The sequence below is a fragment of the Hordeum vulgare genome, chromosome 5H, assembly GCF_904849725.1.
Source record: "Hordeum vulgare subsp. vulgare chromosome 5H, MorexV3_pseudomolecules_assembly, whole genome shotgun sequence".
NCBI lineage: Eukaryota > Viridiplantae > Streptophyta > Magnoliopsida > Poales > Poaceae > Hordeum > Hordeum vulgare.
In genome coordinates, this window is record NC_058522.1 from 553,723,273 (window position 1) to 553,793,959 (window position 70,687).

General features: G+C 43.4%; 5 protein-coding genes across 8 annotated transcripts; 3 read left to right on the forward strand and 2 right to left on the reverse strand.

Annotated features, from left to right (window-relative positions):
• Nucleotides 1-5,563: 5,563 nt before the first annotated feature.
• LOC123452853 (probable CoA ligase CCL12) lies at nt 5,564-10,025 on the reverse strand. Its single transcript, XM_045129574.1, has 14 exons — nt 9,753-10,025; nt 9,328-9,457; nt 8,962-9,221; nt 8,649-8,850; nt 8,531-8,571; nt 8,169-8,291; nt 7,948-8,021; nt 7,614-7,834; nt 7,244-7,338; nt 6,943-7,159; nt 6,745-6,870; nt 6,293-6,391; nt 6,003-6,212; nt 5,564-5,912 (listed from the first exon to the last, which is right to left on the reverse strand). The coding sequence occupies exons 1-14, from the start codon at nt 10,019-10,021 to the stop codon at nt 5,799-5,801; spliced, it is 2,181 nt and encodes a 726-aa protein (XP_044985509.1). The 5' UTR covers nt 10,022-10,025; the 3' UTR covers nt 5,564-5,798.
• Nucleotides 10,026-16,905: 6,880 nt separating this feature from the next.
• Nucleotides 16,906-22,068, forward strand: LOC123399038 (probable CoA ligase CCL12). Of its 2 annotated transcripts, XM_045093469.1 has the most exons (14): nt 16,911-17,533; nt 17,964-18,093; nt 18,212-18,471; nt 18,586-18,787; nt 18,865-18,905; nt 19,236-19,358; nt 19,516-19,589; nt 19,688-19,908; nt 20,159-20,253; nt 20,336-20,552; nt 20,629-20,754; nt 21,306-21,404; nt 21,486-21,695; nt 21,787-22,068. In XM_045093469.1, the coding sequence occupies exons 1-14, from the start codon at nt 17,262-17,264 to the stop codon at nt 21,898-21,900; spliced, it is 2,184 nt and encodes a 727-aa protein (XP_044949404.1). In that variant the 5' UTR covers nt 16,911-17,261; the 3' UTR covers nt 21,901-22,068. The 2 variants fall into 2 exon arrangements, with proteins under 2 accessions (XP_044949403.1, XP_044949404.1); XM_045093468.1 differs by having other exon boundaries at nt 16,906-17,533; nt 21,306-21,695.
• A 2,047-nt stretch (nt 22,069-24,115) lies between these two features.
• LOC123452855 (signal peptidase complex catalytic subunit SEC11A-like) lies at nt 24,116-26,744 on the forward strand. The gene is made up of 8 exons (XM_045129578.1): nt 24,116-24,380; nt 24,930-25,042; nt 25,478-25,549; nt 25,690-25,725; nt 25,828-25,873; nt 26,040-26,127; nt 26,220-26,277; nt 26,454-26,744. Exons 1-8 carry the CDS (start codon nt 24,302-24,304, stop codon nt 26,502-26,504), a joined length of 543 nt encoding a protein of 180 aa, XP_044985513.1. The 5' UTR covers nt 24,116-24,301; the 3' UTR covers nt 26,505-26,744.
• Nucleotides 26,745-27,323: 579 nt separating this feature from the next.
• Nucleotides 27,324-31,545, forward strand: LOC123452854. 3 transcript variants are annotated; one of them, XM_045129575.1, is made up of 6 exons: nt 27,324-27,421; nt 27,516-27,582; nt 28,806-29,389; nt 30,180-30,438; nt 30,781-30,896; nt 31,061-31,545. In XM_045129575.1, the coding sequence occupies exons 3-6, from the start codon at nt 29,117-29,119 to the stop codon at nt 31,082-31,084; spliced, it is 672 nt and encodes a 223-aa protein (XP_044985510.1). In that variant the 5' UTR covers nt 27,324-27,421; nt 27,516-27,582; nt 28,806-29,116; the 3' UTR covers nt 31,085-31,545. The 3 variants fall into 3 exon arrangements, with proteins under 3 accessions (XP_044985510.1, XP_044985512.1, XP_044985511.1); XM_045129577.1 differs by having other exon boundaries at nt 27,326-27,421; nt 28,806-29,411; XM_045129576.1 differs by lacking the exon at nt 27,324-27,421 and having other exon boundaries at nt 27,501-27,582.
• A 14,937-nt stretch (nt 31,546-46,482) lies between these two features.
• On the reverse strand, nt 46,483-47,508 carry LOC123452857. The gene is made up of 2 exons (XM_045129579.1): nt 47,211-47,508; nt 46,483-46,932 (listed from the first exon to the last, which is right to left on the reverse strand). The coding sequence occupies exons 1-2, from the start codon at nt 47,415-47,417 to the stop codon at nt 46,762-46,764; spliced, it is 378 nt and encodes a 125-aa protein (XP_044985514.1). The 5' UTR covers nt 47,418-47,508; the 3' UTR covers nt 46,483-46,761.
• Between the last annotated feature and the right edge of the window lie 23,179 nt (nt 47,509-70,687).

Sequence of the window (70,687 nt, forward strand, 5' to 3'; positions counted from 1 at the left end):
CTTGCGTAACTAGCGACACGAATAAAACTGATCGATGGATTTGATGGCTAAAGGCCCGTGTCGAGCCTTTGCTTTGTATTGCTTTTCGTTTTTCTGGTGTTACAATCAACACCCCTAGGATGTCTTTTATACACGTCCACAAGGGACTATAGAAATAGACTAGGACTAGGAATCCTAATACTACTAGGACTCGGTTTGGCTTTCTTTCCTAATCCTAAAGAAACAACATAATTAACTTCTACATTCACCTCCTTAATCTTGTTGCTTGACTTCACTTCTTGCACTCCGACTTTCCTCCTCATCTCGATGAACTTCTGTCGACCGAGGGACTTGGTGAAAATATCGGCAAGTTGGTCTTTCGTGTTCACATGTTGAACCCCGATCAACCCTTCTTCAATGCACTCCCGGATATGGTGGAACTGGGTATCTATGTGCTTGCTCCTTTCGTGATGAACCGGATTTTTGCACAACGAGATTGCAGCTTGGTTATCGATCTTCAGTGACACCTTCTGCACCTCCCGCTTTGCAAGAATAGCTAGGTGTCTTCTCAGCCACACTGCTTGACAAGCCGCCGTGCTTGCCGCTATGTATTCTGCCTCGCATGAAGACAGTGCCACCATTTTTTGCTTTTGAGAATTCCAGCTAATCGGATTCGGGCCAAGGTAGAAAACCATGCCCGTTGTGCTCTTTCGGTCATCAACATCACCTGTCATGTCACTATCTGAATATCCACGAAGGATCAATCCTTCCTTTCCATTTCTGTACGTGCAACCAGGATTAATGGTGCCTTTCACATAGCGCAAGATTTGATTGACCGCGCTCATGTGCTCGGTTGTCGGATTCTCTATGAAACGACTCACGATCCCGACTGAATAAGCCAAGTCAGGTCGGGTATGCACCAAATATCTTAGGCTACCCACAACGCTTCGATACATTGTGGTGTCCACCGGCGGATTTGAGCTACGCTTGCTCAACTTGTGGCGTTGGTCCATTGGAACTTGTGTCTCGTAGCAATATAACATGCCACACTTTTCCAATAACTTGACCGCATAAGCCGATTGACATAGGAAAATCTCTCCGAAGCTTTGCTTCACTTCAATGCCCAAGTAATAGCTGAGTAATCCCAGATCGCTCATGCTAAACTTGTTCTTCATTTGCGCCTTGAAACGTTCAATTTCTTGTACGCTATCTCCAGTGATAATCAGATCGTCGACATAAATTCCAACTAGCAGGTTTGAGCCTTTGGAGTTCTTCGTATAGACTGCGTGCTCGAGGGGACATCTCTTGAACCCGAGCGAGACCAAACTCCGGTCTAACTTTGAGTTCCAAGCTCTTGGCGCTTGCTTCAACCCGTAAAGTGCCTTCTTGAGCTTGTAAACTTTCCCTTCTTCACCTTTCTTCTCGTAGCCGAGGGGTTGTTCCACGTACACTTCTTCTGTGAGATCGTCGTTGAGGAAAGCGGATTTAACATCCATATGATGAACCTTTCAATCCTCTTGTGCTGCCAAAGCTAGGAGCACTCTCACCGTCTCGATTCGAGCAACCGGTGCAAACACCTCATCATAGTCAACTCCTTGACGTTGTACGTAGCCCTTTGCAACGAGTCTTGCCTTGTACTTCACAATGGCACCTTGTGTGTCCTTCTTTAACTTGTAAACCCACTTCAAACCTATCGCCTTTTGGTTTGGAGGACGGGTTACCAAGGTCCACGTGCCATTGCTCTCAATTGCCTTCATCTCCTCATCCATGGCGTGCGTCCAGCTAGGACTTTTGCTCGCCTCTACGAAGTCCGCCGGCTCCTCAACTCCGAAAAGACATAGTCCGGAGTACTCGAGCGTAACTGGCTTTGTGTACTTGTAGACTTTCTTGAGCATCTTGTAGCGACGAGGCCCTGAGGAGTCCATTGTGGCTTGCGAAGGAGGTGACAGAAATTGTGTCGATGTTGATGCACTTGAGGAAGATGGCTGAGTCTCGGGCATGTCATCGACATCCACGTCGTCGGCGTAGTCGTCGTGATCATGACCATCATCTTGATTGTCATCGTCACTATGCGCCTCGTTGTCGATGTTGTCGTCGAGATCTCCACCCGTGTCGTGTGCGGCGTTGTCGCTATCTCCTTGCGACCTATGCGCGTCGTCGTCGGTGTCGGCACCATGATGATCACTACCATTGTGGTCACCTTGGTTGGGCGTCTTGCCAACCACCTGGACATCCTCCCCTGCATCATCATCAGTTGGAAATTCAACTGCAAATATGTTACTGTTTGGAGCATCGTCGGCTGCGGCGCTCCAATTCCATGCTTGGTTTTCTTCAAACACGACGTCGCGTGAAATCCGTAGACGCTTGGTTTGTGGATCGTAGAAACGGTATGCCTTGGTGCCAGAACTGCTCTCGTATCCGATGAACACCATCTTGGTGCTACGATCGGCAAGCTTTGAGAGGTGCGGCTCCGCCGTCTTCACATGTGCCACGCACCCGAATGTCCGTAGATAAGACACATTTGGCTTACATCCGTAAATTGCTTCATACGGAGTCTTGCCGATCACCGCCTTCGTTGGAGCCCAGTTGAGAAGATAGACCGCCGTCGAGACAGCTTCTCCCCAAAAAATCCCCGGCAGGTTCTTGCTCTTGAGTAAACTCCTTGCCATGTCAACGACAGTTCGATTGCGCCTTTCAACGACCCCATTCTGCTGCGGCGTGTAAGGTGCCGTGAGGAACCTCTTTATGCCAATCTTCTCGCAGTAGTCGTTGAACTCATTCGACGTAAACTCTCCGCCGCGATATGTCCGTAGAGCGCGAACCTTCAGCTTGTGTTCCATCTCTGTTGCAGCCTTCAGCTTCTTGAATGCTTCAAACACCTCATCTTTAGATCGTAGGAGAACGACCCACATATATCTCGAGTAGTCATCTACCACAAGGAAGAAGTACTTCTTTCCTCCGTGAGTTGCCGGGGTGATAGGGCCACATAGATCACCATGGAGCAGCTCGAGTGCATCACTTGCACGATAGGAAGACTCAGCAGGGAACGGCCTGCGGTGCTGTTTTCCAACCAAGCACCCGTCACATACTCGATCAACACGGTCAATAACTGGCATCCCGGATACCATCTCCATCTTTGACATCTTCTTCAAGGCGTAGAAGTTAACGTGTCCAAATCTAGTATGCCATAACCACGAATCATCATCACTCTTGGCGAGCCAACACTCCGGTTGAGATCGATCAAGGTTGAGGATATAGAGCCTATTCCGTGTGCGATTAACACGAGCTAGCACGTTTCGGAGGTTGTCGAAGATCGTCATCACTCCATTCTCGATATTCACCTTGCATCCATTCTCGTCAAGCTTCCCAATAGAGATAATGTTGTTGCGAAGTCATGGGATGTAGTACACTCCGGTGAGTATGCGATGTTCGCCTGTGAGACCCTCGAAGAGGACAGATCCTTGCCCGCAAATCTCCACAGCTTAACCATCACCGAACTTGACCAAGCCTTCAACATCGTATTCCAGCTCGAGGAATTTCTCCTTGCACCCCATCATGTGGTTACTGGCACCCGTGTCGAGATACCACGACACGTTCTGATCACCGGATAACTTTGGTGTCACTTTTTCCTCATGAAGTAGCACCTTCCGGCTTGGTTTCACAACCACCGTTTCAGCGAGATCACAAACTTCGGCCATCAGAAGACCTGGACCTTCGTCTTCCTGCTTTGCCAAATTTGCCTTGATCTCCCGCTTGTTAGGCTTTGGACAATCCTTTGCAAAGTGACCCATCTCATTGCAGTTATAGCACTTAACCTCGAATAAATCCAAGTTTCGTGGCTTCCGCCCTTTAGATTGGTCCGCCTTACCACGACCTTGTGGCTTGCCTTTTCCTTTGCCTTTTCCGGTTTGTCCGTCACGCTTCACGTTGCTTGAGCCTTCGCCACCATCACGCCTTCCTTTGCTACTTGGGGCCTCCCAATCTGCGCGCGAGTACATGAGTTGGTCGCTACCTCCTCCTTTGCCTTTCCGACAGCCCCGAGCATTCTCTTCCCATGTCCTCAAGCCTCCGATTGCCTCCGTTATGGTCATGTCGTCGATGTCGTAAAGCTGCTCGAGCGTGCCGATGATGTACGTGAATTTATCAGTCACTGAACTGAAAAACTTCTCCACGATCTCGGTCTCATCGAGCTTTGCACCAAGCGCGCGGATCTCTCCCACCAAAGTAGTAAGACGCATGGCATAGTCGTTCACCGATTTAGTTTCCTCCATCTGCAACTTGTGAAATTGGCGCTTCAGCACTTGTGCCCGAGCCTTGGTGACGCGATCTTCTCCGATCCTCATCTCCTTGAGTGTGTTCCACGCCTCTCTTGCCGTCTCGAACTCCGCCAATGTCATTAGCACGGAATCCGGCACGGACTGGGCTATGGCGGCCATGGCACCTTCATCGGACTCGTCATCGACGTCGTCGTCCGTGATTGCCTGCCACACTCGAAGGGATCGAAGAATAATCTTCATCTTCACCGCCCACACGCCGTAGTTGGCGTCGGTGAGCATCGGGTACTGGATGGGGATGTTGCGATGTGCCTGGACGTTGGCGCCGCCCGTTCCTCCACCACTGGTTGCTGACTTGCCGCCCTTCTTCACCTTGTCGCTGTTCTTGTTCGCCTTGGCACCGCCGCTGCGGACTCGACCGACTCAGCGTCGCTGTCCGTCATCGTAGATCGTAGATCGTCGAGGCTCTAGATACCAATTGTTGGCTTTTGAACGTGCGTATGCAGCTGTACAGGCGTGCCTACGCGATTCTTACTTCGGCCGGCTACTTGACGGAACTTGCGTAACTAGCGACACGAATAAAACTGATCGATGGATTTGATGGCTAAAGGCCCGTGTCGAGCCTTTGCTTTGTATTGCTTTTCGTTTTTGTGGTGTTACAATCAACACCCCTAGGGTGTCTTTTATACACGTCCACAAGGGACTATAGAAATAGACTAGGACTAGGAATCCTAATACTACTAGGACTCGGTTTGGCTTTCTTTCCTAATCCTAAAGAAACAACATGATTAACTTCTACAGTCGCCTATGCTTGTTGCACGTGCAACCTCTCCGTCAAATTAGCCGCCTACGCAGGGCGTGCATAGAGTTTCCGATAATATGGATTTTGTTTTCTAGTATGACCAAAACATGTCTGAGTTTTCATCTTTCAGACATGAGCACGGTTGTCTTTCAGAAATCAGACATGGGATAATGCATGACTGGTATGTATGGAACATGCCTATTCAGATATATTTTTGGGTATGCAGAGATCATATTAGTCACTTGTATAAAATCCAAGGGCTACAATATTCTTTGCGGTTTTCCCGACACAAATTGGATTTGAATTTTCCCGCAAAAAATAAATAAACTGGATTTGAATTTGATACTTTGAATGTATACTTGATGCTTTAGAAACTGTATGAAGAAGTTCAGATTTTTTAAATCGTTAGTTTGCTACCTAAATAAACTAACAAAAAGAACATATCTGAGTTTTGATCTGACACTACATGATGCAGCTCATCCTGTCTTGAAGATGTAGAGAGAAAACATAAGAAAATATGATGGCTTATAAACCTTCAAACATACAGAGTGATCTAATTTTAGCAAGCCATCGCCTTATTACTTCCAATGAGCTCAACACACACAATAAATAACTACACACCCCCAATGAAGTGAATGAAAGGGAATCGAACCGTTCCTTATGTAACACGCCGTGAGTTCAATAAACTTGGATTATGAAGATCCATTTTCCTGTTGAAAAGCGATAGATATCCCTTAGGCCCCTTATAGCTTGCTGTGATTCGCGAGCTCTTGCTTCAGCTGATCCCTCAGGACCCTTCTCAGCAGCTTGTTTGAAGCAGTTCTCGGGAATTCGGGGACGACTTTGACATAGCTCACCTGTCAGTACAAACAAACGACCCTGATTCCCTCATTATACATGTATCCATCTCATCATCTTAACTGAATGTCGAAAAGAGAAGCTCTTACCCTGAAAAGGGGGTTGAGGTTCCTCTGGATGGCTCTCTGGAACTTGCTCTTCAGAAGATTTGTATCGCATGTTGCGGATCTATCTTTTAGCACTGCCAAGATAGCCAGTTGCTCTGGTCCCCCGCCGGAAGGTTTGATGCTAACAGCTGCTGTTTCTAGCAGACCCTCATCGGCTCCATTACAAACCCGTTCAATCTCCACTGAGCTTGTCTGTTCAGGAGAGAGAACATTGACTTTGTTTCATGAAATGCAAACAAGGAATTGAAAACATTGAAAGAAAGAGCTTCAACCTTAATCCCTCCAAGATTCATAGTGTCATCTGCTCTGCCCTGTACAATATAGTAACCACCTACTGTCCTCTGGATTATATCTCCATGTCGTCGGAGTTGCTGCGGTAGAGGTACCGTTACAACATGTGAGCATTCACCATTCGGGTTATTGAGGGTAACTTCTAATAGTATGTAGTTGAATTTATTCGGTTGGTTCAGAAAAGGGGAACATTGACTCAATCGTTGCTACTTTTTCATAGCACACTTATCGTTGCAACTTATGTCAGAGCACAATAACATGTCAAAATCACATATTTGCTTCTCATCTTATCGGTAGGGCTCCACTGGAAAACTTGGACAGCATACTGATTTTATAAAGCTGAACAAGTTGACTACTGCAAATGTCAAATATCTTCATAACAAATTTTGTCAAGCAGTTTAGATATGGAGAACTGAGGTAAGTGACTCCATACCCGTCCTCTGTAAATGGGCATTCCATCAAAGTAAACCTTATCGTGGTCAGCATTGAGAAGCCGATTGGTAGCACCAAAATATAAAGGGAAGAGACCCACTTCTCCAGAGCAAGGTAGATCATCAGGCTGTCAGAGCAAACATCAAATGGTATGCCGCAAAGATAATCACCAAACTTAGATTCAACTGGCAATACTTACATATGCATTTCCCTGTTCATCGAGTATGACAAACCCAGTGGACATTGATGCACCACTGAAAGCTCCAAAAGCTTGTGGCTGCAGAAGACTCCCTTGAATGTATGAGGATGCCAGCTCTGTGCCCCCACAGCACTCAACAATGGGTTTGTAACAGGTACGTGAAGATAGCCACAGATTATCATCAATATCAGAAGCCTCCCCTGTTGTGGCAAGTACCCTGCAGCAATTACAAAATTGTAGCTCCTGTCGGCGAGGTTGTGATGAAATTGAGTGCTTTCTAACAGTGTAAGTAGCAACTTGCCTGATTTTAGTCCAGTCTAGCCCTTCAGTAAGATTACCAGCCTTCCATGATTTCACCAAGCTAGGCACAGATCCTAATACACTCACACGGGCATCCTGCAATTTAATGGACATTACCATGAAGCACATGAGTAAGAGCAATTTATATTTAGCTTCTAATTTAAATATGCAGGGACTTTTGACAAAATCCTAGCATCAACAGACTGAGCTTAATTAGGTAGCCAATAAGCTTTATCTATGCTGAATTCAAGACAAGCACCAGATACATAAATAAGCTCAAGGCTAAGGCTTGCTTAACTAAAAAAATCAGAACAAGGATAAATTGAATTATAACCGGTTTAAACCAAGAGATGATGAAAAATAGGCCACACCTGCACAAATTTGCAGAAGCCACGTCCAAGTGGAGAACCATGATATAAAGCCAATGTCGCACCATTTAGGAAGCATGAGAATAATTGTATGGGTCCCATAACCCAACCCAGATTTGTAGGCCACAGGCCAATGTCCTTTGGGCGAACATCCAAATGTGCCCAGGTATCAGCCCCACATCTTATGGGACAAAGCTGTGTCCACGGTATAGCTTTTGGCTCTCCTGCACCAGAAGCAAATAAAACAGATCAAATCACAAGTGAAGTTGTAAACGTAGAGAACTGGTGCGACCAGAGATAAAAAGAAACTGCGTTAGAAATTCAGGGTAGTCTATACCTGTTGTTCCTGATGAAAACAGTATATTAATTAGGGCGTCTGCAGATTGATAAACTGGAGAGTACATGGATGACCTGCAAATCCAAGACATTTAGCTGCCATGTAGGTCGCATCACAAGTCACCTCTGTTTTGCAATTTGGGTGTTTCATGAAAAGAAAGCATCTGAACCACAATCAGTTACTTTCTGTGTGACATAAGAAGGTTCAAATTTGTTGCATACCTTCCGGCAGCACGAGAAAGAAAATCCTTCCAGGACATATCACCATTTCTTAGTGTAACTCCCAGACGGTCTCCAGTTGCAGGAATTACAATAGCTTTAGATGAAGTCCCCTCCATGACACGGCTGAAGAACATAATTTGATTGATCTAAATAAGTGCTGAGAATTGTTCTGTCATAGTTCAGTTAGTTCATGCAAAAAAGTATAAATGAAATATATATTGTTAAAACAATGCAAAATGATTGTTTTCGCAAGATGTAATCCTACCAAACTTATATATTATTTGCTTGTAAGAGTTGAGCAAATTAAGTTACGGAAACACATATATTAAGCTACTAACTAAATAATTTGATCAATCATATACCTGTAAAGTGGAAATTTCTTCCATCCCCTAATTATGAAATCCTGAAATCTCAAGAAATTAATATAAGCACTACTACAGTACTGATGGTCATAAGACTTGCTCGTTTAGACGGTCGAACCTGAGTAAAAATTGCCTTTGCTTTTGCGACCCTCATGCGAGTTGCAATCTCCTGAGGTGCGAAACTGTCTGCTATTCCCACAACAACAAAACCTCCAAGGATGATTGCCAAATAAACAATGACCGCATTGCACGTCATTGGCATGTCTATTGCAATCCGGTCGCCCTTTTGGAACATGGTATCAAGGGCATTTGCAACAGTCCTGAAAATACCAAAGCAACAATACCATGATGATGAGCATTGTAGAATAGAACAGAAGAGAATTAAATATTTCCGCATGCCCCCTACTCTTAATTTGTTAAGAGATGCATACATCACTTGGGTGCGAAGCTCCTTCAAGGACATGCGGTTCACTGGGCAGTCATCAAAGCCCTCATCCCTCCAGACAATAGCTGTGCTATCATCTGTCTTGTTCTGGGAAGGCCAAGGTAGCAGACAACATTCAGCAATGTTGAGCACTGCACCTGGGAACCACGCCCCTCCCTTGTTTGATTTATCTGATGCGTCCAGAATCGTCTTTGGTTGTCGTACAAACTTGATGGAGAGCTCCTTGAGCACTATTTTCCAGTAGACCTATGCAATGATCACCTCGGAGGCTATTATGAAGAAATAAAACTCCGAACTGATGTTGTCCGCTTGTGCTGTGAAGTAAATCCCAAATTCAGAAAGAAAAACTGACCTCCTGATTATGAACAGAGAACTTGTGGAAGAGGCCAAAGCTTGAAATTGGATCCTTATATGATGCTCCTAACAGCTTGGGTCCATTCTGTTCCATCACTCTCCCAAGATTCGTTTCCTTGCAGTCAGTCCTGCAACAATCACATAGCAGTGTTGAATGATGTGAATCCACACACCAGTTATAAGCCAGTACTTAACAAAATAGATTTGTTGTTAGGCTAAATGCTGGGTGAAATGGAACGATAAGCTAAACTGACAGGTGGAATTAGACTAGCAGTCACTTTCACCATTGATTAGCCATTGATTGCTCCCACTACCCGATGGGATCAAACAGTTTGGTAGCAAAGTAAGCTCTGGGAGAGAACGCCTGTTCTGCTCAGCTGTATTTCCAACAACAAAAAATGGACGGGGTACGGCGAGGCTTACGGGGAGGGGAACCAGTAGGACGGCGGGCCGCGCTGGGCGCGGTCCCAGCCGGCGTAGACGGAGTAGTAGACCAGCTGGTGGAGCGCGTGCGGGTGGTCCGGCCGCAGCACCCCCGCCGCCACGACCGCCTTCCACGCGGCGGCCGCGTCTTTGCCGGCCGCCGAGCGGAGCGCGGCGAGGAAGGGCCCCGCGTCGGCCGCGGCGAGCCCGGCCGCCTCCACGTCGGCCGCCTGGATCTCCCCCACGCTGCTCCTGGCGGTCGCCGCCATGCCCGGCAGCCTCGCTCGCTCTCCGCCTGCCTCGCCTTCGCGCGAGTGTGTGTGTGCGCTAATGAGTAGTGACACTGCTATGCTATCGGCGCAGGCATCGCTGCTCTGACGACGACGACGACGAGGTGCAGAGAAAAAGGAGAAAAAAAAAGTCGGTCTTGTTTTTTTGCGGGCTGTCTCGGCTTTGCTTTGCTGGGTAGGTGCTGGTTTGGTAGGAGGCGTGGTGTGGTGCGTGCCTGCGCGCTCGGTGTTTTGGTGGGTACAGAAAAAAAAAAAAAGAGAGTCCGTGTGTTGTAACGTAAGAAAATAACACATGTTCTAAACGTAATATATTTTTACATGACATCATATTTGTGTTGTCAACGATGGTATTAGTATCCACACAATAAAAACGCGTTTGAATGTTCAGTCACTCGGAATAAGATGAGAAATATGTTGCTTCTCTCCATGAGTTTTTTCAAAGGTGTACATGTGTGGTTAACGATGTTTTCTTTCCTCTCAATTTTATTTTATTTTAATGAATGTTTATTGTAATTCGTATCATCGTCGGAAATAGAGAAAAAAAAAGACCGTGCACTACAGATTAAGTTTCCATCAAAAATAATATTTAAGAAGTATTCAACAGCTAAAAATAACATCTTATTTAGATTTTACACATTTTTTTAATCAAATTTCATATACAGCATGTTAAAATCGAACTTACGGTTTAAAAGATATGAATAATTTTGTTTTAGATAAAATGTGAATTAATTAACTAAAAAGTTAGGGTTTTTTTTGTTAAAATGCGGAGGGCGGGTTGATTACCTGAAATATCGGGGGGTTTCGGAAAAATGCAAAAAAAAATTCTTTTTCTGACTTAAATCCGGACTGCGGGTTGATTACCTGAAATATCAGGGATTTTCTGAAAACTGCAAAAAACGATTCTTTTTTGACTAAAAACGGACTGCAGGTTGAATACTGTAAAAGCGAGGGATGTTTTGTAAAATGACCGCGACGGACGATAGAAACGCTCCGCGCTTTATTATTACTAGCAAAATGGTTCGTGCGTTGTCACGGAAGAAAAAAAACATAATCTCCAATGATGATGACCCCATTATATTCATATATCATCGCTTGATTTACAAATTTTGTGCACAAACGCAAGAAAATGTTTCTTCTTTTAAATTTATTCACAAATTGAAACAATCTTTACATTTTAAAAAAAATATCATGGTTGTCAAAAATCTTGGTAACTCAAAGATTTATTCTGAATTTCAAGATTTTTTTTATAAAACATACAATAATAATCCGACCCATCTAATAGTTAATTCTTCAAAATTCACACAGGTAATTGTCACAAAGACTTGGAAGCATTAATGTTTAACTACATACATTAGATCTTTCGTGAACAATTTTAATAAATATGGGAATGATTTTAAAACCGAGAACATTTTTACAATTTACAAACATTTACTAAAAATTATGAATATTTTTTATATTTCGAACGGGTTTAAATATTTTCTTTTGAATTGGCCACCAATTCAAGAAAAGACGAACATAATTTTTGATGTTGGATGATTTTATTTTAAATTCACAAACATTTTTTGAAATGCATGAAATTTTTCTGAATAAACAAACATTTTTATAAATCTGTAATATATTTATTAAATTCATGGACATTGTTTTGGAATTTGCAACAAAATATAAAAATCCGGCGCTTTTTTGAATCCTATTTTTAATTCAAAATAAAAAATCGTCAGCATTTTAATCCAAATTCCTATTTTTTAATATGCAAAAGTTTTTGTGATTCTAAATTAGTTAAATTATAAATAAACAAAAATGGAACGGAATTTTTTTTTAAACTATCAAACAGGCATTAGCTATTTTTAAAATTTTAGGACATATTTTGAATTAGAAAGCATTTTGTTAAATGCATTTAATAGTTTTTAATACATGGAATTGTATCTGAGATCATGGACTATTCTTATTGTACAAACAGTTTTATAAAATTGCAAACATTTTATTGTATATGCGAGCATTTTTTACAAAACTCCGAGCAGTTTTTGAAGTCAAAAACATTTTAATTTTTTAAATATGTTGACTTATAATTTTCAGTTTATTGAAATTTTAAAGATTATTTAAAGTTATAAATTATTTAAAATAAAAAAATAAAACGGAACTGAAAATAAATAAATAAACGGAAACTAAAAACAGGCGCCTGTGCATGGGCCGGCCCATACGGTGTGCTGGATATTCTCCCAGTGTGCAGCGTGTAATATAGGAGGTTTTTACATGGGCCGGCCCAGTCCAAATTTTTTCGCTTTGTGAAACGTTTTCTATTATTTACCGGTGGCATGGTGGATAATTTATGCAAACTTTAGGAGTAATTTTCAAGACGGATGACCAGAAACCGAATTTGCTTTTTTTATTAGGGAGAGAAAAGGAGAGAAAAGAAAAATAGACCAGCTCTCCGTTAGGCCTTGTACACCGTTGAGTGCCTGTGCAACACGTCAACACCGGTGCTAGCTAGCAAGCGTTTCCAACTTATTTTTGTTCCACAACGCACAAGTGCATCATAGGGGTGCTTGGGATGCTTTAACATTCACGTAACCCTTGCACTCAGACCTGAACCCATCAGTTGAAATTTGTGTGAATCACTAGTTTATGAGTAACTTTACATTAAAATAGATTTTTTTGTCATTCTTTTTTAATGTTTAATATTAGTGTGTTCTATCATTATATTAAATTTAGTAATTTTCAGGTTATTAAAAAATTAAATGCCTTTGTAAGAGATGTGTATTCGTCTGAAACCGTGATACTTCGAAAGAGATTGTTCATTTTGTACACGACGTACATCCAATTAGTGTTGTAAGTCTTTCAACTTTTTAATACTTACTATGTGGGTGAAATGTTGATACCATGCCAAGTTTCAGCCTTTTCATAGTTAATTTGTAGCGTTTTTCAAATTTCAGTTCATTTATCTCAAAAAAACCATTAATTCCATGAAATATAGCAAATAAGGTGAGAAAGAATTGAAAACTGATGACGTGGCTTTGAATGATGCATATTGAGCACATAAAAAGTCTGAAGTTAAAATAAGTTTAAAAAAAAGAAATATCTTTGTAAGAGATTAATATTCATTTGAAACCGTGATACTTCGAAAGAGATTGTCCATTTTGTACACGAAGTGAATTCAGTTTTTGTCGTAACCCTCCTAACTTTTTAGCACATGCTATGTGAGTGAAATGATGATACCATATCAAGTTTCAACCTTTCCAGAGTTTATTTGTATCGCTTTTCAATTTTAGAGTCATTTAGCTCAAAAAGAAGCATTAAATCCATGAAAAATAGTAAATGAGGTGAGAAATGGTTGAAAATTGATGACCTGACTTTGAATGATGCATATTGAGCGCACAAAAAGTCTGAAGTTGAAATAAGTTTTCAAAAATAAAATACCTTTGTAAGAGATGAATATTTGTTTAAAAAAATGAATGACTCTTGACTTAGAGTAAGTTTTATTATTCTTACACACATCACATGGACAAGACATAAAACCATTTCGCTGGTTTGCCTCAGCCACACACAGAAAAATCTGCAAGCCATCAATGAACTGAGGAGAGCGTCGGTCATCGTATATTCATTATCGGTCCATCTTCATTACACGAGACCAAAAAGACCAAATTAATATAAGTTCACACATATAGTTCATGCACACTTGTAACAAACAACCATACAGGTAAGAAAAATATTTAAATCATACAAATAAGATTTTTTAAAATAAAAAGGATAAAAACAAGATGATCATCAAGGTGGTGCCGGCTTCGAGACGGTGCGACTGCGGGCGATCGACGGTGGTTAGGACAGAACGGGAAGGCAGTAAGTAAACCACACCTACACATATGCAAACTAAGAAATTAATTTGAGCTCAAATTGCATATAAATCAAATAAACTCCCACATAATTATTCCCAAACTAAAACCCATCATCATTATAATTATAGAGCATTGCACAAGCTAATCTAACAATGAGAGATGAAAGGAAAAAATTGCTACCTTTGTGAATACTTGGATGGATGGGACGTCTCAAATCTTGACAAATCTAGGAAAAATGGAGGATGAACTCGAGCAAATGAAGAAAACAGAGGAGACAAATAAGAAAACGGGGATATATCTCTAGTCCCGATTTGTATTACTAACCAGGACTAATGATCCTCGCAGGGGCTTAAGCCTGACGCAACTCTGTCACCACCCCTTTAGTCTCGGTTTGTGTTAACACAAACCGGGACTAGAGGTTTCTGATAAACCGGGATTAAAGACTCCCCTCATGAACCGGGAATAGTGAAAGCATTAGTCGTGATTCGTAAACCAACCGGGACTAACGTGTCGAACCAAAGGCTTATTTTCTATTAGTGTCTAGTGAAATTTGTAAGAAGACTTATATTTAAAAACGAAGAGAGTATATTCAGTGATTCACGTGATGAATCAGATTATCCAAATTTGGAATCCATTTTCAATATGCTACAATAAAATCATTTTGTCGCGTACTTGAAAGGATATTTGCACATACAGTACCATCAGTGAACCTCTATTCCTAATAGTGCATAATACGGGCGTACCAAGTGTTGGAGTATATGAAACAATAACCTAGAGAAGTAGCACTTGAAAGGTATAATCTTTATTTTACCTGAAGGCCATAATCTTTGGTTGTGTTTCGACCATGGAATGCCAAAATTCTTTTGAAGTTTCCTTCTTACTTTCTACCAAGTATTTGATTTGCTCTCTACAATCCATAAATATTCTGTAAGAGCAACTCTAGTAGACCCCGCATTCGTCCGGCCCGCAAAGCGTGATTGCAGTTAGCGGAAAAACGTCTTTGCGGGCCGGCGCGTACGGCCGCGGATGCAGATCCCGCATAACGCGTGGAATATGCTTTTTTACGGGTCGGCAGATCCGCAAATCCGACGACCCGCCGGCACAGGAGGGATGGGAGGCCTCGTGCGTGTGGCGGCCTTTCGGCGAGCTGCTTTCGCCGGAACCTTGGGCGGCGGGGGTGGCGGCGGCGCGAGGGGGGAGAGGTGAGGTGGTTGGTGGGGGAAAGCGCGGGCTGAAATGTCCCTTCCACCAACCGCTTCCGCTTATATGCAGGGCACTGCAGCGGCGAGGAGGAAACCCGCGAATTTGCGGGTTGGGGCCGAAATTTTACCGTGCCCCGCAAAAATATTTGCGGACCGGGGCGGGATGCGGGGTCTGATCGGGCAGGTTTTTTCGTCCCGACCCGCATTTTGACGGTTATTTTCTGGGTCAGGGTGGGATGCGGGGTCTGCTAGAGTTGTTCTAAGGAACTCAAACTGACATATGTATTGTAGGTAAATAACACACTATTCTTATCGTGAAATTAAATGAAAATTACGACATTTTATATGACTAATGTACCACAGCCAACAAATAAGTACATGACTAACTGAGGTTCATCAAAAAAATCAACTCGGTATAAGAGAGGAGAGACAGCGTACCAGTGGGGTAGCAAGAGACCTCTAACATCGAGCAACTTCGGATCTGGAGCGCAATCTGATAGATTCAAATAGCATAATTCAATAATAGGGTTCTGTTTGGAACTATTCAGATTATATAATTCAGTTTTTATAATTAATTTTGTCTCTAAACATGATAAATTATGGTGTAGATTATAAAACTAGGTATAGATTATTAAAATTCATAATCTACTCTACGCAGCTAAAATCATATTATAAATTACTAATGACCCATTATTCTTGTATAGTTCCAGATAATTACATTCCTTCCGGCGCCACCCTCCTTTTAAAAAAAATAGAGGGCACACATGTCATTATGCAATTTAAAACCTGGATTATAGTTTATATATTCTGATCTCCAAACTCATCTAGATTATTTTTATAAACCAGATTATATAATCTATCTTCGTATCGAGATTATTATAAGAGGCATGCTACGCATCCACCGGCGGATGTTTACTAAACATCCATCACTTGGAGGGCCGTCCGATCTACACGTAGCCGTCCGATCTGCTCCGGCCAAGCACCCCATAATTCCTGAAACGATGGCTGAGTTGCAGAAACTTTTGTTTTGTTGCAAGAAATAAATTTTGGACCCGTTAATTCCTGAAACAACGGTCGAGTTCCAGAAACAATTTGCTTGTTGCAGGAAAATAAATTCTTCGTCTTTCTGCAACATAGGTACTTTTGCGGAAAGATCTTTTTTTGTAACAAAGGTCATGTTTCAGAAATTTTTGCAACAAAGGTTAGGTTGCAGAAAAATTTGCAATGTTCATGATGCGGCTGGCGGCGACCAGATGGCCGGCCGGTGGCGCGAGAGGGTGGGGGAGGGGAGGGCCCCGACATCGGGGGCGGCGGCGCGGCTGGCACGGCTGTCAGATCTGGTCAGCGGGGTTGGAGCTGCGGCACGACCTGTCGTCTCCAGCAACAACGAGGTTGGCGTCGCTCGATCTGGTCAGCGGGGAGGAATTCGATAGATCCGACATGGCATGAAGGCGGGAGGCACGCGGTGGGACAATCTCGTCGGCCGACGTAGGGCGCGGTGGTGCGACATGCATCTCCCTGCTCGGCGACTGTGCGGATGGGTCGAGGCAGCGAGAAAATAGATGAATCAGGCATTCCACAACTTTCCATGTGTTGCAGTTTTGCAACACGACAAATGTTGCAAAACATTATAGCGGTATGAGGAGTGTTGTGCGCCCCATGATTAAGTGTTGATCGAACGGTTGCGGAGATGGTCGACGCGCACCGATCCCTGATTGATAGGAAACATTTTCCTTATTATAATCTATTGTGGTTTTAAACATAGCCTAGAAAAAATTGTGAGCTAGAAATCAGTTTCGCGCCATGTCACTGTCTGCAGATACCCTCTGCGCTATGCAATTCCGGCATGAAGAATTGCCGGCCTCTGAACGAGTCCCCTCGCCGTAGCCGCCGCCACCGTCAGCCACTCAGCCATCCCTCTCAATCCGATTCGACTCCCGCGTCGGCCTCGCTCTGAGCGCAGCAACCCGCAACCACTACATCGAACGCCGCCCTCTGTTTCTTTTAATCTCTCCTTCCTCATTCCCATCGTCGTCGTCCGCCCAGCCAGCTCCCAATGCGTCCAAACGCGCGCGCCCATAAATTAATTATCAGGGTGTCACCATTACTACACCACTCGCGCAGAGGCTAGCACGCCGAAGCAGCTGGCCGGCCGAGAGCGTGCATGCGAGCGAGCGCGCGGGGCGCATGGCAGCGATCGCGAGGGGGAGCGTGCGGGAGGTCCGCGTCAGCGACGTGGAGGCGGCCGGGCTCGCCAAGGCCGACGCGGGGCCCTTCCTCGCCGCCCTCCGGTCCGCGGTCGGCGGCGGCGACGCGGCCGCCGCGTGGGCGGCGGTCGTGGCGGCGGGGGTGCTGCGGCCGGACCACCCGCACGCGCTGCACCAGCTGGTGTACTACTCCGTCTACGCCGGCTGGGACAGCGCCCAGCGCGGCCCGCCGCCCTACTGGTTCCCCTCCGCGTGAGTCACGCCGTCCGCCGCCATCTTTCTTTTCTTTCTAAAAAACAGCTGAGCAGGGCTCGTCAGTGTGCGCCCTAATCCTATTGCTGCCAAATGTTTGATCCCTTTGATGGTGCTCGCTGCAATCGATGGCTAACCAGTGCTAAAAGTGACTGCTTGCCTAATCCCACCAATCAGTTAAGCTCATGAGTCGTGATTCCATTTAGCCCAGCATTTGGCCTAACAACAAAAGTAAAACAGGGGAGTGGTAATATTTTGATATGATACTACTCCCTCCGTTCCTAAATATATATAAGTCTTCTAAGCTTATAACTGGGCTGTGAATTCGGATCATTTAACACTACTATGTGTCTATGTGATAGGATGATTGGTGTATATATACATAACTTCACTTCATGACACGATTGTATATATATCGCGATTGTTGCAGGATTGACTGCAAACAAACAAATCTCGGGAGAGTGATGGAAGAGAATGGACCCAAGCTGCTAGGAGCATCCTATAAGGATCCAATTTCAAGCTTTGGCCTCTTCCACAAGTTCGCCGTTGAGAATCAGGAGGTCAGTTTTTTTTTTCGGGTCTCAATTTGGAATTTACTTCGCAATATAAGCGAGCAGCTAGAACATCTGTTTAGAGTTTCATTCCTTCATAATAGCCCCCTTAGTGATCATTGCATAGGTCTACTGGAAAATTGTGCTAAAGGAGCTCTCCACCAAGTTCCTACGAGAACCGACGTCGATTCTAGACGCGTCAGATAAGTCAAAGAAGGGAGGAACATGGTTCCCAGGTGCAGTGCTCAACATTGCTGAATGTTGTCTCCTGCCATGGCCTTCCCAAAACAGGACAGATGATAGCACGGCCATTGTATGGAGGGATGAGGGCTTCGACGATTATCCAGTGAACCGTATGTCATTGAAGGAGCTTCGCACTCAAGTGATGTATGCATCTCTTATCAAATTAAGAGTAGGCAGCGGCATACATAAAACTTTTAATTTCCATTTGTTTTATTCTACAATTTCAACATCATGGTTTTGTTGCTTCGGTATTTTCAGGACTGTTGCAAATGCGCTTGATACCATGTTCCAAAAGGGGGACAGGATTGCAATCGACATGCCTATGACATGCGACGCGGTCATTATTTATTTGGCAATCATCCTTGGAGGCTTTGTTGTTGTGTCAATAGCAGACAGTTTTGCACCTCAGGAGATTGACACCCGCATGAGGGTTGCAAAAGCAAAGGCAATCTTTACTCAGGTTCGACCGTGGCAACCAGCACATCTCACAAGCATCAGTACTATAATAGTGCTCATACTAATTTCACGATATTTCAGGATTTCATATTTAGGGGAGGGAAGAAATTTCCTCTTTACAGGTATTTGATTGATCGAATTATCTAGTTAATATATGTGTTTCAGTAAATTTATTTGCTCATGTAAATGTATTTGTGGACCTCCGTTCTTGGTTGGCTTTGTATCGTGGTATTAGCTTTATTTATAAAGCGGGGCATGGAGCCTTTTTGGGTAATTTATTTTCTCAACTATAACAAGCAACTATTAGTTACTTTTGGTAGGATCACATCTGCGAAAACTATTTTTCTCATTGATTTAATAATATATGTTTCATTTATACTTTTCTGCATGAAATTTACTGAACTATCACAGAACAGTTCTCAGCACTTGACTAAATAGATCAAATTCTTCAGCTGTGTCATGAAAGGGACTTCATGTAAAGCTATTGTAATTCCTGCAACTGGAGACTGTCTTGGAGTTACACTAAGGAGTGGCGATATGTCCTGGACAAATTTTCTTTCTCGTGCCGCTGGAAGGTATGCAACAAATTTGATCCTTCCCATGTCAGACAGAAATAGACAGCTGTGAGAATTCAGATGCTTTCTTTTCATGAAATATTTAACACCCAGATTACAAAACAGAGGCGATTTTGTGTTGTGACCAACATGGCAGCTATATGTCTTGGATTTGCAGGTCATGCATGTACTCTCCAGTTTATCAATCTGCAGACGCCCTAATTAATATACTGTTTTCATCAGGAACAACTGGTATACACTACCCTGAGTTTCTGATGCAATTTCCTTTCGTCTCTGTTTGCAACTTCAGGCGTAATCATTTGATCTTGTTAAATTTGGCTCTGGTGCAGGAGAGCCAAAAGCTATACCATGGACACAACTTTGCCCCATCAGATGTGGAGCTGATACCTGGGCAAATTTGGATGTTCGCCCAAAGGACATAGGCTGCTTGCCTACAAATCTGGGTTGGGTTATGGGACCTATTCAATTGTTCTCATGCTTTTTGAATGGCGCGACATTGGCTTTATATCATGGTTCTCCACTTGGACGTGGTTTCTGCAAATTTGTCCAGGTGTGGAGTAATTTGCGCCATCCCTTGGTTTGAATTACTAATGTCGATTTATCCTTGTTCCCACTTTTTTTAGTTAAGTAGGCTTTTGCCATGAGCTTATTTGTGTATCCATTACTTCATTCCCTTGAATCTAGTATAGGTAAAACTTACTGGCTACCTAATAACTTCAGAGCAAATTTATATTAGAAGTTAAATATAAACTGCGCTTAATCATGCATGCACTTCATGGATCCATTAAAATAAATTGCAGGATGCCCATGTGAGTGCATTAGGATCTGTGCCTAGCTTGGTGAAGTCATGGAAGGCTGGGAATCACACTAAAGGGCTAGACTGGACCAAAATCAGGTGAACTGCTACTTACACTGTTAGAAAGCATTTCAACTTCATTACAAGCCCGTCGTAAGGAGCTGCAATTCAACAATTGCAGGGTACTAGCTACGACAGGGGAGGCTTCTGATATTGATGATAATCTGTGGCTATCTTCGCGTACCTGTTACAAGCCCATTGTTGAGTGCTGTGGTGGTACAGAGCTGGCATCCTCATTCATTCAAGGGAGTCTTCTGCAGCCCCAAGTTTTTGGAGCTTTCAGTGGTGCATCAATGTCCACAGGGTTTGTCATACTCGATGAACAGGGAAATCCATATGTAAGTATTGTCCGTTAAATTTTCAAAGTTTGGTGATTGTGTTTGTGGCATAACCATTTGACTTTTGCTATGGCAGCCAGATGATCTACCTTGTTCTGGAGAAGTGGGTCTCTTCCCTTTATATTTTGGTGCCACCGATCGGCTTCTGAATGCTGACCATGATAAGGTTTACTTCGATGGAATGCCCATTTACAGAGGACGGGTATAGAGTTGCTCACCTCAGTTCTCCATTTATATTCTTGTATGAACACATCATAATTCATAATTTTAACAACAGTCCATGTGATTTCTTAGCTTTGGCCATTTATCTAAACTGTTTGACAAAAATTGTTGGGAAGATATTCAACGTTCAAGGTAGACAACTTGTTATGCTTTTAAAAACAAGTAAGCTCTCCAATTTTCCGATTGGAGCCCTACCGAGAGGACGAGAAGCAAATACTCCCTCCGTTCCTAAATATAAGACCTTTTAGAGATTGCACTATAAACTACATACGGATGTACATAGACATATTTTAAAGTATAGATTCACTCATTTTGCTCCGTATGTAGTCTCCTAGTGGAATTCCTAAAAGGTCTTATATTTTGGAACGGAGGGAGTATGTGATTTTGACATGTTATTGTGCCCTGACATAAGTTGCATTGATAAGTGTGCTATGAAAAACCCAGCAATAATCCAACTAGATACTATTAGAAGTTTTCAGTAACAACCAGAATGGTGAAAGCTCACACATTCTGATGGCATTTCTACCGCAGCAACTCCGACGACATGGAGATATAATCCAGAGGACAGTAGGTGGCTACTACGTGGTACAGGGCAGAGCAGATGACACCATGAATCTTGGAGGGATTAAGGTTGAAGCTGCTCCTTTCAATGTTTTCAGTCCATCGTTTGCATTTCATGGAACCAATTCATTGTTGCTCTTTTCTGGACAGACAAGTTCAGTGGAGATCGAACGGGTTTGTAACGGAGCCGATGAAGGTCTGCTGGAAACAGCAGCTGTTAGCGTCAAACCTTCCGGCGGGGGACCAGAACAACTGGCCATCTTGGCAGTGCTAAAAGATAGATCCGCGCCATACGATGAGAATCTTCTGAAGAGGAAGTTCCAGAGAGCCATCCAGAGGAACCTCAATCCCCTTTTCAAGGTGAGAGCTTCTTTTTTCTGACCTTCAGTTAAGATGATCAGATGGACACATGTGTAATGAGGGAATTGGGACCATCTGTTCTTCCTGACAGGTGAGCTATGTGAAAGTCGTCCCCGAGTTCCCGAGAACTGCTTCGAACAAGCTGCTGAGAAGGGTCCTGAGGGATCAGCTGAAGCAAGAACTGGCGAATCGCAGCAAGCTTTAAGGGGCCTGTGGGATGCTTATATTTTTTTTCAGTAGGAAATAGCTCTTCATAATCCAAGTATTATTAAACTCTGGGTGTGTACAGCTCATTGGAAGTAATAAGGGTGATTTGCTCGCTAAAATGGACCGCTGTATGTTTGAAGGTTTTTAAGTCCTAACATTTTTCTTACGTTTTTCCTTCGTACTATCTTTCAAGACAAGATGAGTTGCATTATGTAGTGTCCTTACCAGACTTAGCAAACTGAAGCCTTGGAAATCTGAACTTATTTGGGATCAAGTATCCATTTAAAATATCAAATTCAAAGCCAATTCGGGTTGGGGAAAACAAAAGTTTTTTTTTTAATATGCAAGTTTCCATATATACCGAACATGCGTGATCCCGCCTGAAAGATAAGTGCTGATATTTTTGTCAAGAACACATCGTGATCATACAATAAAACAAAATCCATATTGATGAATCTATGGTCTATGCACCCTGCCAAGTCTTTGACTTTTGGGAGCTCACTTGGCATAAGACAGCAAGATGAGCCAAATTTTCATGGCTGCCAAAGCTGAAGGAGTCAAGCTTTCAAGTCAACCGCCACATCGATAAGATCACTGCCCCATATACCCCCTCCCTGTCCAGTCACAGGAATCCAACTGCCTGATTAGATGCATATTATGCGAGAGATTCGGAGCCCACGCTCATCTACACTTGTCATATTCACCTGTCCATGAGCAGTGAATTACAAAAAAATGGTAGAAATCTAAATTTTTAGGCATTCAAGATACCCAGGTACGTGCAATTTTTCGTGGTCAAATGACATCCGAAGCACGCGTTTTGTAAATGAAACTTTGAGAAAAGCATTGTGTAGATCCCGATTTTGTTTTTTTGCCACGAGCTCCTCGGATGTAATTTGATCATGAAAAAATGGACGCTTCTAGCGCACCCTTAGCATCTTGGATGCATTTTTTCAAATTTATTGCTGCTTTTTCTTTTAATTTACAGTTCAGATGAGTCTGGGATCACAACTCGTATTATGCAGCGTATTTTTTTCGTGTAACTGAGAACTTTATTGATAATCATTCAAATGATAGCCATATTTTAAAAGAAGCTCATGTATGCATGTCGGGGACGATGTTCTCTAGACAACGGAGTGAACATTCGTGTAGTCTACAAGAGTCGATAAAATGCTGCCCCGAATCGTTGTTTTGTTTATAAAGAGGGGCGAAAGCCTTTTTCAGTAATGGTGGCTCACTTTTAACCCACTGCAATAGACTAAACTTCTGCCTCGCTATACTCACAAATTATAACAAAACTAATGTGGTCATGCAGATGAGGCACTACATAAGGGCCAACAATGCTTTAATTTATCGAGGCTTGTTAGTACGTAGCATATACTGCCCGATGGACCCCTTGGTTCCCGGGGACTAGTGTGGCCACCCTGCCCCCCCCCCCCCCCCCTGGAGGTTGGCTTGTGCCGGCGATGGCTATGTCAAAGTCGTCTGTCTCTCGATTCAACGACTCTTTATACACATGCAACACAAGCAAAGAGTTAGTTTACTGCATCTTTTAGAAAACTAAAGAGTTAGTGTAGTGTCCGTGAACCTCGCAAAAAGTAGAGTGTTAAAAATTAGTACTTGATATCCAACGATTTTATTAATCCACATACGAGTTAGTAATCGCTAGATGGAGTTGTGGGCGACATTGGAACGATGATGATGGAGTGGGAGGGGAAGGTTGCGTCATGAAGTTAACGTACCATAGGAAGATGAACTAAAAACATGGTTGAAGATAAAATGGTGCACGAGATAGAGACTCCCTTAAGCATATAATGATGCTGATAATTGACTTATGTAGGCGTTATCATTTTTATATCTACAGTCTAGACCACATAAATAGAATGAATAGAAGAAAATACACACACCACCAACGAGCCTCATAAAATCTAATGCTATATCAAAAAGTCTTCCGTATATGTTATCTCTAGCTCCACATTTGACGTCTTTGGTTTTTCTCGATGCATATAAGGATAAAATTACATCTATATCAACCCATAAAACCCGAGGAAAAAAGGATCAATCCTATCATGAATGAGTTAGTTTAAAACGGGCTAAATGCCGAACAATAACATTTGTCATAGCTGAACTGGTGATTTTTATTCCTTGATTTGGGGTCTAAATTAAATTTTTGAGATATTTTAGATGTATGCCGATGGAAATTCCAGATGTTTTGCGATTCCAAGTGCTTTCGAGCCGGGGAACGAAAACCCTCTGGTTGCCGTCCGATCCCCATCCCACGCACCGAAACAGGTCCGCCGACGTGTACCAAGCCGCGCCGGGCCGGGCCGGAAGCAAATACGGAGCATCCCCGGGGGTCTTCGCCGGAAAAGCGGATAGCACCCCGCCGAGCGCCGGGCGAGATGGGGTTCATCGGCGACCAGGTGGAGTCGATCCGCTCGATGCAGCTCCGCCAGGTGCTCTCCCAGATCATCAGCCTCGGTGACGCCCGCTCTCCCACCCCTTCTTCTCTTCCCGTTCCTTTCTTTCATTCCAAGAAGTGTTCCCCGACCTATTTCGCGCTCAGATCGGCGGGGGTTCGCCGCGTGATCCCAGTAGTGTCTCGATTATGTTCAGCATCCTCGTGGATCCTGAGGTTCTACGATTCTTGATCTGGTTCCGCGGGCTGTATTAAGCGAGCTTTCCTGAAGGGTTGTAAACAGTTACATGAGCGAACGAGTTGGGCGTGCCAGCATTAGAGAGGTAGAGCTGGGAATTTATGCCCTGCATGAATCATGGGTGCGATAGTCTTCCTTTTAAAACCTACCAGGTACCAGCTTGTTGTCGCAAATGCCGTTCCTTGCTTCTGACAGATTAGATACTAGTTCATGATATTCAGAAAAAAAAGAAAAGACGGGGTTTATATCAGTTACTCTGCTTTTGTTAGTTATTAGGTCGGGGCTTTGCTTTTCCGTAGTCCTAGATATGCTGATTGATTGATTGATTGCAACAGTGCTCTTATACTGGACCTCTGAATGTTTGCTGTGCCAGGTATGATTGTTACGTCGGCATTGATCATATGGAAGGGGTTGATGGTTGCGACTGGGAGTGAGTCCCCGGTGGTCGTGGTTCTTTCTGGTAGCATGGAGCCTGGATTCAAAAGGGTCAGTTAGCTCGTTACACAATATTAGAATCAATTTACATGCATGCTTTTCTTATCATTGTGCATCTGAGGTGGATTGAAGTGTTTCACTCGCTGCTTGTATGAAAATATCCACTTATCTGTGATCAATCTAAATGTCAGAAGTAGCATGTGCAATACATGGATGGAAATTTCAGTATATTTATAAGAAGACAATGGTTTCCTAGAAATTCTACCGATTTGTGAAAGGTGGAAGATTGCCTTATTGTCTTGTCATGCACCATTAAGATACTGGCCCCATTCATCTCAACATTTTCCTTTAAGTGCCCTATTTGGCAAGTTGTATCAGCGCATATCTTCTAGTTTTAGTTTCATTTCAGACTCTATTTTGCTTCCTGTAATGTGCCATCATCTTTCTACATTGCTGTTGCTGAATGATTCATCATATGCTTTGCAGGGTGATATCCTGTTTTTGCGCATGAGCAAAGAACCCATCCGTACTGGAGAAATAGTTGTTTTTAATGTTGATGTAAGTCCTACTGCTTGTTAAGCTATAAATCAGTAGCTCAATCATGGATTCATCAGCTGTTGGTGCTGTATTCAGCTTTACTGTGTGCTTCTACATGATCCTTACAACAATAAATTAACGTCTGATTGTTATGTATGTAGGGTCGTGAAATTCCAATTGTTCACCGTGTGATTAAGGTAATTGGTATTTCAAGTCATCACAAGAATAATCTTATCTATGTTATATGTGAAGTTTTTTTTTTCAGTGCTACATCTGAGTTTACTCGACGTTCTGTACAGGTTCATGAACGCCAGGAAAGTGCTGAAGTTGACATCCTCACAAAAGGTAACCATCATGTTCAGTTTCGGTGCCATCAGTTTCTTCAGTGATTATAGTGCTCAGTGGTAGAGCATTTTGTGCAATCCGGCAATAATAATCAACATCTAGCAATGTATAATTCACAGTAGATGCCACTACATGGTTCTATCTCAACTGGTAAACTGTCCTCCAGGTGACAACAATTTCGGGGATGACCGACTGCTGTACGCGCACGGACAGCTGTGGCTTCAGCAGCATCACATCATGGGGCGGGCTGTAGGGTGAGTGTCCATCACACTTGCATCACTTACCTGCCTTCATGCTGGTGAAAAGCTATTAAGCTGACTTCACTGCTATTTTGTTCTGCGAACAGCTATCTTCCGCACGTTGGGTGGGTTACCATTGTGATGACTGAGAAGCCGATCATCAAGGTATGCTTAGTCTTATTAAGTATACCGACCAACCCTGAGGTTACGATGGTTGTTCTATTCCAAACTGCCGCCCGTTACTCTGGTTAATGGGAGATCTAAAATAGAAATAAGAAAATGCACGCAATCTGTACAATATAGCTGGAATGCTGATTGATATATGATGCTCGTTGCTGCAGTACCTTCTGATCGGCGCGCTGGGCCTGCTGGTGATAACCTCGAAAGACTGAAGATTCTACCTTGTCGTAGGGTCGTAGTTTGGTCTTGTAGTAGCGCAGAAGTAACTGAGAGCTGAAAATCTTGCATCGTGTGTTGAATGGAAGCTTTCATGTATCTGTTTTGACTTCAGAGTATATGCCTGGTCCGCCAGACAAGGTGTTATGCAACACTACACTCATCTTCGTATAGTCCTAACTAATGATATCGAACTGGTTATTGCATTGAATAAATGTAATCAAGTTTTAGTTGCATTTTCGGAAAATAAAATTCTCTTTACGACGCTATCTCAGTGGTGGTTGGACCCCGGGTCCCCACTTGTCAGCCTCCCACTGTTTCCATCAAAATTTCTGTAACGCAGCAATACAGCATCATCCTGTTCCTGCGCAAGCGCACAGTGTGCCGTCTGATGGAGATCATGCGGTCAGATCACGAGCCGAGCGACGTGGCCGACGGAAACGTACGCCAACCGGAAGCGGTAGGGCCCACTCGGGGTGGGTGATATTGGGTTTCCACAGAAATATTTCGTACCCACAGCACTGGCCCCACCCGGCGCAGCAGCGGGACCCACACGTCGGTGTCAGGGCAACGGCCCAAAATTTGGGGCGCCGCGCCGCGGGAAAGAGAGGGGTGAGGCCCACCTATTCCCTCCCCAATCCCACCGGTGGCGGGCCGCCCGCTGCCCAGGGCCTCTCCGGCGACGAATCCGGCGGCGACTACCCCTCTCCGTCGAGCCACGCGGAGGCGAGCGAGGTCGGCCGACGCCCGTGCGCGCGGGGAAGTGGAAGCGAGGTCGGCCGACGCCCGTGCGCGCGGGGAAGTGGAAGCGAGGTCGGCGGGCTTCCTTCCGCGCCTCCCCGGGGAGGAATCGAACGGCGGGCGCATCGCCTCCGGCCAGCCTCTCCGTCGACGCGGACGGCGGACGAAGCAGGTGAGAATATGCGACGCCTTGTTTCGTTGATGGGGTCCGGTTGCCGAATGCTGACAGCGGTGTGATTTCCCCGCGGCTGTGTATTTTCCCCCAGCCCGAAGCCCGAGCAGGAGCCGGTGTCAGCAAGCGAGCACGCTTCTCTCAGGCCGTTCGTCGTAGAGGTCAGTACACGCAGCTCCCCCAAGCAAACTTTAGGGTTTCGAACATCGCATCTGCACTGAACAGCTCCACGGAAGTAGTAATGATAAGGAATTAGGCAGTGACCTCATGTAACCGATGGATGGTTTCATTGATGGAGAAGTGATTTTTTGTGTGCTTTGGAATCATTGTTTTTGGCTACCCGTCTCACTATAAGAACATGCTAAATTGCTAATGATTTGCATTGGCACAAAGCCACAAACACCTTCAGAACATGCAGATCAGGTCACGCTTCAGGTTGAGTTGTTGGCATGTATGGATGCTGTGCTTCTAAATCTTTAGGGATATTTTTCTGTAACACCTAAAGCAGTGGAATCTGGTTCACAGAATATTAGCAACTGTAGGTTGATTCAGTTAAGAACAGTTGCAGCGTGACCTCGCTTCGCATAGTCACTGAATCTGCATCCTTTTTAGTGGATGGAATAACAGAGTGAAAAGGCATAATCCTGCATGGATTAAGATGAAGAGGGCAAAAACAGAATCTCTTGAGGTTACTATAACATTATCTAATAATAAGCGACTCGAATGTTCAAATTTAGATGATAATTTAGTCCTTCTTTTTCTTTTACACGAGCATGCAGTTGCCAGTAGGCTAATAACTAAGTTTTTAAGAATTATGATTGCTTACCTCGCTCCAAACTAGCCAATTCTTTATTAACCATCAAATCCACTATATACAAAAGCCTATTTTTTGGTTCTCAATTTTCTGATGTTATTGCCATGCAAACTAGCCAATTCTTTATTAACCATGCAAAAGAACTTGGCATTAAGAGTTATATCTTGAGTTGCATTAGAAATAACCCAATTTATTTTCCCAGATTTTAAATTGATAAATTAATTTAGTTATGTGGTCTTATAACAGTTTCTTTTTACATACCAGTACGTTGTTATGATGCTTCCTGTGGGAAAATTTATTTTCATTGGTCATCATGCAAATATTGTGATACTTATATATATTCATAGTTTTTGTTCTTCATTAAGCCACATTCAACCGCCCACCAACTGTTTGACATAACACTAGGCTGTTTGTGCAGTTTTCCTCATCTCCCCAGTTCCATTGCTTATCTAATTCCGTTCATTTTGGTTTATGTATTTCATGGTGTAACACGTTTACTCGCATGTGTTTTATGGAGAGACATGAAATTGTGAAAATCTAGACTAATTCTTTCTTTTGTATACTTTCTAGGCAATGGACGTGATACATGGAATGGAGGAAAATTTTACAAAAGCTGCAGCCTTAGCTGGGGAGACTGTGACAATGACCCTCGCCGTCTCAAAGGCGGCCCTTCCCATGAACACTACCAATTTGGTGGAAATTGCGAACCAGATTGCACAGACTGCTGAAGATTCGCTTGTTAGCAAGGCCACAGTGCTTAGGGTGCGGCTGATCGGTTGTCGCAGGTGGAAGATTCTGCAAGGTCTGATGCTGTAAATGATCTTGTTCTTGAGTCTGTCGCGTTGGCACAGGAAGCAGGCAATGCAGGAAACGACACACTAATGCGTGACGCTCTTCACTTGGCCTCTGCCGGACGATGTTTTCTGCGACTGGCTGTTCTTCATGAGACAAAGCAACACATCCAGGCTAATGAGCTACCCATTCAAGTTAATGGTCCAATGGGAGAGCGACTATGGGGATTGAGATGGACGGGACAGATCGCCTCATGGTGGTCAAGAAGGAAGAGAATGGATGATGTCGAAGCCATTACTGCACCTTTCCTTGTGCCAACTGCCTCACTGGCTAGTGAGTCTACTTCTAGCAATGTTCCTCAGGTACACTGAACTTTCTAAAAAAGTAAGGATTTAGTATCCATTTCAGTTTCACAAGGTTGTGTTGGTGCAACCTGCTCAGCATCTCCACTTGAACTAGAAATTTCTTATCTCATTGGTGTCCCACAGTAGTAAACTTCCTTATAGCGACAACAGTGCGATCACTAAATTCCTGTGCCCCACCGACTGACCGACAACAGTGACAATAGTGCAATCTGGGACCTTACTGACCGACTTAAACATGTTCAAGAACATAGAGAAATGGGTGCACTCTAGAAATTTTTATATGGTGCCATCACGATAGATTGATCACAGCTAGCGTGACATTTCATTATTCACCCAGACACCAATCTCTTCTAAAATCTAATGACGGTGATCAGGAGGGGTGATAGCAATAGTCTTTCCTGTGCCCAAGAATGAATGAAATGCCCCCCCCCCCCTTCCATGTAGAGGAAAGTCCCATGGATGTGGTCAGCTCAATCCTCCATGTTAGTGTCCAGTCATGCCTGGTATGTCTGGGACCTAACTGATCTACTTAAACATGTTCAGGGGCTTAGATATGCAGATTGGGAGACCAGGGGCTTATTTGACCCCTTGACACAAGTATATGGACCTAGAGTGCATATTATTGAGCACTTGCTGTACTTCCTATTAATGAAAAACAGGATGGGCAATAGTGAATTCCACATACCATACAATTATTATTTGTAGGTTGTACTTACTAGTCTGTGGTAGGCCGGTAGCCAATGAATTCTGTTATAGCTGGTTTTTATTTTCTCTGATTTTTTTATAGGACCAGGGGAAGCTATGCGACAAATGGTTAGGCATGCAAACATGTGCGCTTGCGATGTCGCTTGGTTTACTGCCCTACATGGGACGTGATGGACTTTTCAAGGATAAAGAAACTTTTTCAGACAATTGTTTGTGGAGGATAAACTTGTTCTTTAAGGTGTGGTGGGGTCTAGTAGCCTTTGGTGTACCTTGCAGCTTATATGGACGCTATTGGATTGAGGTTCAGTATGCCCGTCTATCCGCCCACTTGGCCATACTTGGTATGTTATCTTTAACGTTCACATTTCTCATGTTATTATAAAAGAATCATGTTCTCTCTATCCTGGAATGTAAGCGGCGTAAGACTTTTCGTAGTTTTAGCACATGAGTTTGACTATAGTTTTTATTTGTAATATGCCTAAAAACAGTGAAAAGATATATCATCAAATATTTCTGCAAGATAAGTATGATAGTATTACTCACGCCCAACCCATGTACTTCTGCACGTACTAGGGGGCAAAGTTGTAAAGTGTTGATTGCATGAACAATTATGCGCTTTATATTTCAGATGGAGTGAGTATTTGTTGATGCTGGGAAAGAATTGACAATTGTACCTTTTGTAGGTCTGACGGTGCTTGTTGGATATTTTTCTCAGTGGATATTAGCTATTGATGCCACCAACATCATGACATCTTTTCTTGCCATTATGATTGGGGGTTTTATTCTTTTCTTCATAAGGGTATGGTCCTAGCGCTTGCCCATCTTTAGTTTGATTATCTATTCTGATTCTGTACCAGATAGTTACTAACAACTGGCACACTAGCGCTTGCCCATCTTTAGTTTGATTATCTATTCTGATTCTGTACCAGATAGTTACTAACAACTGGCACACATTTGTGACAGTGCTGTGTAACAGGGGATCTGTGATGCTACTATAGAGGGAGCAGCAATGAAATTTTGGAGAAGATTGGTAGCAGTAGTGCTATTTTGGAGGAGCAAAAGCTGTACATTTGAAGGCTTCACATTACAGTGAATGCGCATGTTGACTATCAAATAGAATGTGTGATACACACGAGCCATTAAGCAATATTCATCATGGACTTGGTACATATCGCCATGGAAGGTTGTGAGATGTGTAATCCTGTGCCACTCTTTTCTGTTTCCTCTAGCTAGTATAACCTCGACAAAGAATAGGTGATTTAGTGCTCTACCGTGTTAATAAACCAACAACCCCTGCTGTATATTCATAACTGTGATATGCTCAGCTGTTAGGTGCGTATGGCATAACTGTGCAACTGTTATTCAGATCTTATCTGCTGAATGATGTGATACAATCACACGAGACATATTTGGCTCATGCAATATATTTTCCAAACTTTTCACCACTATTTTGGTGCTCATGTTTTCACAGTGGGAGTGAGGAAAGGAGTACATGCATGGCATTCTTGTGTTTGTGATAACTGGAACAGAGGCTAAATTTTGGTAAGGTTAAAGACGAGTGTTTCATTAGCCATGAAATAGGTTTTCGCCCTGCTTTATAGATAAAGCAAATAGTGCCACCGACATCACATTCGCTAAAGTCTACTGGGGCCACAACACAAAAGCGTCCAAGAAACGGAAAAGAAATCACAAAAAAAGGCCATCGAGTGGTCAACACATCATGGAGGAACTAGTGAAGCCAGCAGGCGAGCCGTAGCCTGAAGCTTGTCTAGCATCCGGCCAAGATGCCCCTGGTCTCTCTGCCTAACAAGCGGGTGCTAATGCTGCAGGAATGGGAAAAAATTGAAGTAGGCGTCAGAGACGCGACGAAGAAAAACCCTCTCTATCACCATCTTACTGCGAGTAGTCCAAAGAGTCTACGAAAGGGCTGCAAAGATTAGCCAAAAAAGCCGTTTGTCCAAACTGGGCTGCCCTGTCCTAGCCTGGAGGAAGCCGGTAAGGTCCGCCGCCTCCCACTGCGGACTAAGGGCCTCCCGGACATAGCTCCAAAGGGACCTTGCCGCAATGCAGGAGAAGAGAATATGGTTTCCATTCTCCGGCACGGTACACAAGGGACAGAGGCCATTACCCGGGCCCTATCGCTTGAGCACTTCCGTTCCACACAGAAGGCGGTCTCGTAACAATTGCCAAACAAAAATCTTAAGCTTCAATGGAAGAGGCGCCTTCGAGAGAGGCACCATCCACTGAATGCTAGGCCTTCGACATAAGGCCCGATAGGTAGAGGCCACCGAGAAGGCCCCTGAGGTGGACAGGTGCCAAAGGGCCTGGTCAGGGCAGCTGCCAAGCGCAGGTGGGAGGAGTGCCATCATCTCGTCCCACTCAAGGATCTCAGCAGGGCCGAGGGATCTACAGAACAAGACATTCCATTGTCCACCTCGGACGGCCACCGATACCCACAGAGCCTGATCCCCACATATAGCAAATAGCAGGGGGAGCCCCATGCAATAGGGGGTTCCACCGATCCAGCGATCCAGCCAGAACATGGCTCCCTCGCCATTTCCAAGGGAGAAAGCCAACCCCAAGCAGATCTCGTGCTTAATCTTCTGGATGGCTCGCCAAAACTGGGAGCCCTCCATACGGTCGCACGCAAGCAGAGGCAAGCCCCGAAGGTACTTAGCCCGAATAAGCTGTAGCCACAGCCCCCCTCGTTACGGATGATCCACCACACCCACCTAAGCATAAGGGCGATGTTCATCCGGCGAGACGCCAAGATCCCGAGACCGCCGCACTCCTTAGGCAAGCAGATGCCAGCCCACTTCACCATGTGGTATTTTCTGCCGACCATCCATAGCTTGCCAAAAGAACCGGGCGAGGTCATTATCAAACGCCGCATGAACGCTCTCCGACAGGAGGTACATCCCCATCATATACATAGGGAGACTAGAGAGGTTAGATCCTATCAGGATGGTTTTACTCCCTTCAGAGGTAAACCGACCACACCACGGTTCGGCACGCGCTCCAACCCGCCCAACAAGGGGGTCAAACGCACTCATAAGAACCTTTGAGTCGGATAGCGGCATTCCCAAATATTCAACAGGGAAGGTGCCCAATCTGCAATTTAGGTTGTCTGCAATGCGACGCTTCTCGGCCTCGGGGTAACCCATGAAAATGACCTCACTCTTGTCGAAGTTAATCTTAAGCCCCGACATATCTTCGAAACACAGGAGAAGAAACTTTAGGTTGACAAGATCCAAATCCGAGCCCTCAACCATGATCATGGTATCGTCAATATATTGGAGGTGGGTGATTCCCCCTCCCTAGATGAGATGCTTTGAATAACCTGGTACGTACCTTTTGATGTGTCCTCCTGTCTGATTCCTCCAATATCTTTACTGGGAGTTCACGGTAAGAGAGATCTGGTTGCACATTGATGATGTCGTGTGATACTCGCTTGTATGGATCGCTCACACATTTTCTTAACTGGGATATGTGAAAGACGTCATGCACGTCTGACAATTCAGCTGGTAGACCTAGTTGGTAGGCAACCTTGCCTCTTCATGCAATTATTCGGAATGGTCTCGAAGCTCGTCATGATGTCTTTGATCGTAATAGCTCTTTTGACGACTCTGTGTTGTCTTGAGCTTGTCTCTGATCAACTTCACCTTGTCCTCAGATTCTTGGAGCATTTGCAGAACGAAAATACGGATATCCCCAGTCTCTGACCAATTTAGCGGTGTACAACATCTTCGTCCGTACAATGCTTCAAAAGGCAACATTTGCAAACTTTGCTGATAACTCTTGTTGTAGGAAAACTCAGCATATGGCAGACTGTCTTCCCAACTATTTCCGTAAGTTAGCACACATGCCCTGAGCACGTCTTCCAGAATCTGTTTCACACGCTCGGGTACTTTCATAGGTTGTGATAGGCTTGCTGGTTTCTGGTGCTCGGCCTTGATTCGTTGTCATGAATCACAGTGTGCAATAAAAGAGGCGATATCTCTCTTATTTCGTGCCACCAATATTTTGTCTGAATGTCCTTGTATATTTTTGTACCACCCCGATGGATCGAGTATGGCGTGTTGTGGGATTCTTCTAAAATCTTTGCCTTGAGGTCCTCTTTGTCAGGTACGCACAGTCGGTCGTGGTACCGTACTATCCCTTGCCCATCCACATTGAACTCTCGGACCATGCTGAGACTCATTTTCCTTTTTATTCCCTTAATACTGGGATGCCCGTCTTGAGTTTGCTTGATTTGTTCATCCAATGTGGGTTGTATTTCCAAGTGTGCAACAGTGCCTTCTCGGACGAGGAGCATGTTGAGTTTGGCGAATTCTTGGATAAACTCTGGTCTCAAATTCTGCGTAGCGCTGTTGTCGGGAGCTGGGTTCCTGCTGAGGGCATCAGCTACTATGTTTGCCTTGCCAAGGTGGTAATGAATTCCCACATCATAGTCTTTGATTAAGTATAACCAACGGTGCTGCTGCACGTTGATTTCCGGCTGCGTGAAAATATACTTGAGAATCTTGTGGTCCATATATATCTCACAGCGATTTCCAAGCAAGAAATGCCTCCATTCCTTGAGAGCGTGTATTACTGCGGCCAGTTCCAAGTCATGAGTGGGGTAGTTTTCTTCATGTCTCCGTAGTTGCCTTAAGGCGTAAGCCATGACATTTCCCTCTTGCATGAGTACACACCCGAGGCTTTTCCTTGAAGCGTCACCGTATACTTCAAAGTCTTTGTGCAGATCGAGAACGATTAACATCGGTGCGGTGGTCAATCTCTTCTTCAATTCTTGGAAACTATTCTCGCATGCTTCAGTCCACTCGAACTTCTTATTCTTTTTGAGCAACTAAGTCATTGGTTTGGCTATTGCGGAGAAACCCTCAATAAATCTTTGGTAATATCCCGCCATTCCGAGGAAACTTCGTACGTCTATCAAGTTTGCTGGTTCTTCCCATCCATTTACGGCCTTGGCCTTCTCGAGGTCCATGGCAATGCAGTTAGTACGTGACCCAAGAATCCGACTTCTTTTAGTCAAAATTCACACTTGCTGAATTTGACGTACAACTGATGTTTACACAACTCACCTAATACAATCCTTAGGTGTTGTGCATGCTCTTCAGGTGTCTTGGAGTAGACCAATATACCATCGATAAAAACCACGATGAACTTGTCCATGTATTTCATGAAGACCTTGTTCATGAGGTGCACAAAATATGCTAGGGCGTTCGTTAGTCCGAACAACATCACTGTAAACTCGTACAACCCGTATCGGGAAGTAAAGGATGTCTTGGGAACATCTTCTCGGCGTATCTTTAGCTGATGATACCCCGACCGTAAATCAATCTCCGAGAGAACTTTTGCTTGTGCGAGTTGGTCGAATAAGTCATTTATTTGAGGCAGTGGATACTTGTTCCTGATAATGACCATGTTGAGGGCTCGATAATCAACACATAGCCTCAGTGTTCCATCTCTCTTTTTGGCAAACAGTACTGGCAATCCCCATGGTGAAGAGCTGGGGCTGATGTACCCTTTGCGCAATAATTGTTGGGGAACGTCGCATGGGAAACAAAAATTTTCCTACGCGCACGAAGACCTATCATGGTGATGTCCATCTACGAGAGGGGATGAGTGATCTACGTATCCTTGTAGACCGTACAGCAGAAGCGTTAGTGAACGCGGTTGATGTAGTGGAACGTCCTCACGTCCCTCAATCCGCCCCGCGAACCGTCCCGCGATCAGTCCCACGATCTAGTGCCGAACGGACGGCACCTTCGCGTTCAGCACACGTACAGCTCGACGATGATCTCGGCCTTCTTGATCCAGCAAGAGAGACGGAGAGGTAGAAGAGTTCTCCGTCAGCGTGACGGCGCTCCGGAGGTTAGTGATGATCTTGTCTCAGCAGGGCTCCGCCCGAGCTCCGCAGAAACGCGATCTAGAGGTAAAACTGTGGAGATATGTGGTCGGGCTGCCGTGGCAAAGTTGTATCAAATCATCCCTAAAACCCCACTATATATAGGAGAGGGAGGGGGAGCCTTGCCTTGGGGTCCAAGAACCCCCAAGGGGTCGGCCGAGCCAAGGGGGGAAGGATTCCCCTCCCAAACCGAGTCCTACTTGGTTTGGAAGGTGGAGTCCTCCTTCCCTTTCCCACCTCCTCCCTTTTTTTCCTTTTCCTCTTTGATTTTCTTCCCAATGCGCATAGGCCTCTTTTGGGCTGTCCCACCAGCCCACTAAGGGCTGGTGCGGTACCCCCAACACCTATGGGCTTCCCCGGGGTGGGTGGGCCCCCCCGGTGAACTCCCGGAACCCATTCGTCATTCCCGATACATTCCCGGTAACTCCGAAAACCTTCCGGTAATCAAATGAGGTCATCCTATATATCAATCTTCATTTTCGGACCATTCCGGAAACCCTCGTGACGTCCGTGATCTCATCCGGGACTCCGAACAACATTCGGTAACCAACCATATAACTCAAATACGCATAAAACAACATCAAACCTTAAGTGTGCAGACCCTGCGGGTTCGAGAACTATGTAGACATGACCCGAGAGACTCCTCGGTCAATATCCAATAGCGGGACCTGGATGCCCATATTGGATCCTACATATTCTACGAAGATCTTATCGTTTGAACCTCAGTGCCAAGGATTCATATAATCCCGTATGTCATTCCCTTTGTCCTTCGGTATGTTACTTGCCCGAGATTCGATCGTCAGTATCCATATACTTATTTCAATCTCGTTTACCGGCAAGTCTCTTTACTCGTTCCGTAATACATGATCCCACAACTTACACTAAGTCACATTGCTTGCAAGGCTTGTGTGTGATGTTGTATTACCGAGTGGGCCCCGAGATACCTCTCCGTCACACGGAGTGACAAATCCCAGTCTCGATCCATACTAACTTAACGAACACCTTCGGATATACCTGTAGAGCATCTTTATAGTCACCCAGTTACGTTGCGACGTTTGATACACACAAAGTATTCCTCCGGTGTTAGTAAGTTATATGATCTCATGGTCATAGGAATAAATACTTGACACGCAGAAAACAGTAGCAATAAAATGACACGATCAACATGCTATGTCTATTAGTTTGGGTCTAGTCCATCACGTGATTCTCCTAATGACGTGATGCAGTTATCAAGCAACAACACCTTGTTCATAATCAGAAGACACTGACTATCGTTGATCAACTGGCTAGCCAACTAGAGGCTTGCTAGGGACAGTGTTTTGTCTATGTATCCACACATGTAAATGAGTCTTCATTCAATACGATTACAACATGGATAATAAACGATTATCTTGATACATGAATAATAATAATAACTATATTTATTATTGCCTCTAGGGCATAATTCCAACAATAATTATTTTATTTGCTTCTTCAACTCAACCAATTTGGTTGGTGCCATTAGGTAAGGCTTCTTATAAATTGGAACTGCACCGGGTGCAAGTTTGATTACGAACTCTATTTCTCAGTGTGGTGGCATACCTGATAATTCTTTTGGGAATACGTCCAGAAATTCACATACTATGTGAACCTTCTTTAACTCAGCAAGGTCCACTTTATTCAATCGTGCTTGAGGAGGTGTGGTTCTCTCCATGGCTGCAACTCTTACCCTTCTTCCCTGATGATGGGTGAGTGTCACAGTCCGGTTGAAGCAGTCAATAAATCCTTTGTTTGTATTCAACTAATCCATTCCCAAAATAACGTCAAGGCTATTGCTTTCTATCACAATCAGATTTGCCCAGAACGTCAAACCTTTGATTTCAATGGTAACACCTCTGCAGTATCTTTGAGTAACTTGTTGTACTCCCGGGGACTTCATGGTCATCGAATCTTCCAAGGTGAGAATCAAAAAATCGTGTTTCAAGGCAAATCGTTTCGAAATGAACGAATGGAAGCTCCAGAATCAAACAAAACCGTGGCAGGAATTTTGTTGATAGGAAACTTACCAAGTACGATATCCGGTGCGTTCATATCCTCTTCCTTGGCCACATGATTCATGTGACCCTTCCTGTGGTTGTTGTTGGAATCGAAATTTTTGCGCATTGGTGCTGAATTGTAATTGAGGTTGTTTGGCTTCGGCGCATCATTTCCTGACTTGGGGCACTGTCTGGCATAGTGCCCGGCTTCTCCGCAAGTGAAATAGTTATTGCTTGAGCGGGGAGTGAAGTCCTTATTCCTGGCATAGAAATTGTTGCTTGGGTTGTGAGTTGATGTTGGAGCTCGGGGCGTTGAATTCCTTGGGATATCAGTCTTCTGCTTGCTGTTGCGAGATTGCGTAGAATTACTATGACGACGCTTGCGAATGTCGTCCATGCTACGACGCTCGGTCTCAAGCATAATGGCCTTGTCCACGAGTGTCTTGAAATGTGGGAATGTGTGAACCACTAGTTGATACTTCAACGTTGGAGCGAGTCCATCTAGGAATCTTTCCATTTTCTTCTCTTTTGTTTTATGGTCGTCACCAGCATAGAGAGACAATTGGTTGAAGTGGTCCAAATATTCCATCACAGTTGAACTCCATTGCTTGAGGTCTTCAAATTCCCTCTTCTTGATTTTCATAACGTTGTTGGGGATATGCGCCCCACGAAAGCTTTTCTTGAATTCGGCCCATGTGATATTGTTCTCATTTGGGTGGACGCGTAGGAAGTTTTCCGACCATGAAGCTGCTTCTCCAGTCACATAATGAGGTGCGTACAACACCTTCTCGTCGTGTGAGCACTGGACAATGATCAGTTTCCTTTCAGTATCACGCAACCAGTCATCAGCTTCCATTGATTTATCGGTGTGTGAGAAAACTGGTGGACGAGTCTTGTGTAATTCACCCAACCGGGAATGCTGTTGGTGAGGTCCATGGTGATTTTCCATATTCAAAAGCTGATGCATCATCTCTTGGTGTTGCTATTAACTTTTCTCATACAGGCGACAAACTTGCGAGAATGCCGAGTCACTGTCTCGCCGACTTGACTGCCCTTGGGTAAAGTTGTTACATGTCCGAGTGAAATTATTTTCTTCCCGCAGACTAGGCATGGAGCGGGCCCAGAGATGATGCATTTTTTGTGGTGTTGTTGCAAAAATCAAATGATAAAACCCGAGTATAAGGTGAAATAAATATTTTTGCGAGCCAAGAGAAATACCAAAAAAAATCATAAAACATTCGCCGTGTTCAGAGAAGGATCATAATTATACAATACATCACTCAGGATGTGCTCACACATTCCTGACATGTTATTTAGCTAGTGCACTTCTCCTGATCCTACATGATGTAACATGACTACTTCTCTTCGGCCGACGAGCACACAACCATATCATACATATCATACAAGCGTCCCGACGCACTGCTACACCACTTCTAGTTGGAGGTGGATGGAATCTGGATCGGCTGACCCAGGGTAAGTCCCAGACGAGGTGCTGGGGACTCAACCTCCTCCTGCACAGGCTCTAGGCGGACGGTGCGAGGCGGCGAAGCATGCACGGGGCTAGCAGACGGAGCATCTCTAATAGGGGTAGGAGCAATAACTTGATTGAACTCCTCAAGAGAAGGTAGTTGGCGGCTTACTGGCTGGACTGACGGTGCGCATGAAGCAGCGGATGAAGGGCATGACCGGGGTGGTGCAGGATGGAGAAGCTCAGTCCTGTTAGGGGGACGTGCCTGAGAAGCCTCCATACAAGAAGCCACCAAGTCATTCACTAAGCCATCAAAGGCAGAACCGAGGGCCATGAGGTATTGCACGAGCATCTCAATGGCCTCATCATTCTCTCCTCTAGTGCAGGCAAAACCGTAGTGACTAGTGTACGAAACATGGCACGAGAGGTAGTGATAAGGACGAGTCTTCATCACTGGAAGGGTGTCCCGAAGGCGTGCAATTGCCTCCCTGGCAGCCATCTGAATAGCCTGCCTCTCTATAGGCATGGCTCTGCTGATGAAGCAAAGACGACGGGTCTCGATGCGTCCGCAATTGAACTGCATTGAGGCCTGATGCTTAGTCAGAGTATCGTTGATCCTATGGCGATAGAACGTGTACTCGGTACGAGTCGTCGATCCAATCACGATCCTTACAATGATGGAGAGGAGTCGCGAAAACCCCGCCAACTCATTGGCGAACACTTGTGACGGACAACTATTGCCAGCCATCTACACAGTCGATAAAAATTTCCAGATAGTCAAAACATAAATATATGTTGACCAACAGAAATGTTTCTACAATATGCAGAACACTCAAATTAACTTAAACAGATTTATGATTAGCAGCCGCACCTAGTGGCTTCCTAAAGTCAGCCTCGTTCTGATACCAAGGTTATCAGGACCGATTTCCAAATAATATAATTATTGGAAATCATCCATGAATGTCATCCCACCGTATAAAATCATTCACACTGGTAAACCAACTTGATATAGAAAAACCAGTAATACTTAATATTATACAGGGATGAGCGGAGGCCGCTCAATAGTTTATTACAAACACACCCATATTTGACTTAAAGGCAAATATATCACAGTGGTCATAAGGTAGCACTACTTCTTACATAAATAGGTAGGCGTGTCACATCAGAGTGAAGTGACACAGCTTAGATACTACTACATGCCAAGCGTTCGAGTGAGGCTTGACAATTTATTCATGGTGGCGGAAGCGGTGGAATAATTCAACGACGAACTCTAGAATCGCAAGACTTACTGCGACTCCTCTAGGCATCGGACTCGCTATCGTACTCTTCATCCATGAGATCTCCTTCATCCATATCTGGCCAAATCAACATGCGAGTGAGTACTTTCAAAGCACTCACAAGACACTTTGCACATAAGATAAGATGAATGCAACAATTTCACATGCATAGGTTAATTTAGTTATCACAATTGGCAAGCTATTTAGTTTAGCAGTAAGTTAAGTCAGGGAAGATAAGTCGGACGGTAGTCCTCCCAAAATATCCAAGAAAGTAAAAAATACGTTGATCGGGTGTCTCAAGCGATGCCTCGAAAGGTTAACAGATAGAGCTAAACTGCCACCGTCGGACGTGTGAGCGACATCACATACAGGGCATAATAATAAACTAACAAACCATAGTCGGGCATCTATACGACACCACAAAAGGAGCATAATCAGTGAGTAACAGGCCACAGACGGGCGTCTCAGCGACACCACGGAAGGGCATGATAAAGTAAATGCTCGCCACGGTCGGACATCCTAGCGACACCACGAAAAGGGCATGATAAAGTAAGTACTCGCCACAATCGGGTGTCTCACCGACACCACGGAAAGTGCATGATAAAGTAAGTGAATTTCCGGATGGTTCAACCAACCTTCGGGACATTCAACACAACCACGTCTCATGAAGTTAGTTGCAACGTCACAGTCACGTGTCAATAATAAGCACTTTCATAATTAAAAAAACTTGTTCTCCACAGACCGACACTTGACCTGTCAACCAGTCATCCTTAACCATGGACATGGCTAATTGAATAGTTTTGACTCTACAGAGGGTGTAATATTTACCCACAGTGAACGGGTTTCAATAGTCACTAGGACTAATCCCGTGTACGGTATTTTAGAACAGACACACAAAACCAACACACACCCATTTTTACCCAGCGGAGCTCGAAATTACCCAAACTACGCTTCCAGGGAAAAACTATAAAACGGGGAGGCCAACATCCTCGAATAGCATGGGATCAAATTTATACCGCGCGCTACAAGGGGATGCCTCCCTCTCGGTCCCAGACCAAAAACACCCATGCCCCCTGACCGAATAACTGGCATTATTCCAGGACCATGGAACCTTCATCCGGCCCCTCTACTTGACAAGACTCCATCTATGCTGACACTATAGTTGTTAAGTTCATCCACACATTGTCATGCATCCGACATGATTAGGCCATAACCTATCACATTCCACGTGACTAGGCTGCCCACGGCCTCTCACTACCTCATAGGTTATCGTCTTTGCCATGCATGAAATCATACCATATGATATGCAAGTTATCTTATGCAGCAAATTATCAAACAATCACATCAGCGACCATGACAACAAATGTTCAAACATGCTTTGCCTCGGTCGATGAAGTCGGAGTCTAGCTCGATGAAGTTGACTGCAGCGTCTCCCCCGTCAGTATCTACGTCACACACATTGGATTTCTAACGTAAATACCAAGCGTCCATAAATAATGTCTCTATTTTTTTTTGAATAAATATTAAAAATCTAGACAACGGAATGAAAAAGGAAGCACCTAGAACTCATCTATCTGAGACAAACCTATGGTCTCATTCACATATGATGTCAGCCTGTTTGCTCACCTATGATCTGGTTGTATTCTATTTGTTTATTTGTGGCTGGTCTAGTGTGTTTTCTTCATTTTTGTTAGGCTTGACTTGGCCTAACAACACTATTATATTTCGCCGAGACGCTTGAGCTACTAGTAGTTGCTCCCGCCAAAAAAACTAGTAGTTGTCGTTTGAAGACATGGAAGCTAGGTGGAAACTTGTAGAAAAAGAAAAGTTGAAGCAACAATTTACACCACAAACTAATTTACCATGAAATTTTGTTGGTTTCCTATTATTTCATTTCACCATAATACGTTGGCAGAAATGTTGTTGCAAGTATAGTAATAGAGCCATGTAGATTACCAGCTGTTTCATTTCACCATAAACCACGTGATTTTCTATTTCAAAAAAAAAACATGAATATAAAAAATCCCCGTATTTTGAAATTTTGTCAAATGAAAAAATATGAAATATTAACAAACGTTTAAAAAATCACAAAATCTATAGATAATTCATGATTTTAAAAAATCATGATTAAAATGGAAAAAATAAATAAATAAAAACCAATCTATCACCAGTTATAGTCACGTTGGTGCCACCACAATTGCAGTGAGGGTTTTAACACTTGCAAATCGCCTAGGTGGCCGTGCACTTGCAATTGGTTGCAACACTTTGTAGTAGCGAGAAACCTAGAAAACCTGAAGTTGCGGCCTACCTTGGGGAAACGTGTAGTTGCGTCCCTTTGGGACATAAAATTGCAACAAAACCTAGAAAAATGTAGTTGCGGTCCCCCCTTGAGGACATGCAATTGCGACAAAACGCCTAAAAAACTTGCAGTTGCGACATGCCTTGAAAACCATGCAATTTCGATCCCCACCTTGGGCCTTGCAGTTGCGATAAACCTAGAAAACATGCAGTTGTGACCTTGAAAAAGATGTAGTCGTGATGCTATTTAAGAACTTGCAGTGACGCCCCCTTGAAAACATGCAGTTGCGACCCCCAAACAAAAGCATACAGTTGCGACGCTCGCTTGAAAGCATGCAGTTACGACATTGTTGAAAAAACATGCAGTTACGACCCCCCTTGGAAACACATGCAGTTGCTTCGATACATTGAAAACATGCAATTGGGACCCCATTTAAAAACTTACAGTTGCAACCCCTTTAGAAAAACATGCAGTTGTGACCCCCTCTTGACAAACATGCAATTACGACCTTCACTTAAAAACATGCAATTGTGACCTCCCTTAAAAATATGCAGTTGCGACCCATCTTAAGAACTTCAGTTACGACCCATCATGAATACATGGAGTTAATTGCGACCCCCTCTTGACAAACATGCAATTACGACCTTCACTTAAAAACATGCAATTGTGACCTCCCCTTAAAAATATGCAATTGCGACCCATCTTAAGAACTCCAATTACGACCAATCATGAATACATAGAGTTAGTTGCAACCCTTTTGAAAATAAAACTACAACACCTCTTGAAAACATATAATTATGACCCCTCTTAAAAACAAGCCGTTGCAATCCATCCTAAAAACTTGAAGGTACAACACATCCTAAAAACATGCAATTGCAAACTGGCCTTTATAGGAACAGAACGCAATTTGATATGAAGACTAATGACATGAACGAAATAGTTGAAACTCACGTTGTCCCATGAAAATAAGAAAATACTCCCTCCGTTCTAAAATAAGGGTCGCAGAATTTGTACTAGGTTAGTACAAATTTTATACTAGATCAACGACATTTATTTTAAAACGGAGGGAGTAGCAAACAAATGAAGAAGAACAAAAAAAAAGCAAAAAGCAAGAATCAAGAACAAAAAAATAAAATAATAAAACCAATTGTACATGGACCTTTGAAAACGTGAAGCTCCCCGTAAAAAAGAGTGTACAAATGTTCAAACAATACAAAAATATCACGCTCAATAAATGTGACGTAACATCATGTAGAAGAAAAAACAAAAAACTGTAGCCAGTGGCGCTTGACAAACATCCAAAAGTTCATCCTGGCAAAAGAAAAGAACGACGCCCATTAATGAGCAGGCCGCACTATCAAACCATTGGACGAAAACAGAAAAAGCACAAATCTCAACATGTTTTTTTATCCAACGGCTGTGGAGGTGAATGAGACCATAACTAGCTGAGTTTTAACAAAACCGAATGAAAAATTTAGAAAAAGAATCAACTCAAAAGTCCGTGTAGTTTAAAAGTTATGAAAGAAACAAGTTTAGGGGTTAATATGTGATAAACAGAAAATTACCTAGGAGCTGACTGAAAAAGCAGAAAACGCCCTGATGAAAATACGCAAGCCAAAGGAGAAGACGCATTCTTGCGAAACATGCCTCTGCAAAACGATTTGGAAATAAACATGATCTTGACAGTGGGCCACCACTGCCAGGTTTGAAAATCCTGACCGGCGACACGGGACTCACGGCGTCGCCGCGGCGTTGTGCAAACGCACTCACCGGACTATTCCGTGACTGTGGGAGGTGGAAGAAGTCGTCGATGAGCACCACGTCGACTCCAACTCCAACTCTGGCGGACGACACTTTTGGATGCAGTACGATCTCGTCGGAGGGATCTGTAAACAGACCAGAAATCTCCCTCTGGGTGGGACTTCGTTGTTCCTCTTGTAATAAACAACGTTGAGATTGCTTATTTCGTTAAAAAAAATTAGAAAAGGAGGATTACCCCCGGTCTCTGCATCTGGACGATGCATGCAACCATTTTATTAATTATTCACAAAGACCTTACAAGTAGTACATCAATTTGTCCGAAGCCACCATCTTAGCAACAACTATCGCTACTCCTAACCACTTGATGAAGGGGTGCCGATAGTCCGAGCCTAATACCAAACAGACATCGCACCAAAGCCTAACATCTAAAGCCGGAGGCCCCAACCGAGCCACATACTGGGTTTAGGGTATAAACCGGTCCGACGCACTCTCATCTGTCGTCGCCGCCATCTTCCACCAATCCGTCTTCAGAGAAGAAACTAACGCACCGACTTGCTAGACCTCTCTGCCATCGACGCCACCATGACGCCAGAGAGCTTCCACCTCCTGCACGAGTCCATCTCCATGCATCAGACACCGAGTCTCCGCTGCGCCACGCTGCCGAGATCCACCGCCATCAACGAGTAAGATGAAGCACCGCTCCACCAAAAAAGTCGTCCACTGGTCCCTCAAGCCCGTGTACACCTTCAAGAATGACGTCCCCGAGAGGAAAGCGACACCTGCGCGCCGCCGTCATCCGATCTACTGATCTAGGGTTTCCCCCGGAGGTACCGGATAGAGGTCTTGAGCTTCTCCACGGCGATGCCTCCAAAAAGGTGACGACATAGAAGAGTGCCGCCATCGCCGTATTTAGCAACAAGCCAAGAACAAGGATTTCTCCGGGATCCGCTCGACGAATCTCCGTCTCACATCGTGCGCACAGGCGACCACCGATCTCCGCCACCGCAGACCAAGCTAGCCACTCAGGCCAGATCAAATCTGACCAAAGGGCCAACTACGCCTTCAGCTGACCAGCCAACCAAGCCCCTCCATGCCGTCGCTGATCCGAGGAGACGCAACGCCACGACCCGATGCAACGGCTGCATCTACGCCGCTCGCCGTCGGGAGCGAGCCACCGCCGCGCCAGGAGCGAGCCACTCGGATCTGGGAACACACATCCGCGTGCCTGGATGCCCCGCGCCACCCACGCGCGCGAGAAGGAGAGGCTCCTCCGCCACCGCCTTCATCCGCCCGGGCTTAGCCCGGCGGTTTCCTCCAGCAGCGGCGGAGGGGGGGTGGGATGGGGAGAGACCGGCGGCTAGGGTTGGAGCCCCCCAGCTGCCCGCGCGGGGGCAGCGGAGGGGAGCGTCAAATCGCTCAGCTACGTGTCGTCCGTGACTATGTGAATATCTCTTTTTATGGGGAGAATTTCACTTCTCGGCTAGGCTTATTTGGTAATAAAATGCGTCATGAAGCATTCACATCAGAAAAATGTTGTATAGAAGGCCAATTGCAAGTATGTCTGTCGGCACAGGTGTGCACCCCTGTTAAGCCTGACAAGCCAAGTGTTCAAAAGAATTGACACCTTGAGGTTCTGTTAAGGGAGATTGCATCCATGTGCGTGGGCACTTGAGTGAGAAAGGGTCAGTTAAACAGCCTTTGAACTGTTATAAGCTTTAGACTTTACAATTCAACCACTATTACTGCAGTGAATCACCGAACTATATATGCTGATTCGGCCAGTAATGGAGAGTAGAATTCGAGATGCAAACTTGGAGTAACTATATAGTTAGCCTATCTCCTTTCTCCTTCTCTCGATCCCCTCTCAGCCGGAGAAACGCACGGGCTTAGACAGCCCCTCCCCTTGTTCACGTACGTACGAACGTTTGTTCTAGGTCTCTGCATCTTCTTGTGTTATCATGAAACCGAGTCCAACTGGTACGAGAGCAAAAACGATAAGTCCCATCATGATATAGTGGTCCTGCACATCAAGATCCGAACTGAAATATCGCCTCACGAATATCCAAGCCATCATTGCGATGCTCATCGCGACCGTGAAACACTGCAAAGCCATACACACAGTGAGGTTGTAAGCAAGCACGGCAAATACAGACAGCTACCGAAACCCATGGACTGATGCGTGGTTGAAATCCATGGATCGATGCGTGATTAATAAAGAACTGAACGAACGAGCGGAGAATCCATCATCTGAGTTTTCTATCTATATGCTCTGATAGATTATTACTGAAGAAGTCTGTAATAGAAAAAAAGATGCTCCTACTTTGATTTAGAGGGGGCAGTGGAAGGTTAGCTCGAAGGGGGGGTCTGTCTAGTGCGTACCCTAGCGAAGATCTTGAAGTATTTCCAGGCTGTGGGGTTGGGCGCTGGCCGTTGACGGAGACGGACGCCTTCTTCCATCCGACGGATCTGCTCCTCGTATGGAGTACTGTACAGCAACGGCCGGTGAGGGCCAGCGGCTCGAGGCAGGCTCCCGTCAAAGGAGGGTATGTAGAAGCCGCCATGGCCGCCGAAGAACCAGTATCCCATCGACGGAACACGCCGGGCGGCCGGCCGGCGAGAGCAGATTGAACCCGGCCGGTCCCGTGAAGCCTAGGGGGGACAACGGATGGAAAATCCTTTTCGGGTCTGGCTTCGGGGTGCGCGTGGGGGTTGATTAATCTGGGAAACTTAAGCGGGCCGTAACTCTGCTGGACATAAACCCAGCGTCCCTTCCTCCTAAGCCCTGTTTAAAACCATTCGGATTATATAATTCAGTTTTTATAATTTATTTTATCTTCAAACATAACAGATTATGGTGTAGATTACAAAAATTAGATGAACGAATTATTAAAAACTCACAATCTACTCTACCCCAACTAAAATTAGATTATAGATTGTTAATGATCCATTATCCTTGTAAGTTGGAGATAATCACATCCCTGCCACCGTCATCCTTCTCTTTTTAAACAAAAACTAAGGGCACACAGGTCATTATGTAATGTAAAACCTGAATTACAGTTTATATAATCTGGTCTTCAAACATGGTCATCTAGATTATTTTCATATACCAAATTATATACTCTATGTTTATAATCCAGATTATCATAATCTATTATGATTCTAAACAAGGCCTAAAACAACGAAAACAGTAGCTGACTGGTTTCTCGTCACACGAATCTTGGCATGGCCAGATTTTAAATCCTGCCTGCCATGGTAAAAAATACAACGAACCATGCGTTTTTAGAATTTTTTTTATTATTAAGAGACGACATTTTTAGCCTCTTCTGTTTATTGTTGCCGTTTTTTAGAAGATGGTTTTTTTTTATTAAGAGATGGCATTTTGTGTTTATTGAACACATTTTTTTGTGAAGATATGGCATTTTTTTATTCTGAAGAGATGGTATTTTTTGTTTATTTATGCCATTTTGTGTTTGTTAAGAGATAGCATTTTTATCATGGCATTTTTAAAAGGTTGCATTTTTTCGAAATTTAACAGAACCAATATTTTATTTGTGTTTTATTTACATGGCATTTTATTGGAATTTTTCAGCATTGGACCAAATAAAGAAAAAAAACTTGGCATTTTATTAAATTAATATGGCATGTTTGTAAAGTAGCATGGCATTTTTATAAGTAGTAAACTTTGCCTTTGGGCCACTAGGGTTACCCTGGCCCTCTCCCCAAGCTAGCAAACGAAAAATTTCGTCGCACACCACTCGGCCATTGTCCATCATAAAAATTCGATCTACATGGGCCTCTTAAACTGATCTTAAACGACCGAGCTAACCAGCACCCCCCCCATTTCCATCTCAAATATGGTGCGTATATGGGGAAGTCCGAGCGCGCCCGGGCACGCCCACCACGTCGAACCCAACAGCCCGACCCTACATCAAATTGCACCAAATCCCCCAAACCCTTCCTCCTCCTCCCCCCGTCAGCCAATATTTCCCGCGCCCGACCCCTCGCCGCCCGACACCCTTGATCTCCATCGACACTACCTGTCCCAAGCCGTCATCGTGATGTCTTCCACCCCGTCCCCGGCCGCCGCAACAGAAACGTAGTCCGCTTCGTCTGTCATTAGCCCTTCCTCCGCTTCATGTTGCAAGCTGGAGAACATCGCCCGTAAATTGCACCATCATCGACAGCGACAGAGGGAGGCGTAGTTGGCACCACAGGTACATGCGGGTGTCGTCGACGAGATGTCTCCTTCGGCGCGCCGGGCTCCCCGCACCCCATCCATGCAAGCGCCGGCGCGAATTGTGATGTCCGACACCGTCCAGACCGAGGAGGAGGATGACACGGTCGGCTGGACCCTTCCGGAGAGTTTTCCGGCCATGCACCAGCCGTCGGTCCACGAGTGTGAGTCCGTGTAGCTTGTTCGGGAGCGGGTAAGCATGTTCCTCGACATGTTCGACGAAATGTCTCAACAAGACCGGGTACATTTGCTCATGTCCGATCTAATGATTAATGTTTCGTATAGTTCACTAGTCCGCACATGATGATTGCTTGCAAACCATGAACGTGTAGGAGACATATTTGGCACGTATGATCAATGAGAATGAAGATCCGGGCCATGTGGAATATGAAATGGAGGAGATGGCCGCATTTGAAATTGGGGAAACATTTGATCCCAATCCTACTAAGAAGAAGAAGAAGAAGGGCAAGATGATGAAGGCAAGAGGACTTGCTTTCTCAAGATTTGAGGAGATTTTGTTGGTCAAATCTTGGTTGAACACAATACTGGATCCAATAAGCAGCACCGAACAAAAAGGGGAGCACGTATTGGGAGAAGATTTGGAAGGACTATCATGAACGAAAGGAGTATCTAGAGCTGCATCATATCGTGAGCACCCGCAATGTGGCATCTCTCCAACATCGATGGGGGATCATTCAAGGACAAATGAACAAGTACGTCGGTTACTACTCACAAGTGACCAAACGGTCTCAAAGTGGGCTGAGAGTGGCAACTTATGTAAGCTCGATTGCCTCATCTTATTGTCATTTCAATATGTTGCTGTGTTTTTCATTCTTGTGCTCATACGTATGTTGTATTCTCGGCGACGGTGGCGGCACTTTGTATCACGAGACCGAGAAGAGGCCATTTGCTTTTAGCCATTGTTGGATCTTATTGGATGGCAAGCCAAAGTGGCGACAGGTTGTTGCGGACCTCAAGGCCGGAAATAAGAGCAATGATGGCTCAAGCTCCCACCAATCCATTGGGTTGGACGATGATGGCAATGATGTTGTCGTCACCAATGGAAAAGCTACCATGCCAAAGGATAACCGTCTACTCATGGGAACTAAGTGGGAGAAGGCAAGGATCTCCCGTGACGCCGCAGCTACAAAAATGTCGACCACATGGATGGGCATTTTTTCAGCAAGGGAGAGCAAGAAAGAGGAGAGGTACAAGATTATGTTGGGGTGGGATCAGACGAGGGTAGAGAGGCGGCTTGAATTTGAGAAGGAGAAGATCAATTTGGAGAAGAAAGAGGCGACGATCAAATGGGAACTCCAGAAGGCCAAGACATTTGGAGAGATTGAGCTCGAGAAGGAGAGGTTGTAACTCCCATGCGACGCGGAGGATGCAAAAAATCATGCTCGCGGGTGAATCCACTTTGAATGAACATGCCAAAAAATGGCTTGTGGACAGGAAGAAGGTTACCAACAACCGTGGAGCGTTGGAGGCGGCCAGGGCAGCTACGGCAGCGGCAGCGTAGCACGCGGCCAGGATGCAGGTGGAGGAGGCAGCCCGGATGCAGGCGGCGATCGTTGCAAGCATGCACGCAGAGGAGGCAACCCGGATGCAGACGGAGATGGTTTCCCAGGCGGAGCAGGACGCATGGATGAACTCATGTGGCTAGTGATCCGACAATACTTGTCGGTCGGACATCGATTTTATTTTGGCATGTCCGTTTGGTTGAACTATGATATCATTTGATTTTATTTAAAACTGTTGAGTTCAAACAATTTGTATCGGATGATCGATGTGTATGGCTTTGTATGAATTTGAGAGCCGGATATGAGGTATGTGGATGCACGGGGCGAAATATGAGGGGCCGTCTGAATGCGTCCGCGGGCGTATAAGAGGCTGAATTTTTCCAGTCCGGCTGTAGATGCTCTAATGGAGGAGAGAAAGAGAGGCGAGATGTAAGTGGAGATGTGGAAGAACCACCTCTTATATATGGGTGCCAAATCCAACCGTTATTGTGCATTTTTACATAGGAGCGGCACAATCGGGCCAAAGTACGATATAACCAATCCTTGCGGTTTAGCAGCAAATCACCGGGTGGTACAACTACCAGATAAGTTACGCCAAGTACCGCCGACAACCAGATAAGTTACGCCAAGTACCGCCCTAGTACCAGAATGGAACCAACCGTTCGCAGTACAAGGGCGATTAAGGTCCGATATAACCACCGGACTAGGGCTTCGATGGTTGCTTAGGCCCTGTTTGGAACCATAATAGATTATAATAATCTGGTTTATGAACATAGATTATATAAACTGGTTTATAAAAATAATCTAGGTGGGCATGTTTGGAGGCCAGATTATATAAACTGTAAACCAGCTTTTAAATTGTGCAATGACATGTTTGCCCTCTGTTTTTTTTTGCGATGGGAAAACGGTGCGGTGGCAGTACCTTGTAAATAGCTCAAAGTTAATAAGGATAACATGTCTTTATTAATCCATAATCTGATTTTAGCTGGGTTAGAGTAGCTTATGAGTTTTTAATAATCTGGTCATCTAGTTTTTATAATCTATAGTATAAACTGCCCTGTTTGGAAACATAATAGCTTATAAAAATCAGATTATATAAACTGGATGAATCCAAACAGGGCCTAAGTCGTGGGCGATATGACTGCGGCAAGAGCACTAGTTGTACCGCTACCGCGATGGCAGCTGGGACAATCAGGAGACTACCGACAAGAACCGTTACCCCTCACAACTGAGGCACCCGACCTCGATGGTTGGGGTGGTACTTGTATCTGAAAAAGCGCCCGGTGGCAACCCTGGGGTACCACCTGACCCGAGGGAATAACCCCTCATACGGTGGTTGCTACAGTAGCACCGGCCAAGCTGGTACAACCGTACCCCGAAGCAATACAATAGCTTGAGTGGGGAAAAACACTTCGTACAAATGGGGCTCTCTCCTAAAAACGGAAGGATGTATGTGGCTGCAATATGCGTGTTTACGTGTATTGATTTACCCAATACCTTCTGATGCGGACCCCTCTCTATAGTACGAATTTATTATGACCAAGAAACAAAGTGTCGAAAATATCGTCTTTGATCTTTTCTATCCACACGGGTGCCAAACCATCTTACGCCACTTAAGGTATACTTGGGTAGCTGATACGTCTCCAACGTATCTATAATTTTTTATGGTTTCATGCTATTATCTTGTCAAACTTTGGATGTTTTCTATGTCTCTCTTATCATTTTTGGGACTAACTTATTAACACAGTGCCAAGTGCGAGTTCCTGTTTTTTCCGTGTTTTTGACCCTTTTCAGAGGAGGATTTTAAACGGAGTGCAAACGGAACGAAACTTCCAAAAAGATTTTTTCTGAAACAGAAGAAGATCGGGGAGCCTGAGAACTAGGGCAGGGGGCCACCAGGGACCCCACAAGCCCCCTAACCGCGGCCAGGGGGGCCCGCGCCTCCCAGGCTTGTGGGCTCCATGGGCCACCTCTTCCCTAGGTCTTTCGCCCATATATTCCCAAAAATTCTAGAAAAAATCAGGAGATCATCAAAAGTACTTTTCCGCCGCCGTAAGCTTTTGTCTCCGTAAGATCCCATCTGGGGCATGTTCTGGTGCCCTTCCGAAGGGGGGATTCGGATACGGAGGGCTTCTTCATCAACACCATGACCTCTCCGATGATGCGTGAGTAGTTCACCATAGACCTACATATCCATAGCTAGTAGCTAGATGACTTCTTCTCTCTCTTGGATCTTCAATACAAAGTTCTCCATGATCTTCATGGAGATCTATCCGATGTAATCTTCTTTTGAGGTGTGTTTGTCGAGATCCGATGAATTGTGGATTTATGATCAGATTATCTATGAATCTTATTTGAGTTTCTTCTGATCTCTTATATGCATGATTTCATATCCTTGTAATTCTCTTCGATTTGTGGGTTTTGTTTGGCCAACTTGATCTATGATTCTTGCAATGGGAGAAGTGCTTGGTTTGGGTTCATACCGTGCGGTGACCTCACCCAGTGACAGAAGGGGTAGCGAGGCACGCATCGTGTTATTGCCATCAAGGGTAAAAAGATGGGGTTTTCATCATTGGTTTGAGAATATCCCTCTACATCATGTCATCTTGCTTAAGGCGTTACTCTGTTCGTCATGAACTCAATACACTAGATGCATGTTGGATAGCGGTCGATGTGTGGAGTAATAGTAGTAGATGCAGAAAGTATCGGTCTACTTGTCTCGGACGTGATGCTTATATGTATGATCATTGCCTTAGATATCGTCATGACTTTGCGCGGTTCTATCAATTGCTCGACAGTAATTTGTTCACCCACTGTAATATTTGCTATTTTGAGAGAAGCCTCTAGTGAACACTATGGCCTCCGGGTCTACTCCACATCATATTTTCAGCCTTACTCTTTTACTTCATTGCACTTTCCGCCTTCAGATCTCACTTTGCAATCAATCTTAAAGGGATTGACAACCCCTTTATAGCATTGGGTGCAAGCTCTTTGTGTTTGCGCAGGTACTCTGGACTTGACGAGATTCTCCTACTGGATTGATACCTTGCTTCTCAAACTGAGGGAAATACTTACTGCTCCTGTGCTGCATTACCCTTTCCTCTTCAAGGGAAAAACCAACGCAAGCAAGTCTCCGTCAACGTGTCAATTTCTGGCGCTATTGTTTGAGAAGTAGCAGTAGCTTAGACACACGGTTAGTCCGCAAATTGCATTACCATTAACAGCAAATCACTTAAGACGGGGAATGCCCTTACAACTGATCCATGTGTGCTATGCACCACAACGTAAGCATTATTGAAGGGACTTGAATTATTAGAGCAGCTAGGGTGTGCACACATGTTGGAATTGAACTCGTTGGAGCTTGTGCAATATTGCAATGGTATTATTGATGTCGGGAGTCCCTTTGCAGCGATTATGCATGGTTGCGTTCTTAGGCCTCTTCCAATGCAAAGGTGCTTACATGAGGTGCTAAGCATACTTAAAAGTTTAGCAACTAAAGCCCCTAATGCATTGGTGCTTAACTTGGTGGTGCTAAGTATCCTTCATGTAATAATGTTGGAACTAAAGTTGTTCATGCATTGGTGGGCTTATCTTATTTATGTGTTTTGCTTAGGTTCACGCAGTTAGCATTTTATCTTCCTAAGGTCAGCACACTCGTCTATCTCCTATTAATTAACTTGCCACATCAAAAAAATTGCCTACATGACAGCCTTAGCACTTATACAAGGTGGAGCATTCAGAGGGGCCTTAGAGTATCTACAACGCGGACCCTCAAGTCGTCTGTAACCATCTGGACTGTGTGGTCCGGACGTGTTATGACTTCCAATGCGGCCGTGCATCGGTCCATAGGACGGTTTAGACGCACTTTCTCCTGCAAACCACAGACAAATGTGTGGGGCTTTACGGACGCCCGGACCGCTGCCACTGAAAGCACAATTGCCCCCTATGGTGGTTTTGGTAATTAATCACAACGTATGCATCATTGGACTAATGAGTTTATTCAAGTATATTTCAGAAAAGTTCAAAGATGCTTTGGCTATATGATTGTGAGGAGATGCCCCTTGATGCAAGGAAGGGATAGGATTGGCTCAAGCTTCAAGCAAGAACACTCTTCATTTATAATTTGTGTGAAATCATTTTGAGTCCATAGGAAATCCAATACTATTAAACGGGATGGGGTATTATGATGAAGTGGTTGCTCAAGTGCTTAGAGGTAGCCACCAAAAATACTCAGCCACTCTCCCACAAAATATCTCCGTCCAAACCCAAACTAGCAAAATCGGTGCCGCCAACAATTTCCACTCGGCCCTATCGATTTTACACTTGACAGAACCTATGCCAAACCCTACCATCTCGGTACCACCAACATTCCTATCGGTGCCACCGAGATTCATTGACCAACTTTATGTTGAGAAGATTTCAAGCATTAGAATTTTCGAGTTTGAAATTGGTCTCATAGATATTTGGAAAATGGTCTAGGTCATCGTATTGGTACCACCAAGATTCCTATATCGGTCTCACCGAGAACTCAAAAGTTGCCACATTTACTGCAACTAGGTACCACCAAGATTCTTTTCGGTGTCATCGAGTTGGGCAATAATGTTGTAATGGTTGGATTTTGGGGGATGCCTATATATACCCCTCCATCTACCTCTCATTCATAGAGGAAGCACTCAGAACACACTTACACTTGCCGGATCCATTTTTCTGAGAGAGATCGACCTACTAATGTGTTGAGATCAAGAGATTCCATTCCAATCATTTGAACCTTGATTTCTAGCCTCCCCAAGTTGCTTCCCACAAGATAAATCTCTCCTACCCCTGCCAAATCTAAGAGGGAGTGATTGAGTGTTGAGGAGACTATCTTTAGAAGCACAAGAGCAAGGAGTTCATCGTTCTACCACATCTATTAGCTTTTGGAGGGTGGTGCCTCCTAGATTGGTTAGGTGTCGCTTGGGAGCCTCCTACTTCATGTTGTGGAGTTGAACCAAGATGTTTGTAATGGCAAGGAGATCGCCTAGTTATCTACCGTGAGTGAGGCTAGTCCTGTGTGGACGGAAGCCATGGTGGAATAGACAAGGCCACTTCTTTGTGGACCCCTTGTGAGTGGATCCCCCTGTGGACTCTCGCAACAGTTACCCATCGTGGGTTGAACTCTCCACTAACATGCACGTATGATAGCGCCACCTATCGGAACCATGCCAAAAATCATTGTGTCAACCTTTGTGTTTGATATCCCTACCTTACCCTATACTTTACACTTGCATGTTTTACTTTCCGCTGTTATACTCTTAGATGTGCATGTGTAGGGTGTACTTGACTAGTCATAATTGCCAAAACTGGCCCACACTTAAATTGGAAAAAGGCTAAGTTTTTATCTTGTCAAGTAGTCTAGTCCCCCCCCTCTTCTAGACATACTTTCAATCCTACAGGCACACCTGCTTGTGAGGGTAGTAGAAATTTTGTAGAAATCCTCTCTTCCTTCACTTATATTATTTTGGGAGTTGAAAATTTTAAAGAAACTCGCGCTCTTGTTCTTCACTTATATTTGTTTGAGAGCTTGTGATTTGCAATGGTAATTTGCTTTAAATGAAATTAGTCTCAAAGTGATGAATGTCCAAGAAATGTATAATAAAAACTTTCATAAAGATCATTGGATATTAAACTTGATTCTTTGCAATAGTTTTGCGATATGAAGATAGTGATATGTGAGTTATGTTGATGAGTAATTATGCTCTAGTAAGAATATTGGTGTTAAGGTTTGTGATTCCCTATGCGTGCACATTAAGTCAATAATTATGCTATGAAATTACATCCTACTTGTGCAGCATTATTCGGTGTTAGTTATGTCTAATGTTCACTTATGATGATTTTTGTTCCTTGATTGGGCGCTTCTCAATCTATTTGCTAGCCTTCACTTGTACTAAGCGGGAATGCTGCTTGTGCATCTATATTGGTGTCAAATGAGTCCATCATACCTACCTATATGTGGTATTTTAATGTCGTTCCTAGTAAATTTTCAAGTGCCAACTCTAATGTTCAAATTAAATTTATGTTTTGTGTGCCCGTATCGCTCATGAAGCAGCAAGGGGTGGCAGGTATCTTCCATATTAAATAGGTTATTCTCAAGATGAGTGCTTATTCACTTATCTCAACAATGAGTGCTCTATCATTAAATGTTGCATGAATGGATCAATTATAGAGCATGATGGGCTAGGGATAATGTTCTTTAGCGTTGATATTTTCAAAGACTTGGTTCCATGTTGATATGCTTGAGTATTGAAATTTTCATGTCATACTATAGACTATTGCTTTGCATCATCTACAAGTCCATATGCCCATGCTGAAAAGAAAAAGAATATGATGAACATGTGAGGCAGCATTCCACATAAAAAAAAATCTGTTTTTTATCATTTACCTAATCGAGGAGGAGTAGGAATTAAACTTGGGGATGCTGATATATCTCCAACGTATTTATAATTTTTTATTGTTGCATGCTGTTTTATTATCATTCTTGGATGTTTTATGATCATTTTATAGGAACTTTATATAATTTTTTGGGACTAACCTATTGACATAGTGCCTAGTGCTAGTTGCTGTTTTTTGTTGTTTTTTTCCTTCGCGGAAAATCAATATCAGATGAAGTCCAAATGCCACAAAACTTTACAGAGGTTTTTTTTGGACCAGAACGAAACTTGGGAGCCAAGAATGAGCAGCAAATGAGGCCCGAGCGGTCTGGTGTCTAGTGGGGCCCACGGGCGCCTCCTCTACCGCCTCTATAACAACCCAGAACTGACGCTCTAGAAGATTCCCCTTTTATACCAGTGTCGTTGTGTGATTAGATTGTTTGTCGCATTCATTATCGCATCATATGCATTGCATCAGCACTCCGTTGTCGTCATTTTTAAAAAAACTTGCATTCGTTATTAGTTGACGGTTCTCTCTGTTTTTGTCATTGACCGTTCCGGGACCAACCACACACGCACGTGCCCGCGACATCGTTAAAATCTTGTTTTCAAAAGTGTGTATAAAACTTTCCCGGATTGGGTTGAAAGTTGGTGTGCGGTCTTATTTTATTGTAGGTAGGCCGCTTGCTAAATTTCATCGCAATCGGAGTCTGTTTGATACCCGAGCCGTTAGACCTATAGCGTCACTATAGCCGGTCAAACGTGAAACCTTTTCGGTGTTTAAAACTCTATGTCGGGCTGCCCGTTTTCCCTCTTTTTTGTGCCTAGCCCCTCTATACAATGCATTGTTAACTACAGAATATTGCATGATTTAATAATGCTAATAACTACTTAACAATGCATCAGATTAAAATAATTAAGATGTGTAAAATGTGTCTAATTTTCTGCAGATTAATAATTTCAACTTTCATGCATGTTTAAAAATGTTTAACATGTTGTTTGTATTGTTTTGCATGATACCATATTAAAATGATTTAATTCATAGTAAAATAACTCTGCATCGGATTTAACAAATCATACATGAAAAATGCTTAGAATTTTGTGTAGTTTCACAATATCCAACTTTCAACCATGTTTAAAATGTTTAAACTTGTTGTTTAATTAAATTTGCATAGATTGCATATTAAAATGGTTTATGTCATAACTAATTAACCGTAGCTCCGGTTAAAATAATTCACATATGTAACTTGACTAGAAAAATGTGTAGAGTAACATGATGACATTTGTTTTTCTATTTGACAACTCTAAAATTGTGTTATAGGTAGAATAGTACAAAAATCTTAATTTGCATATGGGGACTTTGCGTAATTGTTATTCGTTGTTCTGATCACATTTAAACTTGCTTAGAATTTCATGTAGTTCCATAATATCTTGTTCATCCATGATTTAACATGTTGTGGTTGTCACCTGCATGCATTTTACGTTCGTGGCATATCATCTTGTGTTGCTCATATATTTTCGACCGTAGCTCCATTTTAAATGATCTATATTTGTAAATTGACTAGAATGACCTATGAAATCGTATGGTACATTTTATTTTGTTGTTTAATAAATATAAAATATTTTTAGTTCAGATCTGGACCAATTTTGAAATTAACATATGGGGTCATTCCGGAGATACTATATATTGTTTCGGACCTCATTTAAAATGCCTAGATAGTGTAATTTATTTATGCTTCACATCTTGCCATGTTTAACAACATTTAACATGGTAGAGTAACTAAAGGGGAGTGAACTAAATAGTTAAAATATGGAGTTCCATCAATATGCAACAAGTTCCATCAATATGCAACAAGTTCCATCAATATGCATCGAGTTGCATATTGAGCTTCATTTAATGTGTAGACGTTGATTGTTGTGCTTTTCCATACCATGCATAATTAAACCGTTCATGCATCATAATTGCTTGCACATCATGTCATGAATATTTTGTGGTGTTTATCATATGTTGATTGTTGTTTCATGATTGTATCTTCTCGATAGAGTTCCAAACCGCTATGAAATGTGAGGATTCGTTCGACTACGTTGGTTTGTTTGCTTCACGGAGTCGTTCTTCTTCCAAGTGGGATCATGGGCAAGATGATCATTTCCCTAGATACCACAACTATCATTGCCATGCTAGCTGTTGTATCGTTTCTTATAATATGTCTCGCTGCCTACCACTTAAATGTCAGCCTCCCAACATTGTCATGAAAATCCTCTAACCCCTCCACAGTCGAGCAAACCTCTGTTTGGCTATGTTACCGCTTGCTCAACCTTTCTAGAGCGTTGCTAGTTGCAGGTGTAGTTGGCTCCATATGTAAACATGGGTTCCTTGTTATATCACCATATTATTGCTATTTAATTTAATGCACCTATATACTTGGTAAAATGTGGAAGGCTTGGCCTCCTAGCTCGGTGCTTTGTTCCATCTTTGCCGCCCTAGTTACTTGTGTATCGGTGATATGTTCCATAACTGAGCGCTCCTAACTTGCTTGGGGTTATTATGGGGACCCCCTTGGTTTTTCTTTTGGGTTAAAACTCTTCTCGCAAGGCCCAACATTGGTAGTACATTTAACTCATGAACCACATTGGGAGTAATTAACACGTGGATAATTAATCAACCCTCGGGCCAGTGCTCCTCATGAGTGTTAGTAAAAAAAGGGCAGATTGCGGGGCCACCACAGGGAAACTCGAGTTTGGTTTTACTCGTATGCTTTCCATCCGGTCATGTCCTCAGAACAAGATACGCGACTCCTATCGGGTTCGTCAACACGTTGGGTTGCCTTGCTGGATTTGTTTTACTCTTCTTGAACATATTGTACGAGGGATTCCAAGGAGATTTTGGGCTAACTCGAGGTTGAGGTTTTCCACCAGGAATCCGAGGAGATCACGAGTTTTCCATAGTCGAGGTTTCCGACGTAGCTTGTGGTATTTTGTGATGGGCTAGTTGGAGCACCCCTACAGGGTTAAATCTTTGTGAGAGTCGTGCACGCGGTTATGTGGCAACTTGGAAACATTGTTTAACACCCGGTCATAGCCAATTTGAAGTAAACTTCATTAAAATATGCCAATTGTGTGCGTAACCATGACTGTCTCTTCTCGTGAGTTCTGAATCCGGAAGAGGACACGGTGGAGTTATGTTTGACGTAAATAGGTGTTCACGATCACTTACTGGTCATGATTAGTTCACATCTATTAAACGTAGATCACCTCCCTCTTATTCTTGCACTCATAAGTTAGCCACATCAAATAAATTCTTAGTCGCTTGTTGCAACCTCACCACTTAACCATACCTCACTCATTAAGCTTTGCTAGTCTTGATACCATTGGAAATGAGATTGTTGGGTCCCTATGGCTCACACATTACTACAACAACAGTTGCAGTTACAGGTTAAGTGATACCTTGACGTGAGCATAATGAATGTTCTATTTGGAGTTTCTTCTTCTTCTTCTTTGATCTAGGATGGGTTCCAGGCCGGCAGCCTGGTATAGCAAGGATGGACGTCATTCTTTTATCGTTTGATTTCATCTGTAGTCGGACCCTTCTCTTCTACATGGTGATTGAACATATTGTTGTATTATGTTGTTCATGTTATAGCTCGTGGAAAGTGTAAGCCAATTCCATATACTCGTCTCTTCTGTACATGTTCTTGTAATGATATCCATTCTTGTGAAACAACGAGATGTGCTTCTATCCATGTCGAAGCCCTCGTGCCAAAATAAGGATAGGATCGCATCTTGGGCGTTATAGCCTCTGAGCTCTATAAATACCCCCAATATTCAGAAAAACGTAAGGGAGTCGACGAAAAATCCTTTCAGCCACCGCAAGTTCCAGAAGCCATGAAATCCAATCTAGAGCCTATTTCGGTGAGAAACACAATCATAGAGGGGTTCACCATCCTCATTGGCGCTCCTCCGATGATGTGTGAGTAGTTCATATCAGACCTATGAGTCCGTAGGCAGTAGCTAGATGGCTTTCTCTCTCTTTTTGTTTCTCAATACAATGCTCTCTTGAAATCCATATAATGTAACTCTTTCTTTTGCAGCTTGTGGTAGTTTGTGATAGACTAGTTGGAGCACACCTACAGGGTTAAATCTTTCTGAGAGACATGCACACAGTTATGTGGCAACTTAGAAACTTTGTCTAACACCTGGTCATAGCCAACTTAAAGTAAACTTAATTAAAATATGCCAACTGTGTGCGTAACCATGACTGTCTCTTCTTGTGAGTTCTAAATCCGGAAGAAGACACGATGGGGTTATGTTTGACGTAAGTAGGTGTTCAGGATCGCTTCCCGATCATGATTAGTTCACGTCTGTTATGTGTAGATCACCCCCTCTTACTCTCGTACTCGTAATTTAGCCACCTCAAATAAATACTTAGTCACTTGTTGGAACCTCACCACTCCTTATACCTCACTCATTAAGCTTTGTTAGTCTTGATACCATTGGAAATGAGGTTGCTGAGTCCCTGTGGCTCATAGATTACTACAACAACAGTTGCAGGTACAGGTTAAGTGATACCTTGATGTGAGTGTGATGATTGTTCTATTTGGAGTTTCTTCATCTTCTTCGATCTAGGATGGGTTCCAGTCCGGTAGCCTGGTATAGCAAGGATGGACGTCATTCTTTTATTGTTTGATTTCGTCTGTAGTCGGACCCTGCTCTTATACATGGTGATTGAACATATTGTTGTATTGTGTTGTTCAAGTTATAGCTTGTGGCAAGTGTAAGCCAATTACATATACTCGTCTCTTTTGTCCATGTACTAGTAACGATATCTAATCTTGCAAAATGACAAGATGCGCTTCTATCCCTCTCAGGGCCCGTGCCAAAACAAGGATAGGATCGCATCTTGGGTGTTACAAGTTGGTATCAGAGCATTACCGACCTAGAAGCCCCCTTGATTGACCGAACTTGGACGAGTCGAGTCTAGTGAAAAATTATTTTGAGTCTAGTTATATTGGAGGGTAGGATTCTTTTTACTCGTCTTCCCTGCTCTGATGAGGTTTACGACTTACGAATTTTAATTCTACTCCTCTTCTCACTCATTTTTTTAGGATCACACAGATATTTTGGAACCTCTATGATGTCATTACGATCGGGATTTTATTCCCGGTGCCTCCTGTTATCGAGGAGTTGAGCTCTAGTGGATTCTTGTCACACTCGTTATCGTTCAGTTTCCTTAGTATCTCAAGACGGAGGATGTTCGAGATTGCTACAATGCTCTTTGTGGCGACAAGAGTTTGGCATCACCCAGTACTGGGGAGATCGTCCAGATGTACTGCCATAATTGCTATTGTTGTGATTATGAGGGTCTGAGTTAGATGAGTTTCTGAGATCTCTGGTTATGTGTTGACAGATGTGATACATTGGACGGGTAGTGTTATTGCTAGGAGTTGAGTGATGAATTTTACTCCTTGTATCTGTGGACCCAATTTCATAACCAAGAAATTTTGGGAGTTCTCGGGTGGGAATTCAAGTAGTTACATAGGATTATCTTCCAAGAGATGCATGATGCAAGATTGGCATTCGACATCTAGTGGATTCGTTTGTTCACGGTCTTTCTTACAAAGGACAATCTTGCTATATGTCATCACATATGCTCCATCAAGCCTTGTAGTTTTCTACACCTAGGGAGCATATTTGAGAGTCATTTCAATATGACAATCCGATATACGATCGAGCTCATGCGAACCTTACCACGAAAATTTTGAACGGAATCTCTGTCATGAATTTGTTTCCGGCTTGTTTAGTAAGCCGCATCCATTGTTTTCTTGAAATATGGTAATTCAAGTTTCTCCAATGTCAAGTGGTGATTTCATATCTTTCCTAAGCGGCGTTCTCATATTTTGATGGGAATGCTAATTAATTCTTCTGCTCAATCAAGTTGTCTTATCAATTATTTTCAACCAAAGTTGTAATATAAATTCTATTTCAATCTGGAGTGCTTCTCTTCAAGTTAACTCAACCGTCTCTAATTTTGCAAGATCAATCCTCTTATTCCTTTCCGGAGTTCTTCTCATCTCTCCCAAGTTGTCTTTGTTTTTTTTCCACTCTCCCGCCCTTTTTCTTAAATGATTCAGTTATCATCCATGTGTCTTTTTTTCATTATTGCTTCCGCTATGTTTTCCCTTTCGTATAGTATCCGGTGATTCCTTGTAAAGATTCTTGGGTGTTTCGAGTCCATCATTCTTTGTTCTTCTTTTCTTCTCCGGTGGATTCAATTCAAGCTTTCGGTGTTCGTCATATCCTTTTCGTTCGTTAAATGCTTTCATGTGTTGGAAATTCTTATTCAAGCATCTCTTGTTTTATTCATCCCTCTCTATTCTATACGTAGTGCTGAAGAAATCTCAGAAGATTCTTTTCTCATTCAATCCTTTCAAATTATTTCGCGGTTCTCACCTCATCAAGCTTTCATGTACACTGGTGCAATCAATCTTTCTTAGCAATCCATTCAACGGTGCTCTCTTTGAGTGGGCCCATAACCCACAAGTTCTCCTTCAGGATCATATCGGGCTCTTCTAATCTTTTCCGAAGATATCTAAATCTTTTCAAGTGTGACGTAAGTACGTATTCCATCAGTTATAGTCCTTCTCCAAGATCACTTCTAATTAATTTTCATCGTTGGCTCAACCTTTCCTTATTCATTATTCCGGGGTGTCTCAATAATTCTTGGTGGTGTTCCTCTCATATTTCTCAATTGTGAAGATTGAAGAAATGTTCTCTTAAATCTTCATCCATTCTCTCAAAGATTCTTGGTTTCAGCTTCATGCTATCATCTCAAGTCGTTTCCAATCAAGTGTAATTCCTTCCATGTCTATCTGGTGCATTTTAGTGTTGTGTTCATTTCTCGATCCTCCGAAGGCCATCATTTCAGAAGACTTCTTCATTCTCATTCTCAAATTCTTCTCAACTGTTGTCTCTTCATTTGTCTCTAAGTTATTCTGGTGCCTCATTCAAGTTTTCTATTAGGCGGATCATAGTATCCTTGTTCTCATGTATCTCTGTTCATTCCTGGTATCCTCATTCATTTGTGAATTCTTACCAAGGGCTTGTTCAAGCATTCTCTAATCGAATCATCCTCTGTTGTCCTCATGTAGCCCAGCTCATTTGTATTATCCTATTTCACTCCAATATCTTACCGGTGTTGCTTCCAAGACTTCTTCAAGTTTGTGCCCATATATCTCCTCAATATTTTCAAGTAGAATAAGTGATATAATAGATCCATTGTTTGTCATCAATTTAACTTGATGAAGGATAAGCATAACATAATTATTTTTCTTGTTTCATCAAATGATTTCAATTCTTCTTCCAGAGTGTCTCATGATATCAATTATCGATTCTAAGTTGTTCATCTTTTCTTTCCAGAGTTTCAAGTTTTCTCAAGTATCTCTTCGTGAAGCTTCATCTAAATATTTGCAAGGCCATAATCTTATTCTTTTCAACCTTCCTTTTGTATATGGAGGTGCATCATGGTGGTTCTTCAAAGATTTAATTCATTCTCAAATTGTTCTTCAAGATTCTTGTTGGAGAACCTAAAGTATCATTTGCTTTGCATTCCAAAGTGCAATTCTTCCTCCTTTATTCCTTGAGGTGGTGTTATAGCATTCCTGACTCACAAGGAGGCTCGAAGGGAATTTGTTTCTAGAATGTGATATTTAAAACCACCAATTATTTGATCATGAGATATTTCCAACCCATGATTTCTTCATTGAGCTATCTTGGATTGGATTTAACCTAAAGCTTTTCCTAAGGATTGTTGCTACTATGGTGATTATTGTTGATCCAAGTTCTCAATGTATCCTCTTGGTGAAAGAAGTTTTGCATATCTTGTTGCTCCCAAGCAATCTCTGCTTCTCTTAGTGGTTGGTTATCACCTTATAATTTTGAGATGTTTTCCCATAGGCTCACAATGAGTTTTTGTTGTTGTTTATTTCCAACAACTTCATTCAATACTCCTTTGTAAGGATTCTTTTCTAACTCATTGTGGTAGAAGTTGTTATTTTTATTCTCCGTCAAATGATCTAGTTTCTATTCTCTTGTTTCGAAGGTTGTGTGATGTTGCTCTCTTTCATCCATTATCTTGTTTTATCAATATCACGTTATTCCCTTGCTTGTCCATTTAACCGGAGTGTCGTGTAATCTTTCCAAGTTCTTTTAATCTTATCAAGTTTTTCCTCATTTTCCTACCGAAGTGTTGTCGAAATTTCTTTTGAATTCTTGTTGGTTCCTCATGCCAGTCTTCATCTCTTTGCAACCTTTGAGATTCATTGTTTTCACTTGTTTGTCAAAGAAGCAACTAAGTTTTACCTCTTGCTCTTATCTTCCTCTTCCCCCTCTCATTCTAGATCTCGGGTCGAGATCTCTTGTTAGTGGAGGAGAATTGTAATAGTCCGGAACCAACGCTCCAAAATATTCCCCTTTTATGTCATTGTCGTAGTGTGATTCGTTTGTTTGTAGCATTCATCATCGCATCATCCGCATTGCATCGACACTCCGTTGTCGTCATTTAAAAAAAACTTGCATTCATTATTAGTTGTCGGTTCTCTCCTTTTTTTGTCGTTCACCGTTTTGAAACCAACCACACACGCACGTGCCCGCAGCATTGTTAAAATCTTTTTTTCAAAAGTGTGAATAAAACTTTCTCTGATTGGGTTGAAACTTGAAAGTTGGTGTGATGCCTTATTTTCTTGTAGGTAGGCCGCATGCCAAATTTCATCGCAATCGGAGTCCATTTGATACCCGAGCCGTTAAACCTATAGCGGCAGCCTGCCAAATTTAATTTTTTTTCAAAGCAGAACAGAACATTACCAGATCGACACCATTACCGAAACAACGAACACTAATCTATTACGAAGTAGAGTACTAGGCAGTAATCGACTAGGCCTTCTTGGGGGACATGGCGGCCTTGTTGGGAGACTTGGGCTCCTTCGCTGCCGTCTTCTTGGGGAGCAGCACGGCGTTGATGTTGGGCAGCACGCCACCGTGGGCGATGGTGACGCTGGCGAGCAGCCTCCCGAGCTCTTGGTCGTTCCGGATGGCGAGCAGCAGGTGGCAAGACCCAACATTGGTACTACATTTGCCTCATAACTCATGAACCACATAGGAAGTAATTAGCACGTGGATAATGAATCAACCTTCGGGCTAGTGCTCCTTGCTGCAGCAACAAAAGTCCTTCCCTGGCGCTTAGGAATTCTTCTTGTTACTTCTCTGGTTTGCGTCGGTTTTTCCTTTGAAGAGGAAAGGGTGATGCAGTACAGGAGCAGTAAGTATTTCCCTCAGTTAGAGAACCAAGGTATCAATCCAGAAGGAGGGCCTCGTCAAGTCCAAAGTACCTGCGCAAACACAAACAAGCTTGCACCCAACGCTTCAAAGGGGTTTCCAATCCCTTCAAGATTGTTTGCAAAGTGAGATCTGAAGGCGGAAAGTGCAACGAAGTAAAAAGTGCAAGGCTGAAAATATGGTGTGGAGTAGACCCTGGGGGGAATAATATTCACTAGAGGCTTCTCTCATAATAGAAAATATCACGGTGGGTGAACAAATTACTGTCGAGCAATTGATAGAACCGCGCAAAGTCATGACGATATCTAAGGCAATGATCTAGCATATAGGCATCACGTCCGAGACAAGTAGACCGATACTTTATGCATCTACTACTATTACTCCACACATCGACCGCTATCCAGCATGCATCTAGTGTATTGAGTTCATGACGAGCAGAGTAACTCTTTAAGCAAGATGACATGATGTAGAGGGATAATCTCAAACCAATGATGAAAACCCCATCTTTTTACCCTTTATGGCAACAACACGATACATGCCTCGCTACCCCTTCTGTCACTGGGTGAGGTCACCGCACGGTATGAACCCAAAACATAGCACTTCTCCCATTGCAAGAATCATAGATCTAGTTGGCCAAACAAATTCCACAACTCAAAGAGAATTACAAGGATATGAAATCATGCATAAGAGAGATCAGAAGAAACTCAAATAAGATTCATAGATAATCTGATCATCAATCCACAATTCATCGGATCTCGACAAACAGACCGCAAAAGAAGATTACATCGGATAGATTTCCATGAAGATTATGGAGAACTTTGTGTTGAAGATCCAAGAGAGAGAAGAAGCCATCTAGATACTAACTATGGACCCGTAGGTCTATGGTGAACTACTCACGCATCATCGGAGAGGTCATGGTGTTGATGAAGAAGCCCTTCGTATCCGAATCTCCCCTCCGGCAGGGCACCAGAACGTGCTCCAGATGGGATCTTGCGGAGACAGAAGCTTGCGGCGGCGGAAAAGTGATTTCGATGATCTCCTTATTTTTTGGGGAATATTTGGGAATATATAGGCACAAGATCTAGGTCAGGAGACCTCCAGGGGGCCCACAAGCCTCGATAGTGCCCCCTCGCTGCGGGGTGGGGGCTTGTGGGGCCCCTGGGGCTCTTCTGGCTTGGCTCCCAAGTTCTTCGATCTTCTTCCATTCCAAAAAAAATCTTTTCGGGCATTTTCTTCCGTTTGGACTCCGTTTCAAAATCTCCTCTGAAAGGGGTCAAAAACATGGAAAAAATAGGAACTGGCACTTGTACTGAGTTAATAAGTTAGTACCAGAAAATAAATAGAAGGCATGCAAAACATCCAAAGTTTGACAAGATAATAGCATGAAACCATCAAAAATTATAGATACGTTGGAGACGTATCAAGCATCCAAGCTTAACTCATGCTCGTCCTCGAGTAGGAAGTGATAAAGAATGAATTTTTGATGTGGAATGCTACCTAGCATAGTTCTCCTTTGCAACTTGTTTCACGTGACATGAATGTTCAGATCCGTAAGATTCAAAACAATAGTTTGCTATTGACATGAAAACAGTAATACTTCAAGCAAACTAGCAAAGTAATCATGAACTTTCAAAATAACAAGGCCAAAGAAAGTTATCCCTACAAAATCATATAGTGTGGCTATGCTCCATCATCCTCACACAACTAATTTAAATCATGCACAACCCCGGTACTGGCCAAGTAATTGTTTTCGCACTCTTACTTTCTCAAACTTTTTACAACTATCACGCAATACATGAGCGCGGGCCATGGATATAGCACTATAGGTGGAATAGAGTGTGGTGGTGGTTGTGAGACAAAAAGGAGGAGATGGTCACATTGACTCGGCGTATCAATAGGCTATCGAGATGCCCATTAATAGATATCAATGTGAATGAGTAGGGATTGCCATACAAAGGATGCACTAGAGCTATAAGTATGTGAAAGCTCAAAAGGAAAAGTAGTGGGTGTGCATCCAACTTGCTTGCTCACGAAGACCTAGGAAAATTTTGAGGAAGCCCATTATTGGAATATACAAGACAAGTTATATAATGAAGATTCCCACTAGCATATGGTAGTGACAAAGCAATAAGCTCTCAATCAAGAAGAACATGGTGCTATCATGAAGCACAAGTGTGGAAAAAGATAGTAGCATTGTCCCTTCTCTCTTTTTCTCTCATTTCTTTTGGGGGGGGGGCTCTTAGGCCTATTTTTTCTTTTCTCTCTCTCTCTCTCTCTTTTTGTTTTTGGGCTCTTGCCCTCTCTTTTTTTACTCACATGGGATAATGCTCTAATAATGATGATCATCACACTTTTATTTACTCACAGCTCAAAGGTCACAATAATGATGACTCCATAGGAAATGCCTCCGGCAGTGTACCGGGATGTGCAACGATCTAGTATGATCATGCAATGGAAATATGAGAGTGACGGCACAAGTCATGATACGGAACGGTGGGAGTTGCATGGCAATATATCTCGGAATGGCTATGAAAATGCCATAGTAGATAGGTACGGTGGCTGTTTTGAGGAAGGAATTTGGTGGGTTTGTGCACCGGCGAGAATTGTGCGGCACTAGAGAGTCTAGCAATGGTGGAAGGTGAAAGTGCATCTATACCATGGGCTCACATTAGTCATGAAGAACTCACATACTTATTGTGGAAGTTTTTATTAGTAATCGAAACAAAGTGCTAAACGCATACTCCGAGGGGAAGGGTTGGTAGGTGTAAACCATCGTGCGATCTCAACCTCAACACAAAGGATGACAATCAATAGATCAATTATGCTCCGACTTCCTAACATAGCGGTTCACCATACGTGCATGCTACGGGAATCACTAACTCCAACACAACTATTTCTAGATTCACAACACCCTACTAACATAACTCTCAAAATTACCGAATCCACGTCTCAAAACTAATTGAGAGGAATCAAAACTTCTCTTTCTATTCAATGCACATGAAGATGGAGGTTTTTGCATCCTCTTTGGGTACCTAGCACATTTGGGACTACTTTCATAGCATAAGCCAACTACCAAATCACGCACCGTCGTGCTCTAAAGATATAAGTGAACCACAAGAGCAAAAGTTTCTAGCTCAAAAGATATAAGTGAAGCACTAGAGCAAAAGTATCTAGCTCAAAAGATATAAGTGAAGCACTATGAGCATTCTAGCAAAATCACGATGAGTGCATGTCTCTCTCTCTCAAAAAGGTGTGCAGCAAGGATGATTGTGACACAACAAAAAGAAAAGACTCCTAAGATACAAGACGCTCCAAGCAAAACACATATCATGTGGTGAATAAAAATATAACTCCAAGTAATGTTACCGATGGATTGAAGACGAAAGAGGGGATGCCTTCCCGGGGCATCCCCAAGCTTAGGCTTTTTTGGTGTCCTTGAATTTGGCTTGGGATGCCTTGGGCATCCCCAAGCTTGAGCTCTTTCCACTCCTTATATCTTTGTCCATGAGAACGTCACCAACAACTTGAAAACTTCACATCACAAAACTTAAACAGAAACTTGTGATAATATTAGTACAAGAAAACAAACTACCACTTCTTTTGGTACTGTAGCAAACTTGAATTCCATCTATATTGGTGTTGGGCTACTGTATTCTCACTTTTCCATGGCTAGTACCCCCCGATACTAACCATAGTTTCATCAAAACAAGCAACCAACTCAACAAAAAAAGAATCTGTCAAAAATAGACCAGTCTGTAGCAATCTATATACTTTGTATACTTCTGGTACCTCAAAAAACTTGAAACATAACGACGGTCTGGGGAAAAAGCATATCAATCGGAAGAAAAAAAGAATCAACTCAAAAGCTTTTTCTGAATAAAAATGAAAAATCATCTCGTGAGCGAAAAGTTTCTGTCTTTTTCCAGCACGATCAAACAACCATTACCAAGACTAGTCATATAGGTTTTGCTTGTCTCAAACACAAAAAGAAACACAAAAAACACAATCACAACAGAATTATGAAAGTGTGGACGCAACAAAACATAAATAAAAAGATAAATTCATTGGGTTGCCTCCCAACAAGCGCTATTGTTTAACGCCCTTAGCTAGGCATTGATAATTCAATGATGCTCACACAAATGACAAGAATTGAAGCATAACGAGAGCATCATAAAGCGTGTGAAAATCACATCTAAGTCTAACATACTTCCTATGCATAGGCATTTTATAGGAAAACAGACTGTCAAGACAACCAATAGTTACCATATGCAAGGAAGAAGAAAGAGACAATAGCAATCTCCACATAACGAGAGGTAATTTGGTAACATGAAAGTTTCTACCACAATATTTTCCTCTCTCATAGCA

Bases quoted from the DNA above. Each gene is read 5' to 3' on its own strand.
- LOC123452855 (XM_045129578.1), top strand. From the start codon at position 24,302: ATGGGGTTCATCGGCGACCAGGTGGAGTCGATCCGCTCGATGCAGCTC. The intron at 25,550-25,689 runs GTAAGTCCTACT...TTATGTATGTAG, and splicing joins TAGTTGTTTTTAATGTTGAT to GGTCGTGAAATTCCAATTGT. The intron at 26,278-26,453 runs GTATGCTTAGTC...TCGTTGCTGCAG, and splicing joins CTGAGAAGCCGATCATCAAG to TACCTTCTGATCGGCGCGCT.
- LOC123452854 (XM_045129575.1), top strand. From the start codon at position 29,117: ATGCGTGACGCTCTTCACTTGGCCTCTGCCGGACGATGTTTTCTGCGA. The intron at 30,439-30,780 runs GTATGTTATCTT...TACCTTTTGTAG, and splicing joins CGCCCACTTGGCCATACTTG to GTCTGACGGTGCTTGTTGGA. The intron at 30,897-31,060 runs GTATGGTCCTAG...CATTTGTGACAG, and splicing joins TTATTCTTTTCTTCATAAGG to TGCTGTGTAACAGGGGATCT.
- LOC123399038 (XM_045093468.1), top strand. From the start codon at position 17,262: ATGGCAGCGATCGCGAGGGGGAGCGTGCGGGAGGTCCGCGTCAGCGAC. The intron at 18,906-19,235 runs GTATTTGATTGA...CAAATTCTTCAG, and splicing joins AAGAAATTTCCTCTTTACAG to CTGTGTCATGAAAGGGACTT. The intron at 20,254-20,335 runs GTGAACTGCTAC...CAACAATTGCAG, and splicing joins CTAGACTGGACCAAAATCAG to GGTACTAGCTACGACAGGGG.
- LOC123452857 (XM_045129579.1), bottom strand. From the start codon at position 47,417: ATGGGATACTGGTTCTTCGGCGGCCATGGCGGCTTCTACATACCCTCC. The intron at 46,933-47,210 runs GTACGCACTAGA...ATGGCTTTGCAG, and splicing joins ACTTCAAGATCTTCGCTAGG to TGTTTCACGGTCGCGATGAG.
- LOC123452853 (XM_045129574.1), bottom strand. From the start codon at position 10,021: ATGGCGGCGACCGCCAGGAGCAGCGTGGGGGAGATCCAGGCGGCCGAC. The intron at 8,851-8,961 runs GTATGCATCTCT...TGGTATTTTCAG, and splicing joins GAGCTTCGCACCCAAGTGAT to GACTGTTGCAAATGCCCTTG. The intron at 8,022-8,168 runs GTATGCAACAAA...TTGGATTTGCAG, and splicing joins CTTTCTCGTGCTGCCGGAAG to GTCATCCATGTACTCTCCAG.